The sequence below is a fragment of the Sorex fumeus genome, unplaced genomic scaffold (assembly GCF_029834395.1).
Source record: "Sorex fumeus unplaced genomic scaffold, SorFum_2.1 ptg000044l, whole genome shotgun sequence".
Lineage (NCBI taxonomy): Eukaryota > Metazoa > Chordata > Mammalia > Eulipotyphla > Soricidae > Sorex > Sorex fumeus.
The window spans coordinates 9,090,314-9,144,486 of NW_026606101.1; the positions used below are offsets into that span (position 1 = coordinate 9,090,314).

Sequence of the window (54,173 nt, forward strand, 5' to 3'; positions counted from 1 at the left end):
CGCACAGCAAAACCTGGCAAGCTCCCTGTGGCATATTGGATATGCCAAAAAGAGTAACAACAAAGTCTTACAATGGAGACATTACTGGGCCTGCTTGAGCAAATTGATGAACAACGGGAGGACAGTGCTACGGTGCTACCATTTGTAATGGATTTTTTCCCCCTATTCATTCTACTTTATTTGTAAGCCACATCTGGCAGTGCTCAGGATTTACTCCTGGTTCCATGCTCAGGGATTACTCCTAGCAGAACTCAGAGGACCATATGCATTGCCAGGGACTGAAGGCGGGTTGGCCACATTCTCCAGCCTCTCAATCCTACTTGGTTTATTTGCTTGCTTTTTCTTTCTTTCTTTCTTTCTTTCTTTCTTTCATGTTTCTTTCTTTCTCTCTCTCATTCCTTCTTTCCTTCCTTCCATCCTTCCTTCCTTCCTTCATTTTTTGGGTGATTTTTGGTTTTGATTTTCTCTTTTTTGTTTTGGGGCCACACCTGGCAATGCTGGGCTTCATGCTGGCTCTGTGCTCGGGGCTTACTTCTGAAGGGCCTGGGAACGATGTGTGGTGCTGCATATAACCAGATTTTCCTGTGTGCAAGGCAAGCACCCTACCTGCTGTACTATTTCTTCTTCTTCTTCTTTTTTTTGAGTGGGACAGGAAAATAAAAGGGGTAAACAGGTCTGCTTTTTCTGTCGTCCCAGGGATGGGGCTCACAGAGAAGCATGCTAATCTCTTTCTTTGTGCTTGTCTCTTTATCATGCTTTTGGTTTTGAGGGCTACACCAGCAGCTTTGAAGCATCATCCTGGTGGTGCTTGAAAGACCGTGGTACATGGTCCTGGGAGACCAGGACTCCCTCATGCAAAGCAGCACTCGGCTCCAGCCCTGGCAACCATCTCTCCAAATGTTGTCTATTTTGGAGAGATGTCCAAACTATGTCATGAACTTACAAACATGACATAAGTTCATGTTTCTGGAAAAAACTCACACATCATTTGTGGCTCTGGCCTGATGAGGTTCTTGCTCACCAGCCGGCCTGGATGGCTGTGCAGAACCTGGTCACGGAGTCCTTGGGATGGACTGCACATGCCCTTGGCAGCTCCGTCCCGCCCAGGTGCATCTGCTTGGCTCATTCTGTCCCTCCACAGCAGAGGGGAGCCTGGGGCCATTCCCAGATCCCTCTGTCCAGCCCAGGGCCCCGCTCTTCCTTTTTTCTTGCCCTTGACATAACAGTTGTCACCCACAACCCCGCCCTGGCTGGGGCAGAAGTGAGGACAGGGAGGCTGGGCGCTGGGCCGGGGCTGGGGCCCGAGTGGGAGCAGGAAGGAGCAGAGGTGCCCATGAGGCCATGAATGGGCACTGCAGGTAGGGGCACCCCTCCACGGATACTCACGCCCATGACCAGATCCCTCCCCTCAAACTGTCTCTGTCCTGGGGGCAGGATGTCCCCAGGGCCAATAGCTCCAAAAAGCAGCTCCTGTCCACACCTGGGACCCCTGCACTCAGCTCACCCCCATTCCCTCAGATTGGCCTCCCTCCCAGGACCCCGAGGAAGGCCTACTCCACCCCCTATGACACTCCAGCCAGCAAACTGGTACCTCCTCCTCCACCTCCGTCAACACATACAACACATACTCCCATCCACAACACACATAACCTCACACGTAACACACATACAAAACACCTCACACCAACACCATGTACAACACACTGACGTACACACATTCCCACACACAGCACACATCTACCACGCACGCAATACACACATACATCACACTCACATACGCAACCCATACTACACACAAAACACACTCACATACAACACACATACAACATACCTCACCCAAACACCAGATACAACACACTGCTGTCCATGTACTCCCATACACAGCATACACATTCCACACACCCAACACAAACATACATCACACTTACATACACAACACATACTACATACATAATACTTTTACATACAATACGCCTCACACAAACACCACCAATGACACGGACCCCATAGACAACACACTCTCATACCCCACACAGAGCACACACACACACACTACACTCACATACATAACACACAATCCCCCCCACAACACATGATCTCTGTCTCCCCTCCCCTGCCCCCCCTCCGGGCCTGCTCATGCCTGGGCCCCGGCCCCTCCCCCCCACCTCTCCCTTTCCCTTTCTAACACATGGCTCAGCCCTTGTGGTTCCCGCACCCAAGCCCACCCTTAGGAGGCCCCGTGGGTCCACCTGCTCCTTCCCCAGGAGGCCCTGCTGCTCCGCCCTGTGCCACTGGCCCACCTCTAGCCTTCGCCCTCAGCCCCTCCCAGCCCCCAATCCATCCTGCATTGGCCCCCGGGCCTTGAGATGCTGTTCAGGCTGGGCCCTCTTCCCTGGCCCTCCATCCTGGGCCGGAGCCAGGCAGGTTCCATCTGTCCTCATCACCCCAGCGAGGTGTGCCTGGGTCCTGCTGGAGCCCCGCTGCAGAGATGAGGACCAGACACTGACAGTCCCCAGGGCTGCTGGGCGGGACCCAGGTCAGGCATGGGGCAGGGCCACCCCCAGCCAGCACCTTGCTCCCGGTAGCAGCCGCCTGACCTGTCACGTCCTGAGTCTGCATCACCTCTCCCCTCCCTTGGCCACTCAGAAAGGGCCCAGGGCATGAGGGCCTCGGCCGCCAGAGAGCTCGGTCCCTCGCTCCCCGCCCCAGCTTGGCCAACAAGGAAAAGGATTTCATCATCCAATGAGCAAATGGGCTCCTTGGCTCACGGCGAGCTCCCTGCAGCCTCTTCATGCCTGGAGGTGCAAGGGTCTTGGGGTGGGGCCACTGGGCCCCTGCAGCTCAGCAAACACTGCAGAGGGGTCTGTGACAAGCACCAACTGGCCTGAGAGACGGAGAGCAGGTCAAGCACGGCCAGCCGGCACCGCCCCTGGCCCCTCAACTCCCGGGGCCATTGACAAGAGGAATCCATCACCGCAGGGCCTGCCTCATCCCCCCCCTCACCCCAACCGCCAAACACCAGGACCAGAGAGGGTGAGACACTTGCCTGGGCTCACAGAGCCAGTGACCCCTAGGTGAAGCTTTGGGAGCCGAGATACTTCCTGTCCTGAGGTGGCACACAGGGTGATAAATAATTACTAAGGAGGTGATGTGAGGGTTGGTGACAAACCCAGAACAAGCCTGTGGACAGCGAAACCCAGTCAGTGCTCCGTGCTAGGGCGGGAGGAAGTAGGGCCCCAGCGGGGAGCATTGCTGGAGACGGGGTCTCGGGGAGCACTTTTCTGAGTCTCATTTTAGCGAAAACTAGAAGGATAAAAGGAGAGGCCCTGCAGAAATGGGTGAGTGGGTGCCCTAGCAAAGGCCTGGAGGTGAGACCCACTTCCTTGGTCTGGGGGAGCAGAGGAAGGAGAAGCTGAAAGAGAGCCCCCCCCACCGACCCCCCGCCGCCCAGCAGTGCCCAGCGTGGGGGGAGGGGCTGGCGCTGGATTCACCCTGCAGGAGGGAGCTGGGAAGGAGGTGTGATCCATGATCTGTTCCGGAAAGATCCCCACCCCGCCCTGGGCCCTGCATGGACAGGGTGCAGAGGGCATTTGGAGGCCAGGGTGCAGAGGGCGTGTGAAAGCTGGGGTGCACAAAGCGTGTGGAGGTCGGGGTGCAGAGGGCGTGTGAAGGCCGGGGTGCAGAGGATGTTTCAAGGCCGGGGTGCAAAGGGCGTGTGGAGGCCGGGGCATGGAGGGCGTGTGGAGGCCGGAGCAAGGAGGGCCTGTGGAGACTGGAAAGCCTCGGGCCGTGCGTGGAGGTTCAGGAGCGTCTGCAGTGTGTCTGAGGCATGCAGCCTTGCACCCTGTCCTTGCCTTGGGTGGATGGGGCATGGGGTGCACAGAGAGGGCGGGTCTAGACCCACCCCAGGTTTGCGGTTTGCAGGGATGGAGCTGTGGCGGGGGCGGGGGCAGGAAGGGGGTGGTGGTGTTGGAGAGGAGAATGAGGGGAACTCGTCAGTTCACTTCGGGCAAATTATATTGGAGAAATCTCTGAGGTATCCATGGGGATGTTGAGCAAACCAGTAACACTGGCCCCAGCATACTCTCTGGATGGGGCGCCACATGACAACTCATTTCACTCAGTCAGCATCACCCTTAAGCAAAAGGACTACTGTGGTGCCTGTTTCACAGATGGGAAAACTGAGGCTCAGATTAGGATACCCGTGACTGAGAAGAGAATTGGGCAGAGTTCCGAGGAACCCTCACATGTGAGATGCTCCGGGATGGGGGAGGGGAAGGTCCAGGGGGTCAAAGCCTGTGCCATGCAAGGGCGAGGCCACAAGCTTGGACCCTGGCACTGCCCACACGAGACTGATGGTACTACAACAGGGAGCAGCCAGGCATGTGTGGGCACCACGGCCACGGACATGCAGCCCCACAGCTGCAGAGATGGCACAGGCCTAAGGCACTGGCCTCGCACATGGGTGACCTCAGTTCAATCTCCAGCACGGAGCACTGTGGGGAGTGACTCCTGAGCACACAGCCAAGAGCACAGAGCGCTGTTCAGTAGGGCCCAGATGCCCATCACACCCCCCCCCCAATCTTATAATTGATCCAGGGAGATTGCTCAGTGACGGGTGCATGCTTTGCATGTGGGAGCCTTGGTTTGAGCCCACTGCCATGTGGTCCCCCAAGCACCACTGGGAGTGACCCCAAGCACCAAGCCAAAAGTAGACCCTGAGCATTGCAGTGTGTCCTCCCCAATTTTATAATTCATTTCCCCCTTCCCTTCTGTCACTGTTGTTGTGATGAGCAGATGTCACCCACCTGGTGGCAGTGCTCAGACAGGCTGCACATTCTTGCACCAGTGGGACGGTAGCTGGCACATGGGATGGTGCCAGCATAGTGTGGCACTCTCGGGGTGCAGGGTAGATGCTCTTTCACCAAGCTAAGCCTGGACTGGTCATGTCCTCCTTTCATCCAGATCACCTCCGCCCCAAGGTCTTATTCCACTCTCCTCCAGATTGAGTCAGGGGCCCCAGACCCCTTCAAGATTCCCTCAGACCTTTAGGGCATAATATCACCAGGCTTCACATGGTAAGCAGTCACTGAAGCCCTAGCCAATCAGGGCATTCAAGCCCAAGACATCAAGATCCTCCGTGAGCTGTATTGCGGATTCACTACCAGGATCTCACCATTCTACAAAGAAGTGATCGTTGATGTCAAGAGAGGGGTGCGGCAGGGTGATACCATTTCACCGAAACTCTTCAGTGCCACCCTCGAGAACATCATGCGACGACTGGAAGGGGAAGGAATGGGAGTGAAGATAGATGGTCGGCAACTACACCACCTCCGCTTTGCTGATGACATTGTTTTAATAACACCAAACATCAACCAAGCGGCACAAATGCTGGCCGACTTTGACCGTGAGTGTGGAAAGGTAGGACTACAGCTGAATCTTACGAAGACAATGTTTATGAGAAACAGCCTCGTTCCTGATGCCCCATTCGCTCTCAATGGAACGACCATCTCCGAATGCAACAGCTATGTGTACCTAGGTCGAGAGGTCAACATGACAAATGACCTGGCACCCGAGCTGCACAGGAGGAAGAGAGCGGCTTGGAACGCCTTCAAGAACGTCGAAGAAATAGCTAAGAGGACCAAGAACCTCTGGCTCCGGGCACATCTCTTTGATTCCACTGTTCTTCCTGCATTAACATATACCTCAGAGACCTGGGCCCTACGCAAACAGGATGAGAACGCTATTCAGGTCTCCCAAAGAAGAATAGAAAGAGCTATGCTTGGAATATCACGTTTCACTCAAATGAGAGAAAGAATCCGGAGCTCCGACATCTGTCGATGATCAAGGATCAGGGACGCTGTCTCATTTGCCAAGGTGTCAAAAATCAGATGGGCTGGTCACGTAATGAGATTTAAAGACGACCGCTGGACTAGAGCTGTTACCGACTGGATTCCACGGGATGTCAAAAGACCACGTGGCCGCCCACCTACCAGATGGTCAGACTTCTTCGTCAAGATCATGAACGATCGGTTTGAGGCTCTTCATGTTCCCAGAGCGAACAGATGCCATTGGGCTACACTAGCATGCGACAGGGACAAATGGAGACGTTACTGGCGCCTGCTCGAGCAAATCGACGACTAACGGGAAGTTCAGTGATTATTAAGTGATTCACACACGGTATGAAGCCAGTACCCCCTCTTGTCCCTTCGGGGTGGCCCAGAGCCCACACCGGGTCTGGCCAGAGCCAGGGCTGAGTAGGGCTTGAATTGACCTGAATTCTTGGTGCTGTGGGCCAAGAAACCAGCCTTGATCCTTCCAGGCTGGGCCACACGTCGCAGCTGGGTGCTTCTACCAAGTGGCGTCCTGCGAGGTCCGAGTGCCTGAGTGACAGAAGCCCCGGTGTGACGACAGGCCTCCAGCCCCTCCTTTTCCAGAACGAAAGCCAACATCTAACACAAGGCAGGCACAAGTCCAGGCCCACAATCAGTGGCGGTGAATCAGCCTCCGACGGCCTTGGCTCTGCTCCACGCCCGCACTGTCCAGGCTCCGGTTTCCTCGTCCGCAGAATGGGACTGGCCCCGGCCTTCTCTGTCAGCTCAGCCGTGGTCCCGGTCTGGCCCTAGGAACTGCCAGGCCCCAGCCTCACACGGAGGGTGTCGGCGACCAGAGCGGGTGGTGGGGTGAGCTCATTCAGGGGGCCATTTCTCCTTCTGTGGAATCTTCTTGGAGCAAAACATTCCCGAAAAGTGGGGTGATTCATTCACTGCACCATTTGCCAGTTCCCGAGAAAAGGCAGGCCATGAGACACAGTTTAGACTTTTTGAGAAAAGAGGAAGAAGTCTCAAGATGGAACTTTTCTTCAGCGGAAGGAGGCCTCCAGAATATGGGTCTCTTTCCTCCCTGAGAATCAAGTCTTGGGGGGGGGAAACAATCAGGTTTGAGCCAGATTCCCTGTCGAGGAGAAGCAGATGGCCACAACGCACACTGGGGACAATGGTACTTTATGAACTCCTTCATGGACCGAGACTGATAACGGTCACTCTAAACAGTGGGCGACAGGGTGACGGTTAAGACAATCCATGAACTGTTCTCCTCGCCCCTGATCCATGCTGGAACTCCATCAGAGGCTCGTGTTTTTTCCCTCTTAGATTAGTCTGTGGAATGGGTTGGAGAGCGGGACAACTTGCCAGCCAAGAAGACGAGGAGGGAGGGAAAAGACGAGCTGGGGGTGGGAGCCCTGGGATGCACAGCTTCATTGGAGGAGAGTGAAGACTGGGCCCCACAACTCCCAGCCAGCCAGCCTGGAGCAGCCTGTGTGGTCCAAAGGCACTCCAAGGGGCGGCACAGCCTGTTGTTGCCATGGGATGACTGCGTCCCACGTCAGTGTGGCCTGCAACAGGGATCTCATCCTGCTAAACTCACTGCTCAGGAGAGCCAGCATGGTACAGAAACGGGGCATCTGTCAGTTCCATAGGGCTGGAGGGGACTCGGGACCTGGGACTCAGTCTCCCCTCTGCAGACTTGTAGGGAGGTGAAAGGGTCAAGGGGGAGGAGGGAGCCCCAGACGCGTGGGCTTTGGAGTCACACCATACTGAGCCTCACCTATAGGGTCTACAGAGCAGAGACCCAAACATCAACCATCTGCTGCATGTTAAGTGACCTGATGGATCTGAAGCACAGTTTGGCGCCGAGCGATTTCCAGGTGGGCGACATTTACACCACCGTGATGCTGTTTCCTTTTATTTATTTATTTATAGCTTTTTGGGTCACACTCAGGGGTTACTCCCGGCTCTGCCCTCAGGAATTACTCCTGGCAGTGCTCGGAGGACCATATGGGATACTGGGGATCAAACCCAGGTCGGCCGTCTGCAAGGCGAACGCCCTCTCCACTGTGCTATCGCTCTGGCCCCATGATGTCTTCCATTTTGATGACTTTCTATGAACGCACAGAACATTCCCACCAGCCCAGAGAGCTCTCCTGCCTCTACCTAGCTCACCCTCCTCTCAAGCGACCAGATGTGATTTCTTTGGGCACAGCTTAGGTTTGTCTATTTCACAATCCTGTATGAATGGAATATATCAGGTTTGTGTGTGCAAAGTGCTTCCTTAATCCTAAGACTCATTTGTATTCCTTCCTTTCTTTCTTTCTTTCTTTCTTTCTTTCTTTCTTTCTTTTTTTATGGTGTTGGGGTCACACCTGCCAGGGCTCAGAGCTTACTCCTGGCCCTGTGCTCAGAGATCCTTACTAAAGCAGTTCAGGGGGTCCTCTGTGTTACCGGGTAGTGAATCCAGGTCAGCTACATCCAAGGAAAACAGCTTCTTCTCCGGGTCTTCATTTATATTTTGCTATGCATTAGTAGATCATTTCTTTATGGTGTGTAGCTTTTTACTCTATTTACTCTATGAATGACACTATGTTTTATTCATGCTACAGTTGATGAGCATCTGGGCCATTTCCAGAGTGGTTTTTTTTTCCTCTTACAAATAAAACGCTGTGAACATTCAAGATAGTACAAGACATTCCTGGCCAAATAGTTCCAAGTCCTTAGGGGACTCACCTAGGCGTGGGTTCCTGGGTTAGAGGGTCACTGTCCAGGGAAACTTTCCATCTTTGCTCCTTTCTTCCCTCCTTTGTGGTGTTGACTACTGTGGCAGTGTCCAGAGTCACACACTCGGCTGCGGGACGCACCAGCAGTCACACAGTTTGGTGCCATGTGTGGGACAGTGCACACTAGGGCACTGGGGGTCACTGTGGCAATGCCACCAGGATTGCACGTGGCCCAGGCAGAGAGATGGGACTGAACTCATGGTCTCACTTTCAGAGTTGGTGCTCGGCGGCCAGAGAGATAGCACAGAGGGGGAGGGTGCTTGCTTGCACGTCGCCAGCCTGGGTTCGATCCCTGGCACCCCATATGTTCTCCTAGGACAGCCAGGAGTGATCCCCGAGCATAGAACCGGGAGTAACCACTGAGCACTACCAGGTGTGGTCCCAAAGCAAAACTGTTGATGCTCTGTCACAGAGCCACATTCCTGGGGCCATGTTAACCTTTTATTTATTGAAATTTTTAAAAAAATTTATAAAGTAGATCACAGTATTTCATTACATTTAATATTCAAACACCAATCCCACCTCCATTACACCTTCCCACCACCATATTTCGGATGTTTCCATCCCGAGTCCTAATCCCTGTCCCAAAGCAGAATTGAAATAACGTATTTTGTATTGTTTGTTATGAAAAACTGCTGAAAGTGCTACAAAAACGTCCTTAGAGGAAAGAGTGTGGAGGTTGTTGTATTTTACCCAGGGGCCATTAAGTCCTTCTATAAGAGAACACTAACATGTTGTTAAAGGTTGAGCCTTGTGTGCGTTATATCTATATATAGACATAAATATATATCTATATATATCTGTAAAAAATGTACATTTCCCTCTAAGATTGGTTGCCTCCTACTTTGAACCCTATAAAATGTGGTGTGGCAATATTGGAGTATAGGTAGGGTGTGTGGTTTGAAGTATTGTGTGGTCCAGGAATATATTCACTTGTGGGTGATGCTTGGCTCGAGCATGTGGAGAGCAGCCATTGGCATGGCAGCAGCTGGGTTCTGGAGGTTTTCGGCTGCCAGAACTGGGTCACTTGGGGTGGCACCTGCCCCCCTCCGGGGCGCCCTGAGTGAAACAGCCTGGCTCAGGGTCCGGTGGTATGGTTATGGCAAGCGTCATGTTATGCTCCCTTCTGGGAGAGGACATGCAATCTGGATGGTGGCTGGTGACTGGATTATCTGGCACCAGCCAGAGGTGGCTTATGGGCATGACTGCTGAGTCGCTGGAGGCAGGGGCACAGGAGGGCGAAGGATCTCCATTCCCCATCCCATTGAACCTGGTGTTCTCAGTCACAAAGTCCCGCATCATGTTAACCTTCTCAACGAAACTCCTAAAGTGGTTGCATAGTGTCTTGCAGGATCCAGTCTCAACTCCTGCTGCCCAAACTTTGGTGGAGTCCATCTTTTCCATTGTAGTTATGCTGGTGGGCACCTAGTGGCAACTTACTATATTTCTTTTTAAAAAATTGAAACACCATGAGATACAGAGTTACAAAACTGATCATGGTCGGCTTCAGTTATACAGTGTTCCAACACCTGTCCCTCCACCAGTGTATGTTTCCCATCACTAATGTCCCCAGTTTTCCTCCTGCCTGCCACTCTTTCCCCAGTCCGTCTCTATGGCAGGCACTTTCCTTCTCTGTCTCTGATTCCTCCTTCCTCCCCGCCAGGGGGGCATTATCATTTGCAATACAGGTACTGAGAGGTCATCATGTGTGTTCCTTTACCTATTTTCAGCACTCAGTTCGTACCGAGCGATCATTCCCAACTATCTCTGTCATCTGAGCACCAGCCTCTGAGTTTCCACAGACAAAGCCCACTCGGACTTCTGGGTGCCTGAGATGCTCAGGAAACATCTCTGCACGGTTCTTGGCAGGGCCCCTTGCCCGCAGGTGCCTGGCCCAGCCTGGGCCTCTGCAAGGTGGGCGCTCAGTCCCGAGACTTTGCCCAGGACATAAAGGGGCACACACACTCTCCCCCTTTACGTCCCTCCGGCCGCTGTGCTAGTTGGGAGAGTGGCAAAAGCCAAGCGAGCCGGGCGGACCCCATCCCCGCTATAGGCTTTCCTGGGTGGCTGATTGGAGGTGCGTGATTGGGTCTTGGGTAGGGTGTGCCACGTGAGGACTGGTGGGTTTTTCTCAGGCCACTCTGAGGTCTTATGGCCGGTTCCTCAGTGGAGGGGAGCCTGGGAAGGAGGAGGGCCCAGCCCCCATGGACAGCAAGTGTCCAGTGGGAAAAAGCTGCACCCCGCGGCCAGCTGCGTCTGCCAGACAGGAGCCCCAGGATGGCTGATGGTGTGCAGGGTCACCCCCAGCCCCTGGCAGGGAACCCAGCACCCCCCCCCCGCCAGCACATCAGGAGACAGTGTGAGAGGTCAGCACGAGGCCACTTTATTGACCTTCACTCCTTGACAAGTCTCGGCAGTCAGGGGGTGAGAACACTGGGAGTGACAGACAGGCCAAAAGGCACAGCCAGAACAGGTGCCGGCAGGTGGAGAGGATGGCATAAGACTGATCGGTTCTCCCATCTCAGACACTCTCGGATCCGGATCCGGGGCAGAGGAAGCCTGCGCTCACCCAGCTGAGCGCCTCCCACCAGCCTCTAGACCAGGCTGTGGTGCGCAGGGGACCCCGAACATGGCTGTGGCCCAGATGTCCTGGGCCCTGCAAATAGGCATGGTGCTGCCAGCCCCCGTGGGCAGTCGAAGAAGAGAGTGGGCGTGCCCGACAGCAGGGGACAAGGACTCGGGCCTGAGGTGGGTGACGAGGGCTGGGCATGATGAGTAAGAGAGAAAGTGTTGCTCTGGAGGCCCTGAGACAGCCTCTGCTCACAGGGTCTGCGACCCCCCACTCTCCCTGAGTCCCCCGCTCTGAGGGATCACGGAAGCCAAAGAAGAAGTGATGGTCCAGCCAGCTGGGGACCGTCCTTGCCGTGTCGCTCTGTGGGTGGGCGACGTCTGGGCCGCCAGATCTGGGATGCAGAGAGAGAAAAGGGTGCGGGGTCCAGGGGGGTCACCATGCAGGCCCCCCTTTATCGCTTCTTCTTCGTCTCCTTCTTAGGCCTCTTGCTGGCAGCGGGAGCTGCAGCCCTGGGTTTCCTCGGCACCTCGGCGCTCCGGGGTGCTGCTGGCTCCCCGTCCTGTGTGACGAGAGGAAAGAGAGGTCAGCTCCGGGGATCAGGCCTGGGCCACCGACACCTGCAGCGCTGAGGGCCTGTCCCAGGGAGGGACAACGGGGACCCCGAGGAGGGGAGGCTCAGGGGGCCAGTGGAACCTGGTCCTCCTCAGCCCAACCCAGGGACTCAGGGGTAACTTGCTTCCTCTTTCTGGGCCTTGGCTTATCTGGCTGTGAAATGGGAGACTCAATGCCCACCTTGGAGAGCAGGCATGGGAGGCAAGGAAAGCCGAGTTGGGGCTGGAGCCATAGCACAGCGGGCAGGGCGCCTGCCTTGCAGGGTCTGACCTGGGTTCTCATATGGGCCCCTGAGCCCCACCAGAAGTAAACCCTGAGCACAGAGCTAGGAGTAAGCCCGGAGTCCTGATGGATATGGGTGGTGTGCAAGCGGCCTAGGACAACCCACCTCACCTCCAGAGGCCCCCACACCTGGGCCAATGCTATTCTGGGCACCCAAAGGTAGGACAGGGAGCTGGTAGGCAGACATTTTACTGAGCTGGTGGGCCTGACAGAGGTGGCCCAACCACAGGGTCGAGTCCCAGCATTTTTCTGTGAAGGGACAGCTCTACTGCCTACAGTGGGATCTATTCTCTGTAAGATCTGCTTTAAATTTTGCTGTAATTGCTTATTTTTGAGGGGAAGGGGATTTGGGGCCACACCTGGCGGTACTTAGGCATCCCTCCTGGTGGGGATAAAACCCAGGTTGGCTGCATGCATAGCAAGTGCCCTAGTTGATGGACGATTGCTCTGGCCCCAATAAATATGGTTGTTTTTTTTTTTCTTTTTGGGTCACACCCAGTGATGCTCAGGGGTTACTCAAGGCTCTGCACTCAGGAATTACTCCTGGCAGTGCTCAGGGGACCACATGGGATGCTGGGGATCGAACCCAGATCTGCTGCGTGCAAGGCAAACGCCCTACCCACTGTACTATCGCTCCAACCCCATAAATATGGTTTTTATTTTTATTTATTTATTTGCTCTTTGGGTCACACCCGGCAATGCTCAGGGGTTGGCCTGGCTCTGCACTCAGGAATCACTCCTGGCAACGCTCAGGGGACCATATGGGATGCTGGGATTCGAACCCGGGTCAGCCGCACGCAAGGCAAATGCCCTACCTGCTGTGCTATCGCTCCAGCCCTAAATATGGTTTTTAAAACCAATTTCCAAAGACCCAGCCTGAATTTCACTGGGCTGACAAGCAAGTGGATGTTGGGGACAGGCTTGGCTTGCTCCAGCCACCAGGCTCCTGTGAGAGAAGAAACTGGAGGGCCCCTTCATGGACCGCGTCCCCTTTGTAGGGGGTGAGTGAGCGTGTGGTGACCAGACAGGGGTCAGCCAGCCCCAATCTGGCCTAGGAAGTGGTCACCGGCCTTGCTCCCCTGCAATGGTTCAACATGCCGAGTGCAACTTTGCTCAGTAGCCCCGAGTACTGACACTGGACCCCAAAATCCAAAACAGTAAGAGAGAGAGAGAGAGAGAGAGAGAGAGAGAGAGAGAGAGAGAGAGAGAGAGAGAGAATCTGAGCCAATTTCGAGATTTCTCACTCAGCCTGGATTCCTAGATTTTCTTGCAAGCTTGCAACCTTGGGTGGCACAGGCCGAAGTGCCCTTGTGAAAGATCAGTCCGCACCATGGGTGCCATGGCGCCCAGGCAGTGCCCACCCACCACCAGCCCGCATTGGGGGAGGAGACACCCCTCCACATCCACCGAGCTCCTTCGGCTGAATGGGGGGAACAAAAGCCGGAGAAGATTTGGGGAGGGAGGGCGCGCCCTCCTTGCTCCTGACGCTGAGGGGCTGTCACCCCCCTCCCAGCTCACTCTTTCCTGTCCCCTTGGGGTTGGGGACTGAACAGTGGGTCTATGGGGGGGATCTGTCCGAGTCCTCGGATCGCTGTGTTCCCGTCAGCCTGTGGCCACCACTACCACCTGCCAGGGAAACAGGTCCTCAGACCCTGCCTCAGCCTGCTCCCTCTGCCGGCACTACTGCAACTTGGCTGGGGAAATTGAGTCAGCCCACAGACATACCAGAGGGAACTTCAGAGGTGCTGCTGTGCCAGGTGTGTGGAGACCTGGGAGCTGGCCACTGTCCCCTGCGGTCCCTGTGAGGCCAGTGGGAGCCCAGAACTCTCTGGCAGGCAGGCCAGGTTAGGCTGGCAGGCCTGCAGGTGCCTGTGTGGAAGCCGAGGCCCGGGAGAGGGTGGCAGCTGGCAGCTCCCTGGCCCAGACCCTCAGGCCTCTGCTCCTCCCCAGCGCCTCCCCAGCCCCAGCTGAGCCCCGGGTTCCCACTCTGTTCTGCTGTCCCCTCCTGTGATGGTTGCCTAGTGCTGATGGTTCGCCTTCTCGTTCTCTGGCATCAGGGTCCTGCGCCGGATCCCTGCTGCCTCTGGACCCACCCTCCACGGCATTGCTCCAGCTGGGGGCTCCCCACCACCTGCACTGGGGCAGGGTGCACCTGTATTTCCTGAGCCACCCAGGGCGTTCATCCCCCAGGTCTGGTCCCACCCCAAATACCTTCTTTATCCGCCCCTATGCTCCCAGCAGGACATACGCCCCCTTCACCTCCCTGCCAGGAACCTGATGATGCCACCGGGACCTTCCCATCACTTTCTCCGAGTTTTTGGCTGATCGCCCCTATTAACCTGGTCTCTCTCTGGGACAAAGCTTCAGTCACTGCTGAATGAACGGATGAGACGAAATACCAGCCAGAGAGCTGTAACCATGGAAGCAGCCCTTTTTTTTTTTAATTTTATTTTTTGCTTGTTTCTGGGTCACATCCCACCTTGCTCAGAGACAACTTCTTGCGGTGTTCAGGGGTGAGGCCTGGCAGTGCTCAGGAGGCTACCAGTGGCATCTCTCTGGCCTCAAAGCTTCACTTCTTATTTATAACCCTGCATGTACTTGTAAAGGGCTGGAGCGATAGCACAGCGGTAGGGCGTTTGCCTTGCATGCAACCTGCCCGGCCGACCTGGGTTCGATTCCTCCGCCCGTGTCAGAGAGCCTGGCAAGCTACCGAGAGTATTTTGCCCTCACGGCAAAGTCTGGCAAGCTCCCCGTGATGTATTCGATATGCCAAACACAGTAACAACAAGTCTCACAATAGAGATGTTACTAGGCACGCTCGAGCAAATCGATGAACAATGGGAGGACAGTGCTACAGTGCTTCATGTTAAGACCAGGCCTTACTTGCTCCATAGACACAGACAATACAAACAGAATTTTTATTTTTTGTTTTGGTTTTGGGGCCATACCTAGAGATGCTTGGGGCTTACTCCTGGCTCTGTGTGCAGGGATTACTCCTGGCAGTGCAGACGGGGTGTCAGGGATTGAACCTGGGCTAGCTGCATAGAAGGCAGGCACCCCGTCCAAAATAAAGCAGATTTTATACCCAATATGTGCTGAGAAGATGAGACAATGCCTTGCACGTGTGAGGCCTGGGTTCGATCCCTGACCCCCCCAACCCCCCAAACACACAAAAGAAAGCAGCCCCTAGAGTATGGCTGATCATAGCGAACCCTGACATCACACACACACACACACACACACACACACACACACACACCCCACCCCTGAAAGCAGCCCCTCGACCAACAGTAGCAGCAGCAGCTTCAAAAACTGCTACTACTTAGCATTCACAGCAGTTACATGTCCAGGGCCCATTTCCTCCCAAATGGTGCTGTGCTGAGTCCCTGCATGGAATAAGGGTAGCAAGAGCTGCAGAGCATGATGGGAAGCCAAGCTGTTAGCAGTCAGAGACACCCCCCACCTCTCCCAGGCCTCGGGGGACTTTGGACTGAACCAACTGCAGAGTCGACTTTCTCCATCAACCAGTTGCCTGGCCTGGGGGCAATGGCCCATCAGAACAATCTACTCTGGGTCTGCTCTGGGTTCTGTGGAGGCGCTGCGGGGCTGGAAGTGGGGGCCGATGCATCCCGGGTGGCTGCCTGCCTGTGCTGGTGACAGCAGCTCTCAGGGGGCGGGCGGACACATCCCTGCCACCGAGTCACCGCAGGTATTATCTGTCGCCTCCTCTCCTCCACTCAGCTCCCTGCACCGGCACCCACCTGGTTACCCAAGCTAGAAACCCCCGCGGCACTTCGCAGGCCCACAGTTCCTGTCTGCCCCCACGGCCCAGCTGTCCCGGGGGCCTTTCCGAGGCACTCGCGCCCTGTGGCCCCATCCCTGCTCCACGCTCGCTCCCTTGTTCTCTGACCACAGCCGTGCCGGCCCCTGCAGTTTTCTGCTTTCACAGGGCAGCTGGTTCTCTCCTCTGACCGGACAAGCTCGATGTGGTTCCCGCCTCGGCCCTGGCCCTGGCATGCCCCGCTGGGCAGCTGCCTTCTCATGATGCAGGGGCACCTCTGCCTCTGTGCCCTTGCCCACACCACACTCCTGGCCTCTGGGTGCGCCCAGTGTGGCAGAGTCTCTGCTGGGTGCACAGGGTGACGAAGAAGAAAATGCACTGAGCAAAATCCGCATGGCACCCGCCAGGCAACCCCCACCGGCCGACTGGACACTGTGGCCGCATCCTGCCTGCAAGGAAGCCAGGCCCTGGGAGATGCAGTGGTTGGTCTGAGGGGCATGGCCACCCTCCCCCACAGAGCTGCTGGGCAGCGTAGGTGACTGCTACTGTGCGTGAACCCCGATCCTGCCACAGGCAGTGAGCCCCTGACCCTCCTCCCGTGGAGCTGGCGGGCCCCATATTCCCTCCTGGGCCAGGGCGGGAGTGAAGGCAGCCCCCCACCTGGTGCTTCCCAGGCCCGCAGGGGCCTCATCAATAATGAAGGGGGTCTCAGTGCTGCTCCCGCGGCCAGAAAATTGCTGCTATTCATCAGATTCAAATAATCGAATCTGGGCCATGGCACAGCCAACCCCTTCCAGTGGGGACGCACCAGGAATTTTATGATTTCACTCCCCGTTTCAGGGCAGACTCGGTCCCATAAATCAGCAGCACACGGGGGATATGCCACATGGAAATGGCTCCGTCCTCCAGAGCACAGCCCCCCAAAACCGATACAGGGCGGGGGGGGGGGGGGAATGTTCAGCAGCCCCTTGGAAAGGGACCATCTTCAAGCAAAGACACAGAAAGTATCCAAGGCTGCTCCGGAAAACCCACCTTGAAACAGTGGGGAGAGAAAGCCGGGGGAATCTCCTGCCCCTTCCCCTCCGGATCCTCCCAGTGTCCCCCAGGGCTCAGGCCACAGTATCCGGGAGGACACGCAGTCCAGCACCTGGACCATGTGTGCCTGAGTTCTCGCTGCAGCCTGGGAACGGGCTTGCGAGGAGGCGAGGCCTCCTGGCCCTTGGGGAGCCGGGAGGCGTCCACTGCGAGGGGAGGCCTGAGTGGGGCTGGGGCGGGTCGGACCCGGCAGTCAGGGACTGTGATTAGGAAGAAAAGCCTCAGGGGCTCATTCCAGACACAATTCAGCAAGCCCTGCCCGCCCCCCACCCCCAGGTCTGGGGCTCCTGAGGCGTCCTGCTGTCTCTCCCACAAGCCGGTCAGCATCTCGGGATGATGTTTATATCTCTGCCCTGCCCACCGCATAGCAATCACTCAGAATGGCTAGTTAAGTCAAAAAAAAAAAAAATCACCCAATTCAAGTGCAAACACCTACCAGGCTTACAAAACACAGCAGGCTTGCAAGGTTGGCTCTTCCAGCCCGTCTCAAGGGGCTGGGGCCGGGCAGACACTGGACCACGCTCATCATCAGCCGCAGAGGCTGGGCCTCGCTGGCAACTGGGAATCGATTGAAAATCAAGACCCTTCTGCAGCATTTCCCGACAAGTCCCGCATGTCTAGGCCACTGCCCACTGGCCCAGAGAGGCCTCCATAGCCCACAGGGCTCTGATGGAAAAGTCTCCGTGTGTCCTGCTGAGTTCCATCCGCCAGCCCATAATACTGGCCCCGGCTAGTGGTCCTGGTCTTCTCAAAACCCCCTTTCCGTGGGAACCCTGCCTTACCCTCTACATCATGCAGTCCTGGGGGTGGGGGGTGTATGGGGGGCTCTTGGACAAGTTGGCCACCCCTGGTGTCACTAGTTCAACGTGGACCAACCAAAAATGGTACCCATGACCCCGTTTCCGAGGGGGTAAGACAGAAACACGTGGCTGAGTCTGGGCCAGGCAGACAGGCCTTCCAGAGGTTTGGAAAGAGGCAGAGAGAAGGCAGCCCTCGCTGGGGAAGCCCAGGACCAGGAGAGACTGGGGACACTAGTCTACCTTTGGAGAGGTGCAAGGACCTATGGGAAGTGCAACCTTCCAGGGAGGGTTCCCAGGACCCACTGAATCTCTGAGTCCACGTGACCCTTGACATTCCCAGTTCTTTGTTTTCAGTAGTGGGGCTGGGGAGAGGTGGGCTCTGTGCTCGGGGGTCATTCCCAGCAGTGTTCGGGGGACCATGAGGCACCAGGGGTGGAACCTAGGCTGGTCGCATGCCAAGCAAGTTCCTTTTCCCTCCTGTACTATCTATCTAACTACTAACCCCAATTCTGAGGCTCAATGCAATTTCTTTCTCTTTTTTTTGACTTTTTAGTTCATACCTGGCAATGCTTAGGGGTCACTCCCGGCTCTGCACTCAGGAATTACTCCTTGAGGTGCTTGGGGGACCATAAGGGATGCTGGGGATTGAACCTGGGTCGGCCATGTGCAAGGCAAACGCCCTACCCACTGTGCTATTGCTCCAGCCCCTCAATGCAATTTCTTTCTGGGGGAATGCTGGAGCTGAGCTTCTGAAGTTCCTGTGGAATGGGTGCCCCGAGGCTGGGAAACATCCGCCAACCTGCCCAGAGCTGGGACCAGTGACTGTCCTGCAGAGGAGCTGGTGGAGCGATGTGGCAGACATGCACAGTGATGGGCACAGCCCGCGCCAGCACTGCAGGGAGAGCTGAGATTAACTGCAGATCAACTATTACTATCTGCTGTGTGAGTCACTGAACTAAAAGCCAACGCCCACCCGCCCAGGGCTGGTGGGGAGGATCAACTTGGCCGTGTAGGAATGGATCCGAGAGAGGCTGGGGGTGTGCGGGCAGGTCTGCAGGAAGACAGGCTGGTCACTGCGACCTCCTCACCTGCTGCCCCTTGTGCCTGGGGCCAGGCACCCAATTCCCCCAACCATTATGCACCTCCTGGGGGAAACCTACCTAGGATCTATCTTCCCAGGAGGCACACATGAGCGAAAAACATGCTAGGAACTTGGGCACCTTATGGAGAACGGTTCAAAGGATGCCCAACTCTGAAGGGGTGTGGGGCAGCCTCCCAGCCCGGCCTCTGGGTGGGTGGTGGGGGCCCGGGGATGTTGAGCGTGGGGGCGTCTGGGCCGCACCTGTGGTCTCCCTGGGCCTTCTCCCTGCTCCTCTGAGAGCCAGAGGAAAGGGCAAAGCCAGCTCTGCCCACACAGCCCTCCTGCGCCTCTGGGAAGCGTCCTCCCCTGGCAGCCTGGCACTCACTCTGCGGGAGGCGGCCTCCCCCACAATGGCCGCAGCTGTCCCAAAGTGGGTCAGTCCCGACTCCTTCCCTGGAGACGCTGGAGCGGGGGCCGGCAGGAAGGCAGCCCCCTCTGGAATGCTGCCGCCGAGAGACACAAGCTCTGGGAGCTGGCGTGCCAAGTTTCCTCTCACGGAGGAGCAAGGAGGCCTGGGAGGAGGAGGAAAAGGCAGGCGGCAACGGGGCGGCCAGCAGAGGGGATCAGATGAGACGAGGAGGGAAGGGGTCGTCAGCGTGTTCTGGGACAGCACCTGCAGATTCTCCGAGGGCCGTCTCTGTCTACACTGTGTGGGAGCCACGTCCTGCAGGTTGGGCATGTCCTGAGTGCGGGGCCTTTTCTGAATCTTAATTTCCCCTGAAGAGCCCAGCAACCCACTCTTGGGTTCCAAGTAATAACACCGGGCGAGTGGAATAACTCCAACTCTGGCCGGCTCCTCGGCTGCCACCTGGTTGCCGGCTATTCTCTCAGGATGCCTCCTGCCTGCCCACAACAGACCTGGGCTTCCGGGAGAAGGCTAAGGACCCGCAGCTGTTCGGCTGAATCACGCGGGGATGCTCCAGCCTCTCTGCCCTGCAGGTGTCCCCCGTCCTGGGCCCAGGTCGCCGATTGTCCCAAGGGAACATGGGCGAGCTCTTCAGGAAGGGGCCACGGGCAGTGCCCCTCACAAGCCCCTGGCCCACGCAGACACCTCTGACCGATGTCATCACCCTTGAGCCACAGCTGCCAGGTGGCTAATGAGACCCGTGGGAGAGACGGGCCCACGGGGGGCCCGCGGGGGACTCGCAGGATACAGACTCAGGGGCCTCTCTCTTTTATTTTACATTCCAGGCTACAAAAATGATTGGATTAAGTGGAACCCGGGCCGCAGCCAAGTCCGCACAAACATTTGTTTTCTCGGGTCTTGGCTTAATGAGGTGTCAGTGAGAAAAATGTGCTCATTTGGCGGAGGATTCCAGGGACCTGGGGTTCCATTTCTCGAGCTGATTCTCACTCCTACTATTAAAAGGGAGGGGGTGGGGTGGGAAGCACTTGAATGCGCTCCCTGATGAGCCCCCAAAGAGTTTTCAGATGATCTGCTAAGGATTGAAGTCCTAAAGTCATAAACCGGTTGCAAAGAAATCAGCTTACTCGGGCAACAGGAAGGACATTCTTCTGCTTTCAAAGGCTTTTCCATGAGCTGGAGCCAACAACACTGTCTTCTAACCCCCCAAGTCACTAATAAACCTTCTCTCTATAGGCCACACAAGGGCGATGGGTTTGCTCCAGGAAGCAAACCGGCAATGGGAGCGTGGCTATTCTCGGGGTGCCTCCACCACCACTTCTCCCTCCTTCCGGGCACCTGCCTCCCGCCCCCGGGAAACCTGGGCTTCCCGGAGCTGTCCCCACTCCTGAAGGCTTCCTGCCTCGCGCTAACATCGTCCTCCCTCCTCCTCGCCAATTCCAAATCCCACCTAGCCGCTAGGGACAACCTCCGAGCTGTCTTAGCAATGTCTCTGTAAACTGTTCACACTCCAAGGATGGTGTTTCCCGCCCATTTATTTAGGAAAGTAGGGAGTGGAGAAGGTGGGTACCAGGAAGAGGGGAATACAGGAAAGCTAAGTACCAGCCCGGCCTAATCGAGGGCCACTGGCTAGAATGAAGCACCAACAAAAAGTGAAAATAACAGCACTGTATTACTGTTTGTTTGTTTGTTTGTTTTTGCTACTGATTCATCAAGAAGCTTTACAAGAAAAAGCTAAAGCAGGGACTGGGGAGATAGTACAGCAGGTAGGGCACCTGCCATGCACATGGCCAACTTGAGTTCAATCCCTGGCATCCCATTTGGCTCCCCTGAGTCCTAAGCACAGAGCCAGCAATGCTGGGTGTGGTCAAAAACAAAACAAAAGAGAAAGAAAAAGTTAAGACAGTAAGTTTCAATCATGAAGAAAATCCATTTGTCTGAGGCTTCACTTCCCTAAACTGCAGGAATTAAAACAGGGTGTTACTGGGCCTCACTGCGAGCAGGAAGGGCACTTGCCTTGTATGTAGCTGAACAGGGTTTAATCCCCAGCACCCAATACGGTCCCCTGTGCATTGTCAAGAATAATCTCTGAAGAGAGAGAGAGAGAGAGAGAGAGAGAGAGAGAGAGAGAGAGAGAGAGAGAAGAAAAGTGCGCTGGTGAATGAAGGGATAGGTGTTGGAAAACTATGTAACTGAAACCCAATCAGAACAACTTTGTAACTAGATATCACTGTGATTCAATTACAAAGCATCACCAGGTGTGGCCCAAAACAATAAAATGAGATGTTATTATTTGGGAGGTACTGGGGGCTGTGGGTCACACCTGGCAGTTCTGGGGCCTCACCTGGCTTTGTGCTCAGGGGTCATTCCAGACAGTGCTCAGGGACCATGTGATCTTGAAGAGCAAACCAGGGTTGGCCACAGCAAGGTTAGAACCTTAACCCTGTTCTCTCTGGCCCTAAAATAAGATTTTTGTAGTATATGTATTTTGTTGTTTTGGTTTGATTTTGGTTTGGGGCCACACCCAGTGGTTTAGATGTTCATATGCTACTCCTTGCTCAGTGCTTGAGACCATGAGGTACTCTGGGCCTCATGAACCCGGACCTCTTGCATGCAAGGCACAGATTCAGCCACTGAGCTCTCTCTGCTCCCTACAGTAGGTATTGGAAAAGATGAGCTCTTTTCTCTAAACTACTAAGTGGCAGAACAGGAAGGGCATGAGGGCACACAGGGAGGTGGAGGCATATCATTAAGGTCTTTGTTAATTCCCTTCCTCAAAAGCTCTCAACCCACAGTACCACTGATCCCCCAAAAGGTAACAGACACCCCTTTTCCTTTTCCACTGACCCAGGCCTCTGTGGCTAGGAACAAAAATTTACAGCACAGCAGGGTCAGAAAGTTCAATGGGCAGAGCATCTGCTCCGGATGCAGAGAGCCCAGGTTCAGTCCACATGGTGCCCAAAGCTCAGGGTGACCTCTGAGCGCTGAGCAGGGAGTAGGCCCTGAGCACCACCGCGTGTGGCCCTCCAGTGAAAAAATGAAGTGAGATAACGAAGAACACAACAAGAGGTGAACCGCCGCTTTCCACGAGGCCACAAACCTCATGGCCTCCCGTCCCTGGGACTCTGCGGGCCCCAGCAGCCAATGACGGTAAAAACATGCGTGACCTCGGCATGATGCCTCTGGGAGGACAGAGACCCAGACCACAGGGACTGCATTCTTCAGAGTGTGACACAGTCGTGGGTGCAGGTGGCGGTGGACAGACGCCTTCGGAGGGCCTGCGCTTGCCCACGCTCACTGGCCGCCCCCGAAAGGCTGAGCTTCCTTAGCTCTGCCTCCCCCTTCCTCCGGTCTCATTCCAGAGCCCCTCCGGGAGCCTCAGTGCCGGTTCTGTCTCCTCAGTCCCAGATGCTGGCCGGCCCGAGCTCTGTGTATCCAACTGCTCCCGGAGCCAGAGAAAACCTGAACTCGGGCACCCAGGAGGGAGTTCAGGTTCCATTCCCTGCATCACAGGCTTCTCCGAGCACTGCTGGGCTCACCCAGAAGTACCACAACCTCACGCCCTTGCAGTGAACCACCAGCTCTTGTCTGAGACCCGCTGGTAGGGACCCGAGGTCCCCTGGGCACCACTTGGAGGAACTCCGAAGCTCTCCCCACCAAAAATGCAACACGTTCCCTGCCCATCCCCAAAGTCTGTTCCTACGTCAGGGTTCCTGTGGCGCCGGTTTGCCGCCACTGCGCTCCGGCAACACACGCCGGCCATGAGGACCTCGGAGACAGTCTTCTCCAAAGCAGCTGCCTCTCAAGAACACACATTCAGTGGGGAAAAATAGGTGAGGGAAACAGGGCTTAATCATATGTTTTGGGTACCAAAGCGGGGGACGGCACATGAATAGATCTGTGTAGAGACACACTGTACACACAAATCTGCACTTGCTTATTTTACTGTCAACAAGAAACAAAGGATGAGTCAAAATAAAAAATAATAGGGCGGAGGACCAGAGATTAAAGGAAACTAATGTGCCTATCTTGTCATGCAGTTTTAACTTAGAGAAATGTTTTATGTAAGTGCTTTATACATGCTTCATATAATTTTTAAATTAAATTTAAATAAGGGGGGGGAAGTGTGTAAAGTCTGAAAACAAACAGAAGAACGAGGAGGACTCCAAGCGCTGGAGCACTTGCTCTGCAAGAGGGAGGCTGGGACTAGCCCTGAGCATCCCCGGCGCGGCCCCACCTCCCTGCTCCCTCCTCCAAAAAAGCTTTCTTTGTGGTTTTTATTTGGTCTAAGAATATGTCCCAGTAGGGTGTGCGGTCAAAGTCCTGCCTTTTGTGATCCTTCCCTTCAGAACGGTCCACTCCCACACTCACAGCACCAGACTGATTTGCTTCTGCTTATGAGTTGGGGGAGGCAGGGGGTCAAAACTGCCAGCGTTCGGGCACCACTCTTGGCTTGGTGCTTCGGGCACCGTGGGGCACTGGGGATCAAATCTGAGACTTCTCTGCACTATCTCTCTAGCACACCCCCCTCCAAGAAATTTTATATTTTATTAAGTTTTATGGCAAATCTATTAAGGGAAACTCATTTTAGAAATAAATATGGGGAGGGCTGGAGCCATAGCACAGCGGGTAGGGCGTTTGCCTTGCATGCGGCTGACCCGGGTTCAATTCCCAGCATCCCATATGGTCCCCCAAGCACTGCCAGGAGTGATTCCTAATACAGAACCAGGAGTAACCCCTGAGCACCGCCAGGTGTGACCCAAAAAGCAAAAGAAAGAAAAAGAAAGAAAGAAAGAAAGAAAGGCAGAAAGGAAGGAAGAAGAAAAGAAAGAAAGAAAGAAAGAAAGAAAGAAAGAAAGAAAGAAAGAAGAAAAGAAAGAAAGAAAGACGGGGCGGGGTGGTTGGGCCACGCCTGGCGCTGCTCAGGCAACTCCTGGCTGTGATGAGGAATAAATGTGGGACTGAGCCGGGGCCACTGACCTCCATACTAGCCCTCCAGCCCGGTTACTGAGAAACTTCAATGGACAGATTGGAGGCTTGCAGGACATGGAGTTCTCTCAGATACATGAACGCCTGCTTGTAAGTTTGCCATTGGCTGGTATCTGGGACACTGGATTTTGGGTGGTTCCCACAGTCCCCAGAACTGGTAAGAGTGTTTCACTGAGCCTAGACCATGCAAACAACCTGATGTGTGCTACCACTTGCCTTCTGGGAGTCTCGAAGCCTGCCTTCGCTCGGCCGAGGGAGCTTATGTGACCTGGCCCCAGCAGAAACCTAAGGCACGTTCTGCAACACAACACATCTCACCACCTGACTGAGCGCCCTTGAAGCACAGGAGCATTAGAAAGTAATTAAAATTCTTAAGTTTTAATTAACACTTGATTACAGTTTTAATTCAAAAGTTCATTGGTAAGGCCTGGAGGAGGCTGGAGCCCAAACTCACTACTTTGAAAAGTAATAAAGAAAGGGGAAGAACCAAGCATTCACCCGCCTTTTAGTATGAACAGCATTTTAGAATAACCATACAGGCAAGGAAGAAAAGGTCCTCATAGCTGAAAACTTCTAGGCAATAAAGGCAGAAGGAGGTCGGAGAGATAGTACAGGGGTTATAATGCTTGTCTTGTATCCCATTGACCCTGGTTTGAATCCTTGGTCCACCTCCTGTGGTCCCCTGAACATCACCAGGGGTTACCTCTGAGTGCTGCTGGATATGGCACCCCCTAGTGAAAAAGGGGTACCGGAGAAACCCTACAGGATGTAAGTCACTCCTATGCCTGGTTTAACTCTGTTCAGATTCCTGGCAACATGATGATCCCCGAACACTGCCACGGTCCACTCCTTCCTGAGTACGGAGCCAGAAACAACCCCTGAGCACCAGTCTGGGTATTCCAAAACATCCCCCCCCCCCACCCCACACCCCCCCCAACAAAAAGTATATATATAAAGACATTTAAAACCTAAATGCTGAAGGGAAGAATAGATCTAAGCGATGATCATCAGTGACTGCTAAAATTATTTAAGTTACAGACTTGAGATGGTAGAGATGGGTGGTTATAATTGGGGGCTGGGGCCAGCTACCACCAGCTGAATCCACTGACCCATCCCAGAAACTACACGGGTGACAGCTGGACATTACATGCCTGCTGATGCCACACAGCAAGAAGCACGCAACATGAACAAAGATGTTCTCATCCCAGGGCCTGATCTAAACTGAATCCAGCCTCGGGATGGAAGGTCTTGTGGGTAGAGACACATGCTCAGAAACATCAGAGAAATGACCAGCTGGCAGCTGTACCCTTGGTGTGGGTACCGTGCATGTCAATGCTCTGCTTTCTCTGATGAATGAATGTCACAAGAGAGCAAAGGGAAGGGTGCAGGCCACAGAATAGAGACTCGGAGTGGGAGTTCCTGGCACGAAGCAGCTGTGTGATTGAGCCGCTCTCTTACCCAGAGTCCTCTGAGCCTGTCCACTCCCCTGGGTACCACCATGTCGCCCAGAGTCTTGGACTAGCGTCTTCCTCTATCTGCCCTCAAGTCCTGACCCCTGCAGTGTGCAGTGCACACAACATGCACACACACTCACACTACACAGGCATACTCACACAACACACACATATACACATTTACACAACACTCACTCAACCCCTAAGGAAGGGGAAGCCCAGTGCCAGCCTACAGTTGTGGGGAGACAGTGGAGACTGTCTCTCTCCGTCTGTGACTCTGTGAGCAGGGACAACCGTCTTTTAGGAGAGGTGACATGCAGCCGGCAGTGAATACACCTGCATCACATGTGCACCAGGTGGTACGGGGCACCTGTGGAACACAGAGCCCCACATGGCCCCTGACGGCCCATCACCTTTCATGGCTGTGTCCCCAGCCTGGGACCCACAGGGACAGACTCACCACCTCGTGGCACTTGGGCAGGGGAACGATGATGGCCAGCACACAGATGAGCTGGAAGATGGCCCCCAGGAAGAGTCCGTAACGCAGCAGGTTCTCCAGGAAGGTGGGTTCCGGCACCTCAGGGGGTGAGAAGTCCAGGTCGGAGGCCATGGCCCAGCAGCAGGCTCACGTCTCCTCAGCTCGCCTCTCCACACTCTAAACACAAAGGATTGCATTTCAGCCACGGTCCCGTGGGGTGTGTACACACATGCACAGACACTCACGCATACACACTCACACACGCATGCTCTTACTCATGCACTTATGCATGCTCATACTCACGCACACTCACCACACGCATGCTCATACGCACATGCACACAACATACACACATACTCACACAACACTCACAGGCATACTCACACAAAACACACACATACGCACTTACACAACACTCACATGCACACACATACTCATGTACATAATACTTGTAAGCACACTCATACTCATGCACTCTCATACGCACACACTCACTCTCCCAGTCACAAGACACAGGCGCATATACTCATGTACACTCACATAACACATGTACACACTCATGCACACTCTCACATGCACACACATACCCACTCTGTCACACAATACTCTCACATGCACGTTCATACTCATGCATACTCAGAACACTCAAATGTACACACACAGAACATGCACACAAATGCACATCACACAACACTCTCATGCACACACATACTCCTGCACACAACACTCGCAAGCATGCTTATACTCATGCACACTCACAACACTCACACGTACACACTTACAACTCTCACATGCACACACATGCACTCTCACAGAATCACGCAACACTCACATGCACACACTCATGCATACACATATGCACTCTCAGTGATACAACACTCAATGCACACTCTTATGCACACTCACATGTACACAAATACACTCAAAATACATGCACATACAACACTCACAACACTCTCACACTCTCAGTCACACAACTCTCATACACACTCATACACACACTCACATGTGCATGCACTCATGCAACACTCACACACATGTACACACACTATCACACTAACAGTGCAAGAATGTTGATAGTTCTTGGATGTAAGTGGAGGTTATGGCTATGAGGGTTGACCCAGAACAGTCCTTTCAACTTAATTTTTATGTCTGAAATGTTTCCAAACACAACAGCAGGAAAAATAAACAGCAAATGAGAACATTTCAACAAAAACCTCAGAACACATTTATCAACGTCCACTGCACAGGTAGTTCCTAAATACCCAGCATGTGAAAGCAGGCAGACAAGTCCCTGCCCTCTGGGGGCCTCATCTCGGGAGAAGCAAGATGACACAGAAGCAAGACAACTTGTGTGTGTGTGTGTGTGTGTGTGTGTGTGTGTTTGGGGACCAAAACCACACCTAGCTCTGCTCAGGCCTTACTCCTGGTTCTGTGCTCAGAGGTCACTCCTGATAGTGGTCAGGGGACCATATGGGGTGCTGAGGATCAAATCTGGATCAGAACATGCCTGGACCACACCTGACTGGGCTAAATTTCCAGCACCAGATGGTTCCCTGACCACTGCCACGTGATCTCTGAGCACCCACTGGGATGGCCCAGGCCTGAGCAGTCCTGTACCAAACCAACTGCCTGGCTGCCCCCTGACCTTCCTGAGCACTGCCTGGGAGCACCCCCCCAAAAAAAAGTTAGTAAATTAAAGGCAAACCAGAAGGGTATCATTTTATTTTGGGTGGGCAGTGGCAGGGCATCTCTGCAGAACCGAGGGCACTGAAGGGGCAGGGCAGGGCAGGACGAGAACACGCCACGAGCAGCCGGGGGAGCACGGATCAGACCCGGGCAAGTGCAGCAGCCTGGAAGGAGATGACAAGCAAGCGGCTGGACAGGGGCTCTGGATGGGAGAGAGGACGGGGCAAGGGCCGCCCCTCAAGGACTCTGACCCTTGGACTGGAACAAGTGAAACAAAGTCACCAATGTGGGGTTTGGCTGTTGTTGGTTTGGGCCACACCCAAATGCTCAGAGCTTACTCCTGGCTCTGTACTCAGGAATCACTCCTGGTGATGCTCGGGGGACCACATGGGATGGGATGCCAGGACGAGCCTAGGTCAGCCGCATGCCAGACAAACGCCCACCTGCTGAGGCTCAGCCCTCACTCAGGCCCTCACCAGAGTGTCTGCAGCAGAGAAGTAACAGGTTCCAGTTACATTGAAATGTTATTTTTCTGTTTGGTTGGTTTTGGTGTCACACCCAGTTATGCTCAGTGGTCACTCTTGGCTCTGTACTCCGGATTTACTCCTGGCAAGGCTGAAGGACCCTATGGGATGCCGGGGAGCAAACCTGGGTCAGCTGCATGTCAAGCACATGCCCTACCCGCTGGACTATTGCTCCACCCCTACATTTAAATGTTTATGTATAGTCGGGCGATGAGTTACCCCAGAAGGGACAAAGGGAGGACTGCTACCAGTAACCCAGACAAGAGACCCTGGGGACACCAGGCACAGGAGCCCACAGGGCCTCTGTCCTCTTTGCTGGTGTCTCCTCGCCGTCCCCCCACCCCCCACCCGCCATCTCGTTCTGGCTGGAAGCGCTGCCCCAAGTCCACTAAGGGCATCTGAAATCCCAGCCTCGACCCAAGTTGCTCTTGCTGCCAAGAAGCCTCCGACCCCCCCACCCCCCACCTCTGGGTCTGAGGCCTGCAGCACTCTCTCTCTCCCGAGACCCCCGACTCTCATCCAGAGAGGGAAAACCCCACCAGACCACAAAGCCCTGGGTGATCCCAGATCCAAACAAGCCCAGTCTGTGTGGTAAGATGGTGGCTGCTGAGCTGAAACGCACACAGCCAAACGAGCAGCCGGGGCTGCGGCTACACAGTGCGGTGGGCCGGAATGCAGGCTTGCATGCTGGAGGCAGGGGGTCCAGACCAGGCACTGCGGGGCTCCCGAGCACCACCAAGAATGAAGTGAGCACAAGTACCAAACCTGACACTGCTGATATGGCTCAGAAAGCAAAAATAAATCAAGTAATTCGGGGCCAGAGAGCTTATACAGTGGGTGGGACACTTGACTTGTCCACGGCCAACCTGGGTTCAACCCCCAGCATCCCGAAGGGTCCCATGAGCCCCACCAGGTGTGATCCCTGAGCACAGAGCCAGAAGTAACCCCTGAGCACTGCTGGGATGAGACCCACCCACCCCTTTCCCCAAAAGAATGAAATACAGCTGGGCTAAACTGAGATGTCTATAAGCCAGAGGGAGTGTATGGATATAAAAGTCAAAGGGTTGGAGCGGTAATACAGTGGGGAGAGCGTTTGCCTTGCACGCAGCTGACCCAGGTTCAGTCTGTGGCACCTCATAAAATTCCCACAGCCCACCAGGAGTGAGCCCTGAGTGCAGAGCCAAGAGTCAGCCCTGAGCATAGCTGGGTATGACACCCTCACCCCCCCAAAAAATAAAGTAGCAATTAAAGTGATCTAATTATGGGGCCAGGAGGTAGTACATGCCTAGCAGTTATGGTACACGCCTAGCATGTCCCCTGAGCACTGCTGGGTGCAGCCCTGGAGGCCCCCACACCTGGGTCGTCCCCAGCACATCCTGGGACCCTCACAGTGAATCACTAGCCCAGCTGGCTGAGAAGCGCTGACTAGGCCTCGACCTCCTGAGAGGCACCCCCCCCCCCAAATAACTCACCAAAGCTTTTAATATTGATTACTTTAAAATGATACGTTGAATGAAATGCCACTACTAATTTAACCTGATGGTGAGAAAGCACAAGGCTGGAAGGTTTGCTGCCTGACTTTAATCCGTGCTGGGGAAACAGGTGCCACACTCACGAATGAAGCTGGACCCTTCCCTTACACCAAAGCTCCCAACCAGCAGACAATTTAACTCCAAAGAGCTCAACACTAGGGGCCCGGAGGATGAGTGGGTGCGGCTGCAAGCCCCAAGTTCAAGGCCTGTGGATCCCAGCGCCCGACACTCCTCCATCCCTCCCTTCACTGCGTGGGCCGTTTTTCAATGAGACTGAACGATAACCAAGAGTGACCTTCACAGAGAGGGACTTCAGCCAACACCCCGGGGCTCCCTCTCCAGGCTGGGCAAAGCCTTTGCCGGGGCGGTCTTTATACAAAGGCCTCTGCAGCCTGTTCCCGCCGCGGGGCTGGCGGTTCTCCTTGCCAGGGCCCTGGCGCTCCTGGGTCCCAGGGTGGTGAATCTGGCGGCGTGGCGAGTCCAGGAATGCCATTTTTGGGCAAATACAAGGTATGACGCGCAGACACGGGCGGATTATTTGGGGTGGCTCATAACCCGGCTCTGAAGTGAATTCCAGGGTGGCTGCCAGCACCGCGTCACCCGAGGAAACGGACAGCCCCCCCCTTCCCCGGACGCCACCCCTGAGTACTGAGGAACAGAACAGCTCTCCGGGCCTCCCAACGGCACCTCATAAAGAGACATTTTTTAAATGCCCTTGGCCTCCAGCTTTGTGCTTCAGACAGTAACGAGCCTGCTGGGGTTGTCAATACTTAGATTTATTACTGTTACTAACAGCAACATGGCTGTAAATATTTGGAGCACAATAAAAAAGGGCCAGAGTCAGAAATGGGGTGAGGGGCGTGTCACCAAGTCTGGCCTGATCTGCAATTAGCTACACGCGGGGTGGGCGAGGTGGGGGGAATCTCTCAGGCCTGACCTCTGGGAGGCTTGATTGTCTCAGAAGCCAAACAAGAATACTATCGATCCAAAGATATCATGCATTTAGCCTTTATTTTTTTTTTTAAAAAAGGGCAATTAGGCAATACATTACAAGAGTCATAAAAGTGATTATATCCTCTGACTGAATAACTAACTTCCTAGAATTTATAACAAGGAAACAATTCAAAAGAAAAGGGCTCAGGTACAAAAAAAAAAGGTTTTGACAGCCTATTCACAATATTGAAAAACAGGAAGCAACTCAATTGTCCATCGAGAAAGAAGCAGTGAACTCGTTTACTGTGATCGTGGAAGAGCCCGCCCTTCACTGCAATGGCAAATATGAACACAGGTGATACAGGTCAGCTGAGCGCCTCTACACTTTAATATGAATCGAAAGAAAGAAGACCATCGCCTGAGCACGGCTTCCCTGAGGGCAGGTCCCTGGGAGACAGCTGGCACACGTGCCTGCTGGGGCAAGCCCTCCAGTCCCACCCTGGGCATTGCTGGTGGTGGCCCTGGTGGCCTCCAGCACCGCAGGGCCTGAGCACAGAGCCATCCAGCCCACTCACGAGGCTGGGTGTGGCCAGGAGCAGTCCCGGGGTCACCTGAGCATGGCCTCTGAGCCCCAAAAAATCAAAAAGAGGGGCAGGGACGTAGCTCAGCAGGAGTACACTTGTCTTGCCTGTTTGAGGCTGTAGGTTCAACTTCGGTGCCACCAATCAAGAGGCCACTGAAAAACATACAGCTGTAATTCAAGTGAAGGGTTTACTAGTTCTGATTGGGTTCTGGAAAAGTCTTCAATGAACTAGGAGGAAAAAACATACCCTGTTGGGCTGGAGAGATAGCACAATGGATAGAGCGCTTGCCTTGCACGCAGAGGGCCCAGGCCTCAGCATCTCATACGGTCCCCCGATCACCTCCAGGAGTAAGCCCTGAGCACTGCCAGGCATGGCCCCGAAACCAAAAGGAAACCAAGCAACCAACACCCTGTCTACCCGTATGGATGGGCATGTTCCACAGCTCAGCCCCCAAATCTGACAGCCATCAATCATGTACCACTGAGAACTTAAATGTGGCTTAACAGTGTAAAGGGAGGGTGACACAGACAGAAAAGCGTGTAGTGGGCATGCTTCAGGACAGTGTCCGGGGGATAAAAACCATTGCCTTGGAGCCTGTCTGCTCCCTGCACCAGGTGCTTCCCTTCCTCATCCACCCGCCAGCATGAGTGACCCCTCAGGCTCCAGAGACGGGCTCTGCCCCCCTCCCCGCCTTCGCCATCATCATGCAAGAGCAGGACAGGACCCTTTGCCAGACATGCACTGCACAGTGAGCACCTCAATCACTTCACAACCCAAGGAGAGGGACAAGGAAACTGAGGCTGGAGGGGATGCAAAGCCTGGGACCGAGGGGTTACATGGCTGAGAGGTCAGATTTATGCTGACTTCTCCAGACTCCGAGCTCTAATTCCTTAGGTTGGTGGTTCCACCCGAAGGCTGTGGCCCTTCAGTGAGCCACAGAACCCATGCAGGGGCTGCACAAGGCACTCTTGCTTTGCATGTGAGGGGGCTGGATATCAAATGGTCCCCAGCAGAGCCAGGAGCAGCCTCCAGCACTGTCGAGTGTGGCCCCCAAGCCAAATTAAACGGAAAGCAAAAATGTCTTCCCTTCCCTTCCCTTCCCTCCCCTCCCCTCCCCCCTCCCTTCCCCTCCCCTCTCCCCTCCCTTCCCCTCCCCTCCCTTCCTCCTTCCTTCCTTCCTTCTTTGCTATGTAGGAGTACTATCATCCCCCCCCTCTCCCCCCCTCCCTCCCTTTTGAGAAATACTACAGTGGATTTTACTTACTGCTTGAATTTTGGTGTGGGGGTCACTTTTGACAGTGCTCGGGGGACCATGTGGTGCCCGGAAACAAGCCTGGGGTTTCTGCAGGTTTGAAAGCCCAGGACTCTGCAAGCAGACTGTGCACTCGGCCTGTTGAGCTGTGCTCCCTCCACTCTCTAATGGTTAGCTTTGATGGGGTGGTGAATGGGGGGGGGGGGGGAGGTCCTCCTAAGTAGTGTGGAGCCACCACAGCAACACCCAATGGCACTCGGGAAGCCATACGGTGTCAGATCAAACCCAGGGTCCTGAGCGTGTCAGGCTGGCGTACCAGCCCTGAGAGTGGTCTCCCGGCCCCTGACCTCAAACATTCCATCCTTGGGGCTGGAGCCATAGCACAGCGGGTAAGGCGTTTGCCTTGCATGCGGCCAACTCGGGTTCAATTCCCAGCATCCCATATGGTCCCCTGAGCACCGCCAGGATAATTCCTGAGTGCAGAGCCAGGAGTGACCCCTGTGCATCACCGGGTGTGACCCAAAAAGCCAAAAAAAAAAAAAAAACAATTCCATCCTTGTCCCCTGCAAGTTCCCGGGCAGCAGGGGCTCCAACAGTCTGAGACCCTTCCAGGAGCTGACCGACTCGAAGATCCAGAAAGTGACAACGTGTGTCTCTGACTTTCCCCTTTAAAGCAGGAGCGGATCCCTCAACCAAGTGCCTCCACTAACCGAGGGGCAGACGGCAGCGCCAGAGGGGCAGGGGCTGGCATGGGCTTCCTGGCCCATCTCCTGCCCTCTGCCACTCCTGACTCGCTCAGGAGCAGAAGTGCTTAGGCACTGGGGAAACCCCATTTCTAGACTATAATAAATAGTTACCAAACATGGCCAACCCCGGCATGAAGCGGCCAGACCGCTAGACGCTTATGCCTGGATACCAGACGCTCGTATTCATTCATCGGACCTTTGTACTGAGCACCTCCTAAGTGGCAGGCACCAGTTGCGCTTTTGCTGAGTTCTCGGACAAGCGGAAGGTGTTGATCACACACACGGAGGGCGCCACGACAGGGGGGGTTGTGAGAAACGTGGAAAAGGAGAAAGGAGATGCTGTTTTATCTGAGGTCAGCAAGCAAGGGCCTCTCTGAAAAAGGGGGATTTCAGCTGAGGCCAAAAGCAAGCCAAAGAACGGCTGCCAAGGCGGGCGTCTTCCAGGACGAGGGACAGGGAGGGTTGGGGGCCGGGGCAGGGTCACACACTGAGTACAGACAAGCACCCTTCTCTGAAGATCTCTGCTCCGAATGAGAGGCGCTTAGCAGAGAAGGGAGCGGCCTGACTCAGTGAAGGGACGGGACAGCAGGTATGGAGACAGCCAAAGGGGTCCCCCGAGTCCCACCCAGGAGTGGGCCCCGAGCACCACCAGGCATGGCCCCCAAAACAGCAACAACAACAACAACAAAACAATAATAACATAAAGAGCCCTTGCCTGCTGTGTGGAGAATAAGCTGCGGGGGGAGTAAGAGCGGAACCAAGGAGGGGGAGAAAGGCGTGTTGGCGCAGAGCGGCTCGGCGCAGGGGAGGTTAAGTCAGGTCACGGACATGTTCTGAAGAGAGTCAACAGGGCAGCCGAGGTGAGACCTGAACAAGAGAAGTTAAAAATAGCCCAAGCACTGGCGTTGCGAGAGCACATGCCCTGCACGGGTGAGAATGTGGTTCCGTCCGTGATGCCACATGGCCCCTGAGCACCCTTGGGGGGCCCTCCCGGCCCTCCCCAGCACCACAACAAGTTCAGCTGTAACAGGTGGTCTTGAAAAACGGTGGTCATCCCACAGAAGGTCCAACTGACAGCATGGTGGCTAGGGCACTGGCTTTGCATGTGGTCGACCCGGGTTTGATTCCCAACATCCTGTATGGTCCCCCAACTCAGCCAGGAGGGATTTCGGAGCACAGAGCCAGGAGTAAGCCCTGAGCACTGCTGGGTGTGGCCCAAAACAACAACAACAATAATCCCAGAAGAAGGTAAAGCTATTTGTTCTCTGTGGGAGTGTACTGGTGAGTGAGCAAGTTTTGAGCAATTGTCAGTCTTTTGAATTTTAAGAACAAAGAATAAACTGCGGGGCTGGAGCAATAGCACAACGGGTGGGGCATTTGCCTTGCACGCGGCCAACCCGGGTTCGATTCCCAGCATCGCATATGGTCCCCTGAACACCACCAGGAGTAATTCCTGAGTGCAGAGCCAGGAGTAACCCCTGTGCATCTTCGGGTGTAACCCAAAAAGGAAAAAAAAAAAAGAATAAACTGTGATGGAAGTCAATGTTTCAGAAACCATTGAGGATGGCACGGAATCCCAGGATGGGAAGAGGCACATGCCTACTGGAACCCAGGAATACTACAAATGTGTGAAATGACTTCACTGAAGGGGCAGGAGAATCAAGTGTGGTCTTAACTCTGGAACTGAGTGGACTTTTGAGAGTAAAGGAACTGTATTAAAAGGACTACAGGGAACTGCACATGTGCTTTGTGTGGTGCTTGATAAAGCGGTTTCCTAGAGGGGCTACAGGTAACATACCTGAAGTTACTGCAGGCTGAAATCGATGATGATGATGATGGGGGTGGGAGCGAGGCTTGTCACAGTTGGAAGGACAGGTGAAAGAGGTGAAAAGAAATGGCTAGAATGATCCATGTGAGTGAAAAGAAGTTGCAGACCCCAGCATATCTCTACTGTGAAAAGGTCTAGAAATAAGGCCATCCCGGTACCAATGAGAACACCGAGAACCCAGGTCTGGCCCCTAAAGAGCATTCTCCTCTAAAGGAACTGAAGCAGATATATCTATATCTATAGGGATATATACTTCTACATATCCCTATAGCACTATAGGGATAGCACAGCGGGTAGGGCGTTCGCCTTACAAGCGGCCAACATGGCCGACCCGAGTTCGATTCCTCCGCCCCTCTCGGAGAGCCCGGCAAGCTACCGAGAGTATTCGATATGCCAGACACAGTAACAACAAAGTCTCCAATGGAGACGTTACTGGGCCCGCTCGAGCAAATCAACGATCAACGGGAGGGCCTTTACCTTTACCTTTTATATCCCTATAGATATAGATATATATAGTCAAAGTCTAAGAATATTCAAAAAGCAAAAGAGAATATGGATACACCCACTAGGGTAAGTCAAAGGGACACTGAGAACCAACTGAAATAGCTAAGCCAAAGTTTTAACACTTTGAACGGGAAACTAAGCCATGTGAGCAGGTCAGAGAACATACTCAATGGGTGGGAGGGCATGATTGCATGTGGGTTGCATAGGTTCCAGCAGTCACCTGAGCACCCTCCCTACCAGCAAAGGGAGTAGCCCCCTAGCACCACTGGGAACAGCCTCCTGACACACACATACGCACACAAAAATCTGAGTCCATACTGGAATGTGACTGACTGGGTAAATAAATGAATGAGTTTATTTTCAAATGTTTCATGGGTTGCATTTCCTAAATTTGTGCAGATAATTTGTCTCGAAGTGAACACACAGCCCCACACTCCTCAGATGTGGGCTTCTCAATGATGACTTCCTTCCACTAGGGTACATGACCTTTTCCTTCCAAGGAAATGGGGGGAGGGAGTCACTTTGGGATGGGAAACGCTGACCACTAAGCTGTGACGGGCAGGCACTGGGGCAAGCAGAGACCCCCAGAAATCATAATCCCTGCATCATCAGAAAAAAAAAATCCCAACCAAGGCACATTTTGACAAGTTATCTGATCAGTATTTCTCCAAACAGTCAAGTTTCTCTGAAACAAAGAAAGTCTGAAAGGCCATCAGAGCCATTAGTGGAAAGAGAGGTGGGCACTAAATGTTATATATCCACAGGCAGAGGATCTGGGACCACAAACAGGATGAGGGGAAGACGAGTAAATAAATCAAATATGAGCCATTTCACTAATCACACTTCACTAGGGACAGGAGAAAGTAAGGAGTCAGGTTGTTTGCCGGCATGTATCCCACCCAGTCTGATTCCCTGCACCATATGACCCCAAGAACTAGAGTAATCTTGGAGGCTGGAGAACTACCTGGCCAGCCAGTGTAATCCTCCCCAACCTGGAGTCTGAGCAGGCCGACTATTCATTTCACTGAATCATAGTCGGGCAGAGAATCTGAAGCTGGGACCCCCAGGCTGTCTGAGCACTGCTTAGAAGGCCCTCCAAAAGAAAATCTATCAATATGGCTTCATTACTTGTGATAAATGCCTGCATTAAGATGTAAGTAATAATGCCACCATGAACAAAGGAAGGGCGCGCATATGCTGCCTGAGCCCAGGTGCTGCTTGCACCCTCGTGGCTGAACACATGCAGTGTCTGAGCACATGTATCGCCCGCATCTCCCCTGTTGAGATGTGTACTTTCATGCCTTCATGTCTAGTGCTGGGATATGTGTAGGGGCTCTCTCCGCCCTTGGAGAAGCCCACATTCTCTTGAGCACGTTAATCTCCACTCTCCCACTTTGTCTTCCTCCTCTCCTTCAAAAACCTTCAAATAATATGTTTTACTTAAAAAAAAAAAAGTAATAGAGGGAATTGAACTTGAATTAACGGGGATTCATGCTTTCTTCCCAATCACATAATCACTTAAGTGATTATTTCTTCCCAATAATTTTGTAAATCTAAAGTAATGGGGCTGTGCAACATAGAGCAGTATTCAAGGCTTATCCCTGGTTTTGGACTCAGGGATCACTCCTGGATATGCTCAGAGGCCCATATGGGGTGTCAGCGATGGAACCCTGATAGGCTGCATGCAAGTCAAGCATCCTGCCTACAGCACTATCTCTCCAGCCCCATTTTTAAAAATAAAATAACCATTTAAAAAAATTAAAATCTGAGATGTGTACAACTATCATAGTTATCATACAGAAACTCAATTTTTTCTAAGATATATAAAGGTAAAGGTAAAGGCCCTCCCGTTGATCATCGATTTGCTCGAGCGGGCCCAGTAACGTCTCCATTGGAGACTTTGTTGTTACTGTGTCTGGCATATCGAATACATCACGGGAGCTTGCCAGGCTCTGCCGGGCGGGTGAGATACTCTCGGTAGCTTGCCAGGCTCTACGAGAGGGGCGGAGGAATCGAACTCGGGTCGGCCATGTTGGCTGCGTGCAAGGCAAACGCCCTACCGCTGTGCTATCGCTCCAGCCCTAAGATATATATATATAAAAAGTGTAGGGCTGGAGTGATAACATAGCAGGCAGCACATCTGCCTCGCACCAGGCTGACCCGGGTTCAATTCTCAGTACCCCATATGGTTCCCGAGCACCGCCAGGGATAATTAATGAGTGCATGAGCCAGGAGTAACCTGTGCATCGCCAGGTGTGACCCAAAAAGCAGAAAAAAAATGTGCTAGTATGTTGGCTTCTAATAAAGCAATTCAAATATTCTATTGAGGAAAATCAACTGAGAAGGACCTGGGAATAAGAAAGAAGTGAACAAGTGTCAGGACTTAGTCTGGTTCACACAGGCAAGAGTCATACACCCAGACTAATCCTAATACAACAAAACTGCCAGGAACTGCTCAAAACCAGACTTAGATTTCGGTTCTACGGGGAGTTAAAAACCAAACCATCTCCCCGGTATTGTCACCAGTGGCAGTCGGTGGGCGGAAACTAGCGTGCAAAGATAGGGAACAGGAATATAATTCTAAATCTCAATTAGATGGACCAGAAGGATGGCTCCAGGGGACATCAGGAAGGTCCTGGGGTGATCCCCTTGACACCGTGTGGCCCCCCGGCTGCGGACCAAGAACAACACACTTAACAATTGCTGCCAACGCTTTAAAAACGCGTGGTGGGGTCGGGAGAAACAGCATCCCGAACACCCCAGGGGGCTCCCCCCGCAACACACACCCCCTAGGTGCCAGGAGTGACCCCTGAGTGCAGCGCCAGGTGCATCGCCGGGTGTGGCCCCAAACCAGAAATAAATAAATGAGTAAAAATAATTTTAGAAAGCTGCGCGGTCCGCAAGCTCCTCCCTCCCGCGGGAGCGAGTGCGCATCAGTCCCGCGCGCTGGGGCGCGTTCCTGCCGGGCTCCGCGGGTGCCCACGTCCCGGGGAAGGGGCGGGTTCCGCACGGGTTAGAGGCTCCGCAAAGCGCCGCCAGCACGCCCCGGTGTCGGGGGGGCCCCGCGGGTCCCTTGCACGACCGGGCATCACCGGCCCCGCCCCCCCCCCCCCGGGCCGGCTCCCGCGCGCCGCGCCGCCGCACTCACCTCCCGCGCCGCCGCGCCACGCCGCTGCCCCGGAAGTGCTTCCCAGCGGGGCGGATCCGGAAGTGACGCGCGGGAGCCGCCGGCGAACTGAGCTCCGCCCGCGTGTCTGGCGTCGGGCGGCCGCCGCGGCCGGGCTTTGTCTGTCTGTCTGCTTGTCTGTCTGTCTCTTTCCCTCAGGGATCCTCCCAGCCTCCAGCACGCGTTTGTGGGAGCCGTTAGCGATCGGCCAGGCCGCTCCTGGGGCTCCGTAGCGCTGTGGCCAGGCCTCCTCACGCCTCTGCCTCACGTGGTCCCCGAGGCACCTCGCGGACCCAGTTCCCCCCCTCGCGTCCTCAGGGAGCTGGAAAGTCGGCCCGTGGGGGCACGGCTGGTGACCACGCCTCGACCTGCCGCCCACCCCACACACCCCCACACACCCACCCGTGGGTAAGGTGGACGCTGAGTTCGACGTGAAGACGCGGATGAGCGCAGAACAAACAAGGCGTCACCCTCGCGCCGGCCTTTCTCCTCTTGAGACTCGGCTCTGAGACGCACGTCGGTGGCCGGGCGCGGTGTGGGAGCCTCGATTTACCAGCCCTGTGTGGAAGCCACCTTGGGAAGCCGTCAGCGGACTGTCACCCAGACCCGAGTCTTCCCAAGATGATCTCAAGACAGATCGCGAGTCCGAGCAAAGTTACCCTTGAATTCCTAACTCCCAGGGAAAGAAGAGATGGTGGAGCCTGGCTTGAAGCTGAGCTCCCGGGTTTGCTTACACAGCGTGGGTGAAGCAGACGTCGAAGTGGGTCCGAGAGCACAAAGGGTGGGGCCCCTGCATTTAGCTTGCAGGTGAACGCCTGGAGTTGCATCTCGGGCGCCACATCCGGTCCCCTGAGCCCCACCAGAAGTGATGCCTGAGTACAGAGCTAGGAGCAAGGCCCGAGCAGAGCCGGATCTATTTACACCCACCCCACAAAAAAAACAATACATAGAATATCAGGAAGAAAAGTGCTAAAGACTGGGAAAAGATTGCACCTAATCATATCCTCAAAGAGATCACTGCCTCCTGGCAAGCACACAGAGAAATCATTCTTCCTTTATCATCCACTGATTCCATACTGAGTGAGGCAGTGTAGGAATTCCAAAGATACAGTATTTATCCCTTCATATATTCATAGGGGTTCTCTTCTGGATGCTGTTCATTTGTCTGTGTTTTTTATTTTTTGTTTTTGGGTCACACCTGTGACAATGCACGGGTTACTCCTGGCTCATGCACTCAGGAATTACTCCTGGCGGTGCTCGGGGGACCATATGGGATGCTGAAAATCGAACCAGGCTCGGCCACGTGCAAGGCAAACGCCCTACCCACTGTGCTATTGCTCCAGCTCCTATTTATGTATTTATTTTTGAATCACTGTGAGATACACACAAACTTGATTTGGTTTCAGTTGGAACCCAATCAAACATACAACATTCTAACACCTGTCCCTTCACCAGTGAATATTTTCCACTACCAATGATTCCAGTTTCCCTCCTGCCACCACTCCCAACCCTCCCTGCCCCACCCCAAGCCTGCCTCTATGGCAAGCACTGAAAGGTTATGTATATCCCTTGACCTACCTTTAGCACTCAATTCTTATTTAGTGTGATCATTTCCAACTATTATCATAGTGGGATCCTGTGTTTTGTTGCTAGGAAGGTAACCATGTTGGGTGGGTCCCTGCCCTCGGTGTGCTCTCAGTCAAGGGATTAATGTCTGACACATCCATTAACCATCACAGAAAAATACATACTTAGGAGCCACAGGTGTGTGGTGAAAAAGAAGTGGAAACCAGAAGAGAATCAATGCAGGGGAGACACTATTGAGGCAGGGTTGAGTGAGGAATACCTTCCTGAGGAGGTAACGCTGGAGAGAAAAGATGAAGAGTGAATAGGAACTTTTCAGACAGAGGAAGAGAGAGTGTGATGGAGGCGGGAAGGCTGTGGGAAAGGTTTGGAGTATACTTCAGAGACCTGAGGACTTGAATATTTAGAGTAAGACTTAGTGCTGACCCTGAGGGCTTTGATGTAGGATGCAGGGGAGCAGGGTAATGGAGGTAGAGATGCCTTAGATCACAGTTATTCAACTTTATACCCGCAGGCAGTTCCTATACTTCTTTACACATGACCACTGACCAGTGTTCTAACCAAGGCAGCTGACCAGTGGTTTCAGCTTTTCTACAGACACAGTGCTTAATGAGTGCCGCTTAGGTTCACCCTGATTCTCAGGTCACCTGAATCTCAAGGTGGGATGTGTAATTATTATTATTATTATTATTTACTTTATGGGGTACCATCAGAGCTTCCCTCTCTGGAGAAGCCCAAATTCTATACCCTCTCGTTATATTCCCTAATATTTTTTTAAAAGAAAGAGATTATATGCTTAATTGTGCCCTACCCAAAAGGCAGTGTTTGAAGCCTGGGCCAGAGAGATAGCACAGGATTAAGGTACTTACTTTGCATGTAGTCAACTGCAGTTTGATCCCCCAATACCAGAGTCCCCCTAGCACCTCCAGAAGTCACTCAGAATGTTACCATCATTGAAGTGGGGTCTGTACATAAAGATGGGGTCTATACATAAAGGGGTGATAACATAAAAGTGTCATTATTATGCATCCTAATGCCGTGTGACTGGTGTCTGTATTAAAGGGGGAGGAGGTTTGGACACAGAGAGACACACAGAAGAACACAGGGAGACAGCCACATGAAGATGCGGTGGAGAGCAGGGTGATGCTTCTATACCCCAAGGAAGGCCAAAGATTACCAGCAAACTCATCCCCCATCCAAGAGAAACTGGCTGAGCCATGAGCTAGGTTCTCCCAGCTTCCCAAAGGTTCTGACATTCACCCTGATTTCAGGGGCCTGCCCCCCAAACCATGAGACCTCTAATTCCACCAGGATACCTATGCTGGCGCTGGGATAGCTGGGGCCTGCTCTTTCCCAGGATAAAAGCTGCCCCATGAGGTGCTGAAGTGGCAATGACTTGATGTGCCAGACACTTTGGCAGACTCCAGCTGAGTCCCCAGGCCCCATGTGGCTACATTCACATCTCAGCGTGATGATGAGCTCTGTAGCATGCTTGTTCACATCAGTAATACCTAGTTTTAATTTTTCTTTATTTTGGGGCCACTTCCAGTGGTTCTCATGGCTTACTTCTGGATTTGAGTTCAGGGATTACTCCTGGTGAACTCCTGGTGGACCACCCTATGATGTACTAGAGATCGAACCCAGTTCAGCCAGTGCAAAGAAAGCACCCTAACCACTGTACTATATCTTCAGCCACCATATTGATTTATTAAAACTGTCACCCTTTCCCAAATTAATTGAATGCAGTCTCCATTTCCTTTTCCCTGGTTTCCAGCACCTGGTACATTGCCTGGTACATGGGACATTCATGAGTGTTTCTTGAGAAATAAAGGCCCTCTGGAGAGAAGACAATTTATAAACTGGGTTGGGGAGGGGACTCATGCCAGTTGGGCTGCCTGCCCTCCACTTTGTGGGAATCCTAAAAACAAAAAACAAAAAAAAAAGAGGCACCCCCCCATCTGCTACGGCCAGTGGGCGGGAAAGACACAATCTCGCCTTCATCCTGGCTGTAGTCAGGACACTAGACCTAACCAGGGCGACTGAGCGGCCCCAGTCCAGACTCTGACTCAGCTACCAGGGTGGGCCAGAGAGAAAGTGGGGAGTCCAGGAGGGGCTTGGCTCAGGGCAGAATCCAGGCCACACAGTGGATGGGAAAGGCCCCAGGAGAGGCCCCTGGCTATGAGTTCTTGGGAAGTAATAAAACCAAGATGAGGTTTAAAGAAGTTACTCAGTTACTCTGTCACAGCCCTAAAGTAGCAAGACCATTAAGGCCAGACCCACTTTGTGGACACAGGAACAGATCTGATAAGACTCTAACTGGCGCCAGCAGAGGCACAAAGGAGGCTGGAGCCCCCAACCCCCACCCCCACCCCACCCTGCAGAAGCTCCAGCAGGAACAAAGGGTTGTGATAAGGACCTAAAGGAGGATGCTGACATATTCACTGTGCCAGGGGCAGGAACAGCTGCATGCTGGAAAGGGAAACCACAGCGGGAACCACAATGCAGTGCAAACACCAGTCACTACTCCCCACATCCAGACTTTCTAGGCCCCAGGAGCCTCTCAAGGAAGCAACTCTTATTCTTTGATATCTGCTCTTGGGCCGGCATGTGGCTCAGAGTAAAGCACTTGCCTTGCTTGCATAAGACCTGGGTTTAATCTCTAGCCCGAAGGGAAGGGGGAGGGGAGGGAGGAGGAGGGGAGAGGAAGGGAGTAGGGATTTGTTTGGTGCGAACTCAAGGTAAGCGGCCACACTGAGAGGTCTGTAAACTCTTGGAGTTTGGGTTCTGTTCTGTGTTCTAGAATCTTCCAGCAGGTTACTGGAGAAGAGAAGGGGCTCACATTTCCATCCTGGGCTCCTTTGCGAGGTCATCACACAAAGTTTCCATCAGGAGAGATCAATGCCGTATCAGTACCACGGAGGATTGTGCTCTCCAGGAAAATCCAAATGCCGTGACTTCTTAGACCTCTGTCAGACCCCCCTCAACTCTAAAACCTGTAAACAACATTTATTGTGAGTTAAGTGTATTTTAGGTGATGCCTGAGTGAAAGGTCTGGGACTTTAGAGAAGAGACTGACAAATACAAACCAAACAATAAAATTTGGGGGGGGGGGGTCACACCCAGTGATGCTCAGGGGTTACTCCTGGCTCTGCACTTAGGAATTACTCCAGGTGGGGTTTGGGGGGGACTATATGGGATGTCAGGGATCGAACCCGGGTCGACCACATGCAAGGTAAATGCCCTACCCGCTGTACTATTGCTCCAGTTCCCGCAACAAATTTTTGGCATCCTTCTCTGGAGGGAATTTAAGTCAGTCTCCCCCCTGCCCGCCACCCCCGGGAGAGAGAAATGTGAGTGAGTGTCGTCATCCCTGTGCACATATGAACTCAGTTACGAGCTGTGACACAGCTGCAGAAGCTAGCAATCTTCCTCCTCCTTCAGGGCATAGCTCAAATGACCTCTTCTTTGAAGATTTTCTTTGAAGAAAAAAGTGTCTTTGAAGATTTTTCGGTCCCTCATCACAATTTCCTGGCTGTGGGAGCGTTGAAAAATGCTTAGAAAAATGGCCACATCTTCGAGGTGCCCAGGGCCCAGGGCGGAAATCTGCCTTCCCTCCTTTGATCCTCCCAGGAACCCCTGACTTTCGCTTTGGGGCCACACTCCCAGCCCTGTGCTGGGGGACTACTCCCAGCTCTGGGGGCTACTCCAAGAGCGACTCCTGGCGATGCTCAGGGGACCATGGAATCCTGGGACGTGAACCGGGGTCTGCCACTTGTGAGGACACAGCCTTGACCTGTACCATCTCTCCAGGCATCAGTGAGGAGTCTCCATCACTCACCTGGGAAGATTTAGAATTGGGATACAAACTCAGGCCTCCATGTCCATTGTTTAACCACATGCATTTTTGGTTCAATCATTCATGCCACAAGTGTTCATTGAGCACCTGAGGTATGTGTGTGAGGCGTTCAGTACTTTCGAGGGATGCAGAGGAAAACAGGGTCCTAGCATGATGCAACAAAGAGGGTCACCCAGCAGGGAAGACAGATTAAAGGATGTCCACGGGGCAAGGGGTGCTCAGTGGGAGAGCATCCATCGCCTTGGCCGTGTGTTGCCCTGGGTTTGATCTGCAGCGCTGCAGAAGAGGTGGCTGAGTGGGTGGAGCACACGCGCTGTATGTGGGATCCTGGCTTCCATCCATGGCACCCCATGGCCCTGGAGCATCGCCAGCAGTGACCTGAGCAAAGCACTGCCAAGGGTGCCTCCAAAATAAAAACATTTAAAAATAAAAATTAAAAATGTCTACAGCATCGGAGAGGTAGCACAGGAGGTAGGGCACTTGCCTTGCACCTGGTTAACCTGGGTTTGATTTCCAGCACTCCAAATGGTCCCCTGAGCACTGCCAGGAATCACCCCTGAGCACAGAGCCAGGAGCACCACTAGTTGTGGCCCCAAAATCAACCACCCCCCCAAAAGTCTATAAAACAAACAAACAAAAAGTTTAAGTTGGGGTGGAGAGATAGTAGAGTAGGTAGAGCATTGGCCTTACATGTGGCTGACCTGGGTTTGATCCCTGGTACCACTTATGGTTTCCTGGGCACTACCAGGAGTAGAGAGCCAGGTGTACCCCCCCACCAATAAAAACAAAACAAACAAAAAAAGGATGCACACAAAGGAGTCTTTAATTCTGTCTGAGGCATGAGGCAGTGTCAGCACGATGTAACTGAACTAGGGAAGAACACAGGGACTGGGCCTCTGAGGGGCCTTTCTTGCCTGAACTTCAGGGGTCAGGCAATTCCCCTTTCTTTTTCTTTGAGTCTATTGCGAAGCATTGCCTGAGGATGCTCTGGGAACTTCCTTAAATCATCTCCCTCAGGACCATAGCTTTCCCAGCTGTAAAATGGGATGAAATGAGCAAAAGATGGGAAGCAATTGAATACATACTTTAATAAATGATCCACAACTCTACTCTTGATGATGTGGCAGTTGCAGAGTGTGTTTCCACTTGAAACATCTGAAAAGGGACTCTGAAACACAGCGAGCCCGGGAAGAAGGTCCCAAGACCCACTGGGCCCAGGGGGAGCAAGGCGTGGTGGGTTTGGAGTGTGCCACTTGTGGCAGTGAAAGAAGATTAGAGCCTGCTTCTTGCTGCCAGGCTGTCTCAGCAAGGGTGCTAGGAAACAGTCATGCCCCTGCGCCCCGGAGGGCACCTGGACACAGCAGGTCAGGAGCAGATTTAATGCAAGTCGTGTTAGGGCTTTCAAACTCTGTGCTCTGTGCACCTAGTTTCCTCAAGAGACACATTCATCAATTCAAGAACATTTTAACGCGACATTTTGATGGCAAGGAAAGTGCAACCAAATAGCCCTGCTCACATGAGCTAGTTTCAAAGGAGAGGTCAGATGCTGTGGCCCTGTGGAAAATCTAAAACAATTAAAACACATGTTGCTCCCGCTGAGACCAGGAAGGAATAAGGGAGGGAGAAGAGAGGAGAGACGCTGAGAGTGTCCAGAGAATGACCAGCGGAGTGAGCATCCACATTTGCGTCCGTGTTGCGGAGACCCCAAGGCAGTGGTGGGACCTGCGACTGGTTGCCATGGTAACAAAAGGAGCTGGTGCAGAGCTTATTTCTGACTCTGAAAACAGTTTGAAAAACCACCAGCCAGCTCCAAGATAGCAGCTGGAATCACGGGGAGACCGAGTGCCCCTCACTTGAAAACTGGGACGGGGTGGAGGGTTCGGTGGGGACACAACCTAGATTAGAATTCAGGAGCCTCAGTGAGTTCTTGAACACCCTGGCGGTGAGCTTGTCCCGGAACCCCTGATTTGTGGATCTGCACAGGGCAGTTGGAACAGACTGCCGGGAGGTGTGGAGCTGTGGTTTGCAACGCCGTCATCCTAAATGTTATTTTTGTTTGTTGGGGGGCCACAATAAGCACCATCCAGTGGTGCTCTGAGCTTATTCCTGGCTCTGCGATCAGTCATCACTCCTGGCAGGTTTGGGGGACGACACGGGATGCCAGGGATCAAACCCAGGTCAGAGGCATGATGCAGGGCAAGGTTCCTATCCACTCTACTATCTTTCCAGCCATGAAGACTTTTTTTCTCTTTTAGCCTCATGCTGCTTGGGGGAGGAGGGTTCTGCACACACAGCCTGAGTTCCTCTCTTTTGGAGCTGCCCCTGGCCCCTGGATGAATTCCCTAATAAACTTTCTCAGCCTGAAGTCTATGTAATTTGATACTAGTATGACCTCCCCTCCAGCCTTTTTTGAGTGGGTTGTTTACTTGAAGAATTGTCTTCCAACCTTTGACTTTGAGCCTGTGTTTGCTCTGACTATTGAGATGTGTTTCTTGCAGGCAGCAGAATGGTGGATTCAGTTTTCTAATCCAATCTGCAACTGTGTCTGTTAATTGGTGCATTTAGCCCATTGATATCGAGAGAGATGGTTGTCATGGAGTTTTGTGTCATCTTTCTACAGGAGTTTGGTGGGTTTTGTGGGTGAACGAGTTCTCTGCGCATGGGCACCTACCCCCTCAGCTCCTGTCACCTCAGCCCCTACAAGGTCCTGATGAAAGGTCCTTCTGGGGGTGGAAGGACCCCCCTCCACTCACCTGGAAGCCCTAGAGCTGCAAGAGGGAGCTTTGAATGTAGAGATTCAGTGGGCATCCCAGTGAACTTGCAATGATGGGGCTGGAGCGATAGCACAGCGGGTAGGGTGTTTGCCTTCATGCAGCCGAACAGGGTTCGATTCCCAGCATCCCATATGGTCCCCCGAGCACCACCAGGAGTAATTCCTGAGTGCACGAGCCAGGAGTAATCCCCATGCATCACCGGGTGTGACCCCCCAGAAGCAAAAAAAAAAAAATGTGCAGTGAGGGCCACCAGCTGCCTTGAGGCCTGAAGAACAGGATCCCACTCAGATTTATGGCAGGGACAGATCAGAAAATGACAGAGATCAAATCTTCAGGCATTGTCAGTGACCACAGGGGGATTCTGACACCAATCCCCCCACCCTGCCCCAAGAAGCAGAGACAGGTGGACCCGAGTCCTTCCCTCCAATACCTGTGGCAAGTGACAAAGTTCACGATGGAGGAAAAGGCAATATGAGGGCCCAGAACCATAATACAGTGGGGAGGGCTCTTGCCTTGCACAGAGCCAACACGGGTTCAATCCACATATGGTCCCCCTGACAACCCCAGGTGTGATCCCTGAGTGCAGAATCAGGAATAAGCCCTGAGCACTGCTGGGTGCAGCGCAAACACTGAAAGAAAAAAAAATAAAATGAAAGGCAACATTCTTTCATTTTCATAGTTGAGAGACAGAATTCTCTCATTTTAGGACTTCTTGCGTGTTCTGGGGGTGCCAGGAAGATGACTCAGAGGGCTGGGCACCTGTTCTGCATGTGGGGGGCTTGGGTTTCATCCCTGGTACTGCAAAACCGATAGGAGTGACCCAGCCTACAGGAAATATTTGCAGAGCACAACACTGCACCAGACACTATCAGGTTGAAGCACCCATGGGTGATGGGCAAGAAACACACCCCCCACCCCTGCCCCCACCACACACACAGAGCCCAGGTTTGAGTGAAATGGGGCGAACCTTACCTAAGGAATACTCTAAGGGGCAGGAGAGATGGGGTGCTGGGAATTGAACCCTGTTCTGCCGCGTGCGCATGCAAAGCAAGTGCCCTCCCCGCTGTACTCTGGCCCTGTGTCTTTTAAACATATTTCTACAGTTTTTCCTGGTCTTTGGCTACGTTCCGTATGTGCATGGCTCGGAGAAGCATTCAGCAGGTCCCAGAACTCTCCAGCCAGCACTGTTTTCTCCTGCCGGCCCACTCGGAGCTGCTTTTGGCATATCTGCTGGGGGCTCAGTCAAGCGGAGGCGGGGGGGTCTCGTTGGTGATGGCAGCACCGCTGCTGGGGACAGAAGCCAGGACCTCTGCCCTGCAAAGCCAACATCCCCGGCCCTGCCCCAGGGCCACACGGAAGCACGACCTGGCCCAGGAACGCCCCCATCTCCATGGCACCCTTCGTGGGGGTTCTGTGCAGCATCTCCTAGCAACAGTCTCCACACCCCAGCCAAGTGTGCCTCGGCATTCACTTCCCAGTGAATCAGGGAGCTCAGAACTTTCTGGGAGCTCTGATATCTTGTGTCTGAGCCTTTCTTTTGTAGATGAACTCTTGAGAGGTGAAATGTTGCCCAGGACAAGAGTCCAGTTAGGGGACAAGCACAGAGGCCCTCCCGGGGAGGTCACTTCAGGGATGAATGTTCAGGTCTCCCCTGGAGTGGGTGGGGAAGCCTGGAGGGGGGGCAGCCCCAGGCCCCTGCCTCCTTATGTTTTGCCATGACTCACTGTTATTTTTATCCATTTGGTTTCACTTAAGACCTGGTTCCCGTTTCCCATCTATGACTAAGGGTCCTCTGGTGAGGAAGTCAGAAGCTCCTTAGCTTTCACACTCCACAGAGCACCCCACACTTGGTCTTCCTTCTCACATTCCCAACTAACATTCCCTTCCCAGGGTCCCAGTGAGCTTTTCAAGTCCTCTGTGCTTCCAGACCCCTGTTCCGTCGCCTTCCCCGTGATCGTTGAAAAAAAATTTACCTTAGGAAATTTTTTATTAATTTTGTTTGCTTGGGGGCCATATCTGGCAGTGCTCCAGGCTTACTCCTGGCTCCGTGCTCAGAAATCGCTCCTGGTGTTGCCTGGGGGATCATGTGGGATGCCAGGGATTAAACATAGGTCAGCTGCGTGCAAGACAAGTTCCCTGGCCCCTTGGAAAAATGTTTAATTCTCTATTAAAGCTTTAGGGCAAGCCCAGCTCAGAAGTCACAAACCCAAATCAAGTATCCAATTCCAACGTCTCATTAAAGGCCCCAGCAGGTTTCCTCCATAAATCTATGCCCCTTCCTAATACCCCTTCACTCTCAGAAGACCCTTCCTCATGACTGAGGCTGCCCTATCTGTGCCCCAGCTCCTGGTTGCTATCCCAGTCTGCCTTCAGCAATCCATCTCCAAGGTCTCCTGAAGGATCACTGAGTCCTAAACACCCCCCAAGATAAATGGCTTCCTCTGGAGGGGGGGTAGGGAGACAGGTCTAGGATCTCCCACAGCTAGGGAGGCTCAGCACTCTGACTCTGAACTCAGGAAGGGCCCCTGGTGGTGTTCAGGGGACTGTTGGTGGTGCCAGGGATCACACGGGTCAGCAGGATGCTAGAAAATTGCCTTAAGCCATGGATACCCCTTGGACTCTGCCTCTGTCCCCATGGTCAATGGGAGTTCCCGACCCCCTCCCACCTACTCCTCAGGGAGCCAGCACCCTCGGGACTCTAGCCTGGTACTTGCTCAGTGCAGCATCTCCCCCTGATTCTTTCTACCCCGATCCGGAGCACACTCAACTCCACCCCAGGGGCTCCCCTCTCCATTCTTGGGGGCCTCTGACCTGCACAGCTGCCCAAGCCCCCCAGCAGGCCCCTCTCTGGGGCAGTCCTGCTTTTTTCCCCAGGCTGCAAGCAAAAAGCTCCTCCCAGAAGTCCTCGGGCTCGGAGGCTTCTGTCCGTGAGGGTCAGTCCCCCCAATTTTTCAATGTGTGTGTGGTATTGAGGATGACCCAGGGCCTCAGCCATGAAAGCAAATGCTCTACTGCTGGGTCACATTCCCAGCCCAGAGTCTTTTATTCCGGGGGGTGGGGCGCAGTTTGGGGCCCGGTAGTGCATTTAGGGGTAGAAACGGTACTAGGAGGCTCACGTGATGCTAGTATCGAACCTGGGGCTTCCTCCATGCAAAACGTATGCCCTAGTCCTGTCAGCCGCCCCAGTCCCCAGCCCTAAGGACCAAACTTACTAGTGTGAGGGCCAGAGAGATAGCCCCAGACTGGGCTCAGGCTCTGTGTGTGCAGGTCTGGGTTCGACCTCCAGCTCCACATGGTTCTCCAACTGCAGACCTGAGAACAGCCCCACCCCAAGGACTGCCAGGTATGGAATCCGGCCCCCACAACAACAAACAAATTCTTCACTGTGGTATTTGATACCTTACATAGCTTGGTCTTAATGGAATTAATAATTCTGGAATCTTCTGCAGTCTTGCCCTAGGCCTGGGTCACTCAGACCTATATTAAATTCGATCATTTGGGGAACTGGTTAAAAAGACAGAACCCTGAGTCTTTCAAACAACTGGATCTGGGGGACTCAGATCTGGGGGACTCAGGCCTGAGGACCTTTGATTAAGTCCAACAACCATCCCACCTCTAGGTCCAAATACTCCCCCCTTTCTTCAATGCCTCCCTAAATCTCTGCCCACTGCTCTGCACCCGTTGTGCCCTGCACTGTGTGACTGGTGATGTATACCAGGTGCTTGGCACCATGCGACCTCTTCTATAGACTGGATGACTGGGTGCACTGCGTGACCTCTGTTGTAGACCAGTGTTTGGGTGCATGGCACTGTGTGTGACCTCTGGTGTAGACAGGTGTGTCTGATGCATGGTACTGTGTGACTCTGGTGTAGACCAGTGTCTGGATGCATGGTACTATGTGACTCTGGTGTAGACCAGGTGTCTGGGTGCGTGGTACTGTGTGACTCTGGTTAGACCGGATGTCTGGGTGTGTGATACTGTGTGACTCTGGTGTTGACCGTGTGTGTGGCACCATTTGAACACCTGCCAGCCCAGCCTGCTTTCCAAGCAGGAAGGAGAGTGCCTCCAAAGCAAGCCCATGGAATGCTTGGAACCCCCAACCTGGAGAAAAGCCACAGCAGGAAATTGGCAAATGTCAATTTCAATGGTTTCTTCCTTCTTCCTGGTTTCTGGGTCTGACCCATATTGATTAGCACCCAGCGGGACCTTACCTCTTCTTGGTCAACAGCTGCCTTGGAGTCTGAAAGAGGAATTAGCCAAAACTGGACGTTGTGCTAGGCCAATGAACGATCGATTCCTTTGTCTCCTGTGTGTGCCCCAGACCCCTCAAACCTGAGGGCATTGTGACTTGCATCACCTCCAATTTTGGCTGGGGACTTTTGGACCCAGGCTCCCAGGTAAAAGCACAATACTTCTGATGTTCATCAAAATTGTTATGGCCACAGGACCTGCCGACATCTAGTGCGATTTCCCTGGCCTCAGAGAGGGGAATCCTTGCTCCTTCTACCAATGACCACCTCACAGGGACCACAGGTCCTGCTCAGGGGAAAACCGGGCAGAAAGCAGCCATAAGAGGCCGAGGCTCGGGCAGGGAGCGTGGGCGGTGGCAGGCAACAGCAGATTCCTTCTCTTCTCGCATTCACTGCCTGTGAAAACCAGACGAGTCCCCACGGGCTCCAAGCCCTGGCCTCCTCCACCCTAGGCTAGAGTGTGTGCTGTGCGCCGCTGATTGGGGGTCCAGGGAGATGCTCAATGGACTGGGGTACAGGCTTTGTATGCAGGAGGCCTGGGTTCTACCTGCTGCACCACGGAGTGACCCCCAAGCACTGAGCTACCAGGAGTCACCCCTCGAGCACCCCTGGATACATCCCCCAAACAAATCAGATGACATTGATCCCAATGAACAAATGTCCCTGTCACACTGCCCTGAGGCAGGCCAGCTACAGTCCTTGTGGGTGGGGTGGATTCTGGGGTTCATAGGACAGTTCAAGGGCCCTGCCAAGCAGACTGCAGAAGTCACCCTTCATTCTTTTCTGGGCTCTTGGTGTTCGGGCCCAGAAAAGAATGATACAGCATGTGGGGAGGCCGGGAGGATGGGCTAGGCGGGATGCCTGGTGGGAGCCCGGGAAACTGCTCCCCAGGGGGCTCTTGGCCTGCCTCTGGAGCCCAATTCCCTCCTCCTGGAGCAAATGAGCTTCCCTTAACTGCTCCGTCACCACAGAGGGGGAAGCGGAGCCGGCACCCAGCCCTGACACAGGCACCTGGGCACCCGCTCCGACGGGAAACTTGGACGGGGAGCCAGGGCGGGTTCTGGGTTTTGTCTGCTGACACCCCAGTAACAACTTCCTCTCTGTCTGCACAGCCTCACTGGACACTCAGCACCTCCAACCAGGAAGAAGGGGCTCCCCAGAGAGGCGAGGCAGGCTGGAGGGGGGCTCCCTGCACTGTTTGCTCGTTGGACTTTTTCTGGGGGCCCTGGACTTGGACACCACGCAGCGATCTTAGTTGAAGCAGACCTGGGACTCTCAGAGCAGGAACTGGGCAGAGGAAGAGGAAGATGGGGAGCGTGATGATGACAAGGCGGGTGGCGTGATAACAAAGGCAACTGACTTGTACCTCTAAGTGCTCCCGGGATTTCACAACAAAGCCCCACATTGGCCACCGCGACCAGGACCGGTGCAGCCTGACATGGCCAATGACTGTGCAGGAGCGCCATCTGCTGGTTACTCCGGGAGCAGCCCTCTCCCTGCTCAGACGCCCAGAGGCGGTCCTTCTAGCTTTGAGAATTCTGCAACCAAGAAGTTGGGGCTTCAGGGGTGTCTGAAGGAGAGGTAGTTCAGCAGATAAGGCAATTGTCTTACACCAGGTTCAATCCCTGGCATCCCTTATGGTCCCCCAAGCCACCAGGAGTGATTCCTGATGCAAAGCCAGGAGTAACCCGGTATGGCCCCAAAACAAACAAAAAAGCCCGGGTTCATTCACTTCTCGGTCCTATATGGATCCAAGCAGCACTCTGGGAGTAGCACTCAAGTACCACAGGAATGGCCCCCCAAACCCAGCCCCTTCCCAAGTAAAAACTTTAGATGTATCAATTATATTTTAATTAAGTAGATGGAAGTTTTTGGAAAAGGACAACATTCAGGATTCATGGGTGAATTGGGGGACCAGGAGATAGTAGAACAATCAGGGCTCAATCCCCAATACCACATGGTGCTCTGAGCCTAATGGGGTGCAGCCCTGGAGGCCCCCAGCCCAACACCACGAGGGCATTTCTCCCCCAACCCACCCCCGGCCCCCAACCCCACACGGCATCGCATCCTCAGGTCCTTGCATTGAACCACTGGTCCTCTGGGCTGAGAATGGCCAGTGGGGCCTCCTGAACACCCCTTGGAAGCCCCCTGCAAATAAAAAACCCAGAAAGAATCAAAGACGAATCATATCATGTCTGATCCCTAGATATCCCACAGCTCAGAGCAGGACACAGCTTTCCACCTAGTGAGTCAGGAAAGCAGTTACCTACATGGGGGTAAGTGCAGGAGGGAGAAGGGGTGTGGGTGGAGAGTGAGACCAAACATGAACCGGAGCTCAGAGTACTGCTGGGTCCCTGAGAATCAGCTGGGGAAAGCTTCTGGGGCTGGTCCCTGGCTCTGCACCACCCACCCAGCTGGTTTGGGGTTGACCAGTGGAGTCCCAGTGAGGAGAATGCTTACAATACTCCTGGAGGGGCCAGAGAGATATACAGTGGGTAGGGAACTTTGCATCCAGGTTCATTCCCTGGCACCCCAGATGGTCTCTGAGCACAGCGCCAGGAATAAGCCTTGAGCATCACAGAGTGTGGCTCAAAAGCTAAAATTAATAATTTTTAAAAATACTCCTGGAAGTAACACATCCTGGCAGCCCAGGATTCATGGATTCATCCACTAAATTGGATGCCATAAACATTCACCTCTTTAAGAAGCCCTGGGAAGTGGCTCTGTGAGCCTTGCATGTGTGAGACCCTAGGTGAGATTTCTAGTCTGAGC

The 54,173-nt window shown here is 53.7% G+C and overlaps 1 protein-coding gene across 1 annotated transcript; it reads right to left on the reverse strand.

The window, feature by feature from the left end:
- Positions 1–10,971: 10,971 nt before the first annotated feature.
- Positions 10,972–26,376, reverse strand: MANBAL (mannosidase beta like). Its single transcript, XM_056121194.1, has 2 exons — positions 26,162–26,376; positions 10,972–11,742 (listed from the first exon to the last, which is right to left on the reverse strand). The coding sequence occupies exons 1-2, from the start codon at positions 26,309–26,311 to the stop codon at positions 11,635–11,637; spliced, it is 258 nt and encodes an 85-aa protein (XP_055977169.1). The 5' UTR covers positions 26,312–26,376; the 3' UTR covers positions 10,972–11,634.
- Between the last annotated feature and the right edge of the window lie 27,797 nt (positions 26,377–54,173).

Bases quoted from the DNA above. Each gene is read 5' to 3' on its own strand.
- MANBAL (XM_056121194.1), bottom strand. From the start codon at position 26,311: ATGGCCTCCGACCTGGACTTCTCACCCCCTGAGGTGCCGGAACCCACC. The intron at 11,743-26,161 runs GTGAGTCTGTCC...CTCGTCACACAG, and splicing joins TGCCCAAGTGCCACGAGGTG to GACGGGGAGCCAGCAGCACC.